The sequence below is a fragment of the Neltuma alba genome, unplaced genomic scaffold (genome assembly GCF_004799145.2).
Source record: "Neltuma alba isolate B1F8T4 unplaced genomic scaffold, ASM479914v2 tig00001825_pilon, whole genome shotgun sequence".
Classification (NCBI taxonomy): Eukaryota; Viridiplantae; Streptophyta; class Magnoliopsida; order Fabales; family Fabaceae; genus Neltuma; species Neltuma alba.
In genome coordinates, this window is record NW_021632632.1 from 2,045 (window position 1) to 74,133 (window position 72,089).

Below are 72,089 nucleotides of genomic sequence, written 5' to 3' on the forward strand. Positions count from 1 at the left end.
TCTTTATCACGTCCACCTACTCAACAATTAGTTTATTGACCTTGCATGTTTATTGTATGGGTTATTGAAATTTTCATATATTCAGGTTAGTGCTTTGCATTTTTTTTTTTTTGCCTTCATGTGTAAGAGTGATGATAACCTTTGAGGCTACTTGCAAATGATTAATTTGTTCCATATGATATGCACATCAACACATGATTTCTTTGAAATGATAGATTAATTTGCAAAGTATGTTGATCAAACTACTATATTAGTTTGTGTTTTATATTTGTGTTTGGTTTTAGCTGTTTGCTGTAGAAATGTAGATATCGCCCTTACTTTGTTATGTATTTTCACAAAATGATTCTTTTGCTAACATTCTTTATCTATTATAGATGGCAACTAATGGAAATATAGAGCTAGAAAACTCACTTTGGCGCCCAAAGAATGTTATTAAGTAGTGCATTGATATTATGATTGAAGAGGTAACCAAAGGAAACATGAACAATGGTGTGTTTTCATCATCTAAAGTTTGGAAAAACATCTTAGAAAAGTTGAATGCAAACTACCACACTCTCTTAGTTTTAGCCAAATCAAGCAAAAGTTTAATAAATTGTGTGCAAAGCATAGAGAATTTTCTTAATTGTTACAACACACTAGATTTAGTTGGAATGCTGAAACAAACACAGTTACTGCTATTACAGATTGAAATGTAATTATAGAGAGGAGGGTTGAAGAACTATATGCGGTATGTAATTATATTGGTAAGTGTGTATTGTTTACCAAGCCAAATGTCTTCATTTTCACTAAAAATTGAAATGTTACTTTGTAGGTACATCCTGAGGCTAAACAATTTAAGAAGCATGGACTAGAGCATTACAGATTGTTGGGCATACTTTTTAACAAAGCACTGCGATAGGTGTACTTTATTATGCATCTACACAATTCCACCAAAATTTCGATGATGAGGTTCACTTGAAAATGAGCATCCTCACTCTAGAGTCCATGTAAACCTTGATAAGGATGAAGATGACGTTGCCCCAAACATAGTTGAGTGTGTTACACATAGTATAAAATGAAGTATTGAATTCTCTAATAGAAAGAAAAGAAAGAACCTAGGTCTATGCAAATAGGAGAAGTAATTTGAGCATGGGCTGAGGCATCTAAAGCTAGGGGTGAAGCTCAACTTGCTAAGGTTGAGAGGTGGAGTTAAGGAGTCAAGCTAGTGTTGGAACCCCATCATCTATTTTAGTTGTTCTGTTGTTACTGATTGTGTTGTTGTGCTTATGAGATGGATCTTCATAATGATATTTATGTCAAGGCAATGAAACAATTTACCCTCTCAGTTAACAGGAGTTGTTTATAGTTGTGCTATGGAGAGGAAGAAGGCATGGTTGGAAAGCTTATAGAGATATACTACTTGTAGTTTTATATATGGTGATGAATTATGTTTAGTGATAATTTTATGTTAATGTAACTATTTTAGGGAGAGTTTTATTGTTAGTTTATATGAACTATGTGTATTTGACGATTTGATATTAATTTATGCCTTTTGTTTTATTATCTTACAATAGTAGTTTGTATAATTTTCAATCATATGCCTAATTCGTTCTTTGTATTTTACAATTGATTGATTTTATATACGCCATGATTATAGATTGATTTTATGCACAGTGGATGTATATACTTTTTCTTAATTATAATAGATATTTTGTTTTGTTAATAGTAGACAATTTTGTGTTGTTTATTTGTCATTCTATTTTATTTTTATTAAATTAGTTTTTTTACCAGCTTTATAAAGTTAGTTTATATTATAATAAGTTATTAAGTGATTAATTTTACACTTTTTAAGTTGATTTTAAGAATAATTTTTAAAATTAATCATCCATCCAAGCAAATTTTTATGTTTTATTGTTTTTAAAAATAATTTTTAGAAACAATCAACCAAACATTTTTTTTGGGTTAAAATTTGTTTTCGAAAACAGTTTTTTAAAATTGTTTTGAAAATAAAAACACAAAAAACATATCCAAGCAGCCCACAGTTTTTTTCACTTATTTTCTTTGAAGTACTTGACGCAATAATTTCATATTTTATAGTTCACCGAAGAAAATAGTATTGAGAAAACAGAAACGTAACTGACAGGATACAAAATTTAACAAGGAATTAAACAGTGAGAAAAACACTAAACAAATATAAGAACACATGAAAATGAATAAAATCAGTAAGCATTGACAGAATTACAGTTTGTTCTGATTTGTCCATCATCATCATCAGTAAGCACACCAACATTGCCAAGCTTTGCCATGGAGACAGCAACTGGTGGTTAAAAGGCGACGGGTCTGTGCCGACCAAGCCGAAACTAAAGGTGAGGTTCTTGAATCAGCGTGCAACATTTGATCTGAGGACAAGAGTGCCATGTTCTTCTTGAGATTAAGGTAGTAGACAGGGTCGAATGTTGTTGGTGTGGTAGCATCAAGATGAACATATTCTGATGCCCATCTGCACTTTCTTTGTAAGAAGTCAACGTACTTTGGATCCATGGATGGGTCTGCTTTTCCAGTTCCCTTGTAGTTGAAAATCCTATCTTGTATGGAGCCACAAGATGCCCTCCCAACGGTATGAGCTCCTGATGAGCACAAAAAGCCACATGGTCAACGTCAATGAGAAGTTATAGAGTTCTTTTTTTTGAAAAAATACATATGCTTAATGCTAATCCGATCCAAATTTCTCATTAGTTATGTGAAAATTACACAATTTTCTTTTCATAAAATAATGCTTGAATCGAACAAACATCTATCAAAATATACACAAAATTTTCTAAAAGAAAAATAAATGTGCATATGTAATTTCAAAAATTCAAGGTGGCCTAATGTCTTTATTATTATTATTATTATTATTATTATTATTATTATTTATTATTATTATTATTATATTGATATATTTTTTCTTCTTTTAATAAAGGAAGTTTGTATAAGGTTTGTGTAATTTGGTAAAACAAAAGGGAGGGGTCTGGGTAATTCATCAAACAGTGTCTCTCCAATTTAAAGCATCAGATATAATTTATCTATGTAGTTTATATGACATTTTGTATACAAAAATTTTAAAATGTCCTCCTCGGTCCTTAATATAAGACCCAATTAGTGAGTTGGTTTTAGTCCTAAATATAAGACCCATTTCTCATATTTATCAATTTTTCTCTAAATTACCCCTATAGATATTCCCTCAACTATAATCAAGTAGAAGAGAGAGAGGGAGTATTAAGAAAGATGATTATGGTGTTTTAGGAAAAATGTGTCACTTTTCTTATAATTAACTAATTTACCTAACTTCCTTAATCTAATCAAATTAGTTAAATGGATCTTATATTAAGGACCAGAGGAGTATTACATTTTGCTTACCACCTAAAGTTGACCGAAATTTGATTATGTTTAGATCATCAATACATTTCGAACCAGTATTTTATTTTTCTAATTAATTTAGTCTTGAAAAAAAATTGACATTGACTCGTAATTATAGCCATAGACTACTATAAGACCAAACCCGCAACACTAAAATGCACATGGAAAAAATTTTATATCTTATGAAACATATTTATAGGCTAATTTGCAAATGCTGCATGTACAAAAGCTTTGTTTTATTTTTCTAAATTGGTTACCTGAGAGAACGACCAAGTCAAGCACGTTCAAACCCTTAGATTGGAACAATTCAAGCAAAGAAGTAGTGTCTTCACGACCCATCGGTACCGTCTCAGCCTCCTCGGCGATTGAAATCCGTCCATCTTTCCGGCCATAGGGCAGCACCCAATACGGGCCACCCAAAGCTACGGTGGCGTCTCTTGTTGCAGCGGTCAAAATGTCAGCACACGACACCGTTTTGGGACATTTCTTCTCCAGCTCCGCCTTGATGTCATCTATCACTTCAAAACCTCTCAATGTCTTGCTCGCATTTGCTCTCCTTTCACTCGTTTCATGGTTTAAGAGAATAGAGGCATCACATCCCTGTACGTTCATATATATATATATATATATATATATAAATTTAGAAATGATCATTATGAAACTTGAATAAAACTGTACAAAACAAACATTTTAATAAAAGTCTATCTCCTATCTGATAATTTTTTAAGGGAAAGCAATTTCACTGTTTTGTTGAGGAATAATACTATGATTCGAAATACCAACGTAATTAAATATTTAATTTTAGAAAATATTGTGTAATTTTCAAATAGAAATTGAAGATTTTCGTAATTCAACCAAACTAAAATATGTCAAAAGAAATGGACAAAATTAAAAAGAAATTTGTGCAAACTTTTTTTTTTTGGGGCCGTATACCAACAAGAGAGATTTATCTCACTCAAAATATAGAGGCGGCAAAAGATAAATTAGGTTTGCTTCATATAAAAAGAAAAATAGTCAAACTAATAACTGCTTATTTAATGAAATCTAGTGTACACCAACCAGATTGTTGGCGTTCACTTTTTTTAATCTTTGAAAAATGTATGTATAATAGGTGTTCAAAAAAGAGGGAAGATAACAATAATTTCATAATAGCTCTAATTTAATAAAAAATTTATTTTGTATTCATGAAAATAAACATTAAGAACTAGATGTAAATTCAGAACCATTATGTGAAGATTATGAAATAGCGGGATGAGTAACAAAAAATTACAATCTATATAATTAAACGATTTCAGATGAATGACTCGAAAATGAAACATTTTATATTCATGTAAGTGGATAATTTATATAAATTCCTTAGACCCAAAAAAAAACTAACATTAAATTTGTGAAAATCATAATGTAAACAGAGTTATTAATAGATACATAGCATGTGATCCAATAAGGGGACGAAGTAATTTTAGTCTTACCCTCACAAAGCAATCATGGAAATGCAACCTCATGAGACTGGCGCCAAGTGTCCGATCCTTCTTAACCCATTCATTCACTTTCCGATGCACAATGGATTCAAACTCTGCACAAGTCTTGCGATAGTGACCAAAGGATAGGAGATTATCCAGAGTGATTTCATCCAAGTTCGGTGCCTCCAGGGTGAAATCATCATCATCACCACCATCACCATTATCGCCGCCACCTTCAGGCCATGAATTGTATTCCTTATCGCTGTCACCTTCTGACGGCGGTGAACTATATTTCTTATCTTCATCACCACCACTGCTATGAGCATAGTTATTAGCCGAGTTTGCCGATGAAGCTAAAACGCAGTAAAAGGCCAAAAGAAGAAGCAAGAAGAAGCAGGTGAAAGAAGATGACATGGTGATATTAAACTCACCGTCGTCACACCAAATAGATTGATCGATAGAGAAGATATGGACTGGGCACTTGTTGTCCGTAAGACATGTATGTATATATGTGTGTGTATATATATAGTGTTAGATTATTGTTGTTCTTTTTAATATGTAGCAAAACGGAAGACTTTGAGATATTGTGATTATTTTATTGGGACTGTGCAGAAGCAACGTAACGACGTGCGACGCACATAATAACTCGGGCAATATATCATGCTAGCATGTTCGCAAATTCAGATCAATTTATATATATCTCTCTCTCTCTCTCTCTCTCTATATATATATATATATATATTTATATATGTATGTATTATTGTGGCTAATTTATTAAGAGATGCATACTTATAGGTTTGCATGACTGTTCTTTGTTTATTCTCTTTCGCTTTCACGGGTTCTTGTTTAGAAACTTATTTTCATGTTTCTCAAAGGAAGGAACGAATGATACCCAATAATATGTGTGTGTGTAGAGTAGTGAATATGTAATATAATGATTAGTAAATTATGCTAATATGTACCTCTTTAGTGCTAAATTGAAGAATTAGGCCAAATTTTATTTTGATCTTAAATAAAAGATCTCAATCAATTTTGTCTTTCAAATTTATAATTTTTTTAACTCAAAGTATTGACTAAATATAGTAAAGGCTTTTTATTAAGGGGTAAATATAATGGAATGTTCTAGGACCACATTTGTTAGGAAAAAATAGTTTAATTAGTTTTCTTAATATCCATAGATTAGTTACTTAAATTTTAATATTTGGAGGGAGTATTATTTTTCCAGTTCTATTAAAATATGATAGTCTTTGGGAGTATTATTTTTCCAGTTCTACTAAAATATGATAGTCTTTCTTTTTTTTACTTTTAATTTTTATGTCTACAAAAAGCAAATAAAAAAGATGATGAGCTGCACAAACTTGTGTTAAATTTACCTTAAATAATTGCTAATACTTTTTATTTTATTTTTAAGACTTAAACTAACTCATCCTGAAGACCAAAAAAGGAGCACAAAAATTCATACGCAAACACCATGGGCTATGTCACTGTGTGGCACTAATTTGTTCTTCTTCTTCTTTGACAGCTTATAGGTATTTCTCAAGAATAGCTGGCGCAACATCTTGCCTAGTTATTCTGAGGCACCATTTAGATATTAAATATGGACACGTTTACTCACGGGGATTTCAATTTTGATTGGGATGGGTTCCAATTGATCATGATTTTCAGCAGGCCAAAAATAGTTTAAATTGTGCTTTTTTATTTACCTCGAATGTAATGTTTTTATGCTAAGTACATATATTCTCTTCTTGAAAGCAATACTATTTGATGTATTATGGACACCAAGAGAGGTTGAAGCAATGAATGAGAAGCCCAACAATAATTTGGTGCGTGAGGAAAATGGAGGAAACGAAATTTTTTTGATAAGTTTAATTTAAAAAATTAAAAAGTGAGATTAAAAATTTTTAAATAGTTTTTCTTACTTTTTTATCTTGCATATTTTCTTCACAAAATTTTATAATCCTACTTTAACAATTTTTTTTTAAATCAAGCTCATTAAAATTTTTTCTCTCTTCCAATTTCCTCATACCAAACATAGGGCAAGGAAAGAATAATAGTTCAAAAGTTAGTAACTGCTAAATTAATATTACCTCAATCATGATTAAAAATATATAATTTAATTACAATAACAAAAAAATATTCATATATAATTTTGAAAAGAATAATATCTAAATTAAAACAGACATAATTTATTATAGTGAAAAGAACATTTGTGTATAAATTGTATATAATTTAACCAAACAAAGTTACTAAAAAGGATAAAATACTATTTTTATTTAAACTCAAAATAATGTTATCAAAAGATGGAGTCATCAATTCACTGAACTAATCAACTGATCGGAATTGGGCTTTGATGCCATGAGCCACTGCATAGGAAGAGTACTCAAAACAGTTCTAGCGTTTTAGCCTTTCACTTCATTCTCTGCCATATTCCATTTTTCGAAACCTTGTAATTATTACTTTTTTTTTTTTTAACCAGCCTTGTAATCGTTACTTTCAGTCAATTAATATTGTTTTCCACTTGATAAAATGTTTCAATTTGAATCTTTAGTTTGCAGTTTGCAGTTCAATTTTAATAAGAAAAATTGTAACAAAAAAAAAAGAGTAAAATGGAAAAATGACGTACAGGAACCTATTCATAAAAATTATTGTCAAAACTCATATTATTGTTGTTAAAACCCATAAGAATGTTATCATGGGGTCCTATTTATAATTTTTTTTATTTCAGTGGTCTTTTTTTGTCATTTTTTCATTTTTATCTGCCGTGGCAACAAAAAATTAACAACTTGAAAACTTCACAAATGTTGCATCAAGTTTTTAACTGTAATATAATCAAGGGAAAATCTCAAAAAAGATATTTAAAATGTATTAAAAAAACAAATTACAGAGCTGAATTCGCATAATATCATATTAGGATGGGTGGACCAATTTGAAATATTAAAATATTATAAGAGACGCTATTGCCCTTAAAATATGAAAGTGAATTATAACAATTTTTCAGGCATTACTTAAAGCAAATAAGATATTAACAAAATGAGTTAAATATTTTGATTACCCTTCTAATTTGCATCAATTACATAAATCTTTATTTTATTTTAAAAACATACAGTTTAGTCTAATCAATTAATACCGTTAGGAATATTTTAAAAGATTCTAAGAAAATTATTTTTCACTAAAATTTATATTAAAATAAATTTTATTTATTATTTTACTCCTCATTCTAATAAATCACTAAATTATATTTTTATAGTTACAAAAATTTTATTTAGTTAGCGTAAACATAAAAGACTTGACTTGATTAAAAATTTGACCAATCATCTCAATAAATATATATATATATGCACACACTTGACTAAATATGTTTATAAATTCTTGTAAAAAAATGTGTTTAAAGTTTTTGAGTTATAATTTTAAATAATTTATAAAATATTTTGAACTCTAAACAAAAACTATGTATTCAAAATATGTTTTTATAATTTAAAAAATTAATAAAATAAATAATTTTTAATGAATGTGATAAAAATTTAAACTTATAAAATTTTATGATTTAAATCAAAATTAATAAATTTTATAACATATTATAAATTTCAAAATATAGAGTATAATTATTTTTTAATTTTATAAAAAAATATTTATACAAAATATAAATGTCTAAATAATTGTTATGTTAAAAATGGGTATTTTGGTTAAAAAAAATTAAAATCAAACTTAGTGGTCAATTAATGATTTAGGTGGATAGAAACAGAATCTTAAATATAGGAGAGAGGTTTGTATAACATACATTTTAATTTTAAGGAAGATTTATATACATTTTCAAAATAGAGGGAATATTTCTGTAATTGAGATAAAATAGGACGTGGCCGGTGTATTTTATTCTAACAAAAATTATTCCTCAATAACAACTTGTATTGATAGTTCACACTTGAATAAAATTAAGGTCCTAAAACTTGAAAATGGATTATAATAAACTATTAATAAAAGTTAATTTTTAGTTCACAATTGGGTAAATTAAATTCTTAAAATATGAAAGTGATTGACAATAATTTTTCAGGTATTAACAAAAATTGATTTCTTCATAACAATTTTTTATTAACAGTTCACATTTACGTAAAATTAAAATTCTAAAACTTGAAAGTAGATAATAATAAGCTATTAACAAACTTAATTTCTCAATAATAACTTTTATTAACAGTTCACACTTGCTAAAATTAAAGTCTTAAAAATTGAAAGTAATCGACAACAATTTTTCGGGTATTACTTCAAACGAATAAGTTATTAACAAAATTTGACTTCTCCATAACAACTTTTATTAGGTAAAATTTAAAGTTTTAAAACTTGAAAATGGATGACAACAGTTCTTCAAGTATTGCTTAAAACAATTAAGCTATTAATAAAAATTAATCTCTCAATAACAACTCTTAAAACAATTTTTTTTTATATAACTTAGGAATAGTGGCATCTTTTAACATTTTAATATTTTAAATTGGTCCACCCATCTTGATATGGTATTATGCAAATTCAGCATCCTGATTTGTTTCTTATACATTTTAAAAATCATTTTATGGGGAAGCCTTAGATTAGAATCTACAAGCTGTTGGTTGAGGTGATAAACAACCTCATTTCTGTAAGGAGAAAAACACATATTCAAATCCTAAAAAACACGCTTGTTGGAAAAAAAAAAAAAGGAGCAAAAATCCTTTGCATTCTAAAACTCAAAAAAGGAAACCTTGATCAGATAAAAAAAATAATATTTGTATTACCGGATTTGATTGCCACCATTTATTAAGATACGTTGTTTTCTTTTGTTGCTTTCAATTTTTTAGTTGTACAACACTGATTTTGTGCTGTGTGATCTATACTCATTCCATGTTTAGTAGGAACATTAACGGCTGCGTTAATTTTTACGATTTTCATCCAATTGTTTCTTTTGGAAAACAAAATCATGATTTTAATGGTATAAATAGGTAAAGAAACAAATTTCAAATTATACAAATATTCCCCTCAATTTTGATAATTTACATAATATTCTCTTATATTTTCAAAACTTATACAATCCTCCACAGAAACAAAGATCAAATTAAACAATTTTTGTTAATTTCAACAACTTACGTGAACCTCTCCTAGCAATCGAAATGAGACTTTGTTAATGGTCAATATCAATATTTTAATGATTAACATTAATTTTAACAGTAGGGATTGCTACAATTTAAAACTTCTGGAATAAGTTCGCACTTAAAAAAACTTTCAAGTCACTAGTGCTTTTGATGAAAGAAAACTTTATGAGCAAATTTGTACCTTAATGTAATTTTTTTTCGGTTTCATCATACAGATATAGAAGTATTTTGAACAAAAGTTCACATAATTTTGGTAAACATCATAAAGTACATACAACTGATTCATAAAAATTAATTACCACAATTTGCCTGCCTTTGGGAAATGATGCTATGCCGTCAACCCCCCCGCCCCCAAAACCTTTTACCTTATAAAAAGATGAACGCTTTACAACTTAGAAGGAAATTATAAAACAAATTAAGCATTAATATATTGCATTCTCCAAAATGGTACCAAAGATTCATTATATTTTCTGTTTTTTTTTTACCCTTCAAGATTCATGATATCTTTCAGTCATCAATTAGAAAATTGCACATGCTTTGTGAACATGCAGTTCTGGGGAACGTGTGAATATAAAGTCATATATAAACCCTTATAGGTTAATGTATTTTATTATCTATCAACCAAAAAGAACTAGAGAGAGATTTGGAAAGGCAAATTGAAATTGCTTCAGAATGGCAACAAGATTTTCTCAAGCGTTTATGGGGATTCTTATATGCTTTCATCTAGTTGTTTCAACCTCAGGTAATTATTCTAGCTTAATCTCAATTTTCAAGTTATGAATGGTTTCTCGTATTGTCGATCAAATGTGCATATCAATAATAGGTATAAGGGGGAAAAAAATATGCGGGTCCCTGTAATTTTATGATATTTTTAATTATATGTAGTTTTTTTCATTAAATCCCCATACTGTTTTTAATTATAGGTATTCGTAATTTGTTAATTTGTAAGAAAAATAATGTTGGTAGCTGATGATACAACTGACTTTCACTTAACATACACTTGAGCTAATTGTGCCACGTGAATATAAATAAAATAAGAATTAACCAGACATTGTATTTTTTGACATTTTAAGGCGACATTGAGTCCACAAAAATTCTGAATACCTGCAACTCTTTCACAAATACTTTTGGATAAAAAATGAACCTGAACCCCTCTATATTTTATATCTCCATAAATAAGTGCGGTCTATTGTGTCGAACAATGCAGGGCAATTACCAAGTGATATTGTTCCTGATGAGTATTTGGAATGTAACGGATGGGATTGCTCTGAGCCTTTAAAATGTGATCAAACTAGCTCTACCAAGGGCTATCTAACTCAATTTCAATGTTGCTGCAGAAAGAATGCTGTGGGGCATTGAATTATATGACCTTCATTTAAACATTATATGATGAATAATATTAATAACGAGGATGTTGGTATGTTCATGTGTCTTTGTTCATCACCATTTGGAGAAGCTAAATAAATTTCAAGCGGGGAAAATTATGACAGATGTCGTTACAACCTATTAAATGAAGGGGGGAAATGAATTTTAATGGAAAGTTCATGTAAAAATGAGAGTAACATCCAGATAATGAATTAAGAGACCCTTCAATATTAAGCTCTCTTGCAAAGCAATTAATATGGCCTCGTCTGTCTCATGAAATTCGCAACATTTCGTAAATTCATAACAAAAAGTAGAGGTATGAAATATTGAAGTTACTTTTGTTGATAGTTTCAAGTTAGCTGCCCAGGCAAATATGAGCTGCTAGCGTAGCAGTACCGGTTGAACCATCATGCAAACTCACTAATGGCTCAGTTTGGGTTCAACCAGGTTGGACCAAAGTCAAGGTTCTCCTATACTGCATGCTTATTTAAATTAAGCTAGGAATAGCAACAAATTGTTGATTGAAATTATAAACAGTCTCATTCCATAAAGAGGAGAACCTTAATGCTCCTGAATAGAGATTAGTTTCAAATCTAAAGTGATTTGAGGATATTCTAACTTGTACCAAAGTCCAATTCATCTCAGTTGGCAGCTTGTGGGGGCCTTATCCGCGATCATGAAGGCACTTGGGTTGTGAGATTTTCTTATTAACTTGGCATCTATTCTCCCCATGAAGCCAAGGAATGGGGAATGTTAAAGGGTCTCAATCCTGCAATCCAAATGGGTTTCAACAATCCTGTAGAGGAATCTGATAACCAGAATTTAATACACTCACTCAGATTGGAATTCTCACTCTACAACTTGCTCGACAACTTTGCTAGAGGTGAAGAGGTTGCTTTCTCTGCTAAGAGAAGCTCATCTCCAGTATGCTCTAAGAAAGTGTAATGTTATTGCAGATGCTCTAGCCAAGATGGGTTTCACTGGCACGGTCATCTATAACACAAATCCTCCTAACTTGAGGACTCTGGTGCAGAAAGATTTATTGAGATTGCAATCCCCTACTACTTAAATTTTCTCTTTTAGGCTTTTTGCCTTCTTTTATACCCAAAAAAAAAAAAAAATTAATTAATTAAGCTAGGGATAAGTCTGCACAAGGTAGCCAGAAATTAGATCAGGAACCAAAACAATTTTTGGTAAACCAAACGATATTTTGACTTGATGGAAATGTACTTGAAACATAAAATAAAACGTATAAAAATAAAAAATTTGACCCTATCAAAGCTCAATATATTTTCAAACCATAATATATTATTTCATTGAAGACTTCTTATATTATAGTATTATTATGTTGACCATTAAACTTATTATGAATCTGTTTCTCATATATAGCAAAACAAATCTACAACACAACAAACACAGTATGAATAAATGTAACCAAAGGATCAAGTATGATCATCATGAAGAAAGTAACCTTAATGCATGCAAGTTTACAGAACTTCTAACGGCCTCTCCCTTTCCAAAATAAGATCGGCTTAGAACATTACTCCAACATGTCTTTGCCATAGCTTCTCTAATGGAACTGCTCTCATGATTAGACTCTTCGATTCCTCTTTGTCTTGAGCTTAACTGCTTAAGTTGCTGGAGTGTAGAACAATCACAAGCATCAATCTCCTTTCCAACTAAATCTTTAACAGTCACAAAACACTAGCCCTTTTCCATCACTGTCAACCAAATTTAAACCGTGTATAATTACTGAGATTCTGCATGGACTCCTGAAACTGATCAGGCAATAAAAAGCCAGGACAGATTAAATTCCTTCTCAAGAATTTGAAGTATCCCGAATAAAGAAAATCAAAGTACATGCAATACATCATGTTTACAAATTTGCATGAGATAGGGGTTGTTTTCAAATAAAAAATGGACATATATCATTTCACAACAAAAATACAGGCACGAGAGAACTACATACAAACATTATGCACCTCGTCTCTACCAAAAGGTGGATGAGCAAAAGAATTGAAGTCAGAAATTTGCTCACGATCTAACTTAGCCAACCAATCAGCTTCTCCATTTTCCTCTCTATACAGAAAATTAACATGCAAATTCCTATACAAGGTCTTCTAGAACAGTCAATAATATCTTGAAAGGGATGATGACCATGGTTGCCTCTTGTGATTGTTGATATTGTACTTGCACAATCACAAAAAACCTCCACAGATCAATAGCCTTTCAACCAGCATAACTCTAAAAGCCCATAGCAATTGCGTGAGATACAAGTTCCAACCAAGGTTATCCAAGGGTAACTGGTAGAAATGAAAACTTTTGGTATTAATATTCAAGAATCCTCTATAGAAAAGGGAAACTAAAAGCAACAATGAACTGTAAACACACTGAAACAAGTTATGACCCACTTTTCCCCTCCTTCAATAAACCTTGCCACACAAAACAGTAGGCCCGCCCATCAGTAACTTTTAAGCCTAAAAGGCTAAAAAAGGACCAATAACACCAAATTATCCATGTGGTGCCAAAACATTACCCAGGGTACTGAATGGAAGAGCAAAAGAACACACAGACCATTATATACTACAGCAGTGAAGCATATTTTGGAAGTTTATAACTAGAAAACTTACATACGCAGCTATAGCCAAAAGTGTGGACAGTTGCTATGACGTCAAAAGCCTCATTTTGACAATAGGATATTACTAACTTCAACATCAGCACTAACATAAATTAATGAACCATGGCAGTTACCTGTATTCGGCATCTCTAAACAAGAATCTGCCAGCTACCAGCTAAAGACTACTAGTCTGTCCTCCAGATGCCTACAGATAGATACATGAGGAACTCTTACATGCTGTAAATCAGCAGGTTAACCTGAGACTAATTAATACAGCACGCCAGTAGTACCATCATGAAATTATCATCTCATCCTCCTCTGCCAATTTGCATTATTGACGAAGGAAAGGCTGCATATGATGAGTCAAGCAAATTGTTAACTTTATGCTTAGTTGCTCATCGTTTTCTCCCTCTATTATGCCTCAAGAAATTCAACTTTTTCCAGGCAATCATCAAAAACTCATTCAATCGATTCGTGCCTCCAGACCAATCCAAAGGTACCAATCCTCTATCCTGTAAATCCTTTAAAAGCTTTTCCTTTTCACCGTTAAAATTTCCATCACAGGCAGAACAAATAAGAACCGTGTAAATTGATAAATTGGGCCACAGATGCCTTTGCTTCATTTCTTCATAAAGTTTGAAAGCAGCCATAACATCACCATTGGCACAAAAGCCAGAAATAAGAACATTGTACGCAGCTACATCAAGCTTCATACTACAGCACTCCATTATACTTCTCAGGTAAAAAACCTTCTCAAGGTTACCTTCTTTGCAACAAATGTGCATCAGAGTAGTGAAAGTAGCAACAGTTGGAATCATCTGACTTCGAAGCATGAAATCAAGAACTAGAATGGCATCTTCAATATTCCCAGAGGATGCAAGCCCCCTAACAATTGCACTCTCAGCAACATCATAAGAGCAGACACCAAGTGTTTTCATCTCATCCTTTAGCCTCATTGCTCCCTGTACATTTCCCACTCTACACATGCCATTTATTAAAGTGACATACTGTCTACATGTAGGAATACATCCAATTTCCAACAAGGAATGCAGAATACGATGGGCTCCCCTAAAAGCGGAAACTCTAACTAGTCCATTGAAAAGGGCATTGTATGTATCAACACTACACGCAACTCCTAGCCGTTCCATTAGATCTACCACATCAAATGCCAATTTTATCTCATCCTTTCCACATAACTTGGTAATAAGCATGTTAAAAGTATAAGTATGAGCTACTAAACCATCAATTGTCATGCTTTTCAAAAATTTTACAGCAACTTCCAATGCATCAGACAAACAAAGAATAAGAGAATGCCATGTTAACCTATCAGGTAGAAAACCTTGTCTGATCATGTCTTTATATACCCTAAAACAATTTGTCATGGCATGCGTCTTGGCATATCCATGCAGAAGAATGTTGTAAGTAGCCAAACTGAAAGATAAATTTCTGCTCCTCATGTCTGAAAGGATATTATTTGCCTCAACCATTTGTCCCATCTTTGAATAATGATCCAGAAGCACATTGAATGCAATAGTGTCGAGCTTAACACCATTGTTCAGCATCTCTTCAAAAGTAAACAAAGCAACTCTAGAATGACCTGCCTTAAATAAACCACTAACTAACGCAGTGTATACAGCAGGATTTGGTGTTAGTAATCCTTTTTCCATTGCTTTCTCTGACAAAATGAGTGCAGCAGCTAATTTACCATTCCTGCATAGCCCAGCAATAAGACTAGTATATGTGTAACTGTCAGGAAGCAAATTATTCATCACCATCTCATTTAAGAGACCAATTGCATCCAACAAATTTCCTGATCTACACATCTCAGAAAGTAATGTATTGTAAGAAACAGTATCAATTGCAGAAGGTTGGCAGTGAAGTCTATGCAAGAGGCTTTTTGCCTCATTAATATGTCCACCGATGCAAAGTCCTTTCAATAGACTCCCAAATGTAAAATGGCTTGGAAAATGGCCAATAGTAATCATTTCATCTAACAAAGAAAAGGCTTTTAACGCATCACCCAAAACCGCATAACCATTTATGATACAATCAAGAGTAATGCGGTTGGGATCAAGACCCATCCTACTCATGTGATGCATGAAATACTCAGCCTCTCGAACTTTTCCACTTCTACAAAGACTGGCAACCAACACATTGCATGTAAAGTGATCTGCAACATGACCTTTGCGATTCATCACTGCATATGCATTTAAAGCCTCTCTTGTGTTCCCCGTTTTGCAATAGTTGTATATTAATGTTGAGTACAGAATGCAGTTTGGCACAAGTCCTGCCTTATACATTTTACACATTATCTCCTTTGCATTATTTATCTTCCCCACCTTTAAAAACCCATTTATAAGCACTGAAAATGTGACAACATCAGGGTCTATAGAATCTTTCAACATATTATTTAGCACCAGCACAGCTTCATTTAGTAAACCATTTTTACACATACCATCAATAATTGTTGTATAACTTATACACTTAGGTCTCAACCCATTCAACCTCATTTTCTCCAGAATACTGGAAACTAGGCCAAATTCAGCATGCCTGGATAACCCTTTCAGAAGTGCCCCATAAGTCATTTCATTAGGTCGTAGGCCTTGTGATTCCATCAAATCCAAAAGTCTCAATGCTTCACCAATATTACCCTCCCTACAATGCCCATCAATTAAAATATTGTAAGTGATGGAGTTTGGTGATAAATTAAGTAATGACATCTCATCAAAAACACAAGTAGCAACTTGAATCTTCCCCTCCTTAACAAAGCCATTAATCAGTGTATTATAAGTAATCGCATTAGGATATACATCATTCATTCTCATCCTTTTCAGTAATAGATAACCTTTTGCACTCCTTCCATCCCTACACAAACTATCAATGAAAACATTATATGTACAAACATCTGCTATGATGCCCCTTGAGGCCATGTGGTCAATCAGTTCAGACGCTGCTTTATACCTTCCTTTCTTGCAATACCAATTCAGCAGAGTATTATATGTAAATACAGTTGGAAAATAACCACTGTCTTCCATTTTCTTTAACAGATAACCAGCACTTTTAAACTTCCCTTCTTCACATAAAACATTTAACAATATGTTCAGTGTAGCAACATCGGGATGAAACCTACTGGCCAGCATTTCTTTGAAAAAAGACCAAAACAATTCAACTTTCTGGTCTTTTACCAATGACCCTAGCACCATGTTGCAAGTGGACATAGATGGCTTTAACCCACGTAGTCCCATCAATTTGAAAGTATATACAGCATCTCCAACCATCCCTTCCCGTAAACAAACCCTAATTAGGAGGTCAAAAACAGCTGGGCTTGAATTGCAAAAGGGGTATGTCTCCATCAGGCCATAAAATACAGAGTTAAAACCAATGGGCATGTGTAAAAGATGTTTTAAAGCAGACTTAGCAAAGCTGTACATTCGAGCTCTAACTAGTATGTGTGTTGTAGTGCACACTATATGGGTAACATGATTGAGCTCCAAACCAGGTTGCCTGATGACCCATTTAAGAAATTTCAGAGCTAACCTTCCATGAACAGGTCTGAGGGCAGTCAATCTGTATTTCATAAAATTCAGTGACTCCCAACGGTCGATAGTCAAAATTGTATATATACTCTTCTCCATATCTGAAACTGTTGAATCCAAAAGGTACAAGTTTGACTCTGAATCGAATGCAAAAAGTAAAACAATGAGGTTCAGAAAGCTTGATTTACAGGAATCATAATCGCAGGTGTGATTAATGAAAGAGATAAAGGGGCAAAGGAGCCTACCTTGATTCAAAAAGAATAATTACTTGCAGATACTTGTCCTCTCCACTGACAACAGATGAAGCTGCCATCAGTCTCAGTATTAGGATCACTGGTCATCTAGTAATCTGCTTTGAAGTCGTTGATAGAAATTCTACAGAATCATCATCACATGATAATTAATTTATCAACTGATGCCACAGACAATTCAGATTCCATAATCTGGCTTCCTAAAAATATAAATACAAAGAGGCTATAAAGATTTTTCTCCCCTAAAAATTATGCTACGCTGGACACTGTTTTCTTCCTTATTGTTGAAAATTAAATCTTCAGTCTAATGAACACAAAAAGTCTAACGTAGCTGTGAATTTGATGTCTGAACCTGATCAATCAACCTTCTCAAGACTCCTACTTTTATCTATGACATTCATCGTGTGTTTCAAACTCTTACTATTTTTCCAAGACTTGAAGTGGATCAGGGGTTACCTGATTTACGATAGGAAGCTCTGCCAATGAATTTAAAGAGCTTTGTTTGCTGAGCAATCTCAACCACAGCAGAGCTATTTCTTCTCAGGAGAAGTTTAAGAGCCATGTTATCACACCCCTAAACCTGGAGGTAAACGAACACAATTAAATGGAGTTCATATGTCTGTCAGCCTACAGAACCAAAGGTAATTAAACCATGACAAAGAAAACTCCCATATAAAATATAGGAGGCTTCCACCAGATATTGACCAAGCCTGCCCTGAGATACAGGCCTTTCCCGTTTAATACAGTGACCCACTATCCATACAGATTTTTACGAGCCATGCTCCCTACATGCACCACACACTTAAAATCATTAGAGCCATGCCATGGCAACATGACAAAGGGATAAAGAACTATCATCAACCTTAGTTGTAGCAAACGTTATTCCTTATTTGCATCAATTTCATTCTAGCTCACTATATCATCTACACAAAAAAGTACATTGCCTGCCCAAAAACCCTCATTCAATAAGAGAATGGAAATATGGTAACTCATTCAAGATCCAAGTCGGATTAATGTGTTTGACCTCTTGGATTCTTATTCATCTCAATGCCTAAAACTACTTTCAATCTTACTCTATTTATAGTAAATTAAATATAATGATAGAGCATTTACATGATACTGAACAATATAACTTGTTACTAACGACACAGTAAAATCAAGTAACAAATTCTGGACTTGATTTTATCTTCACACTATAGTAGACGCGAAACTCATGAGTCATGAGGTGAAGATCAATGAAGAATAAGATATGATAGATACTCCATCTCACTGTCTAGGGGAGAAAGTTTTGGTAAGAGTATTAATTAACACTGATTGTGAGAGACCAAAACCTCAATAACTTTCTGCTTCAGAATTTAAAATTTTAAAAACCACAAGTAACCAACTTTAGTGACATTTAAATAACTTAATCATCAATATTAATAAATGTTGAGCTTTTGGGCTGAATTCCAAATTACTGAATCAAGGGTGGAAATATATGTAGCCCAACACTAATAAATTATCAAATAAAGACTAAAACCCCACCAACTAAGGTGCGACTTGAGCTCAAAAGTATAGGAAATAATAAAACATACTAAATTCATTAAGCGAATAATTTGGGATGATTATTAAGATTCACATTAAGTAAGGAACATAGAGCCAATTATATTCAAACTCCACTACAAGAAACATTGAGTAAGCCACGGAATTACCAACTGGATTCAAAATTACCAATGGAATTTCTGACAGAATCTATTCCATTGCTAATTTTTCTGTCACACATATTTTAGCGACAGAATTTTTAATTCCAATGCTAATTTACCCACGCATTTCTGTCAGAAATTATATCAGTAATTAGTGACGGATTTTGGACAGAAATTTTCCCTCACAAATTTCCAACGGAATTCCGTCGAAAGTTAGCCACGAATTACCACAGAATATTCCATGGCTAATTAGCCACGAAATTCCGTAGGAAATTGTTGATGGACATCTGATGGAATATTGAATTATCTAAACTTGTGCAAGCAGGAGGTGGCCTAGGGTGGAATAAATTGCCCTGATAAGGCAGTGAAGAAGATAAAAACGAAGGGAAAAAATAGATAGTTGGGTAGAATATGATAAAAGATTATATATTTTATGTAAACTTCTGCTCCCTATATAGTATCATAATTAATCAAGCTTTGAAAAAAAATTGAAAAGGAGGACGAAAGGAAAAAATTCGGGTTAAATCAAAAGGCGCAAGATTGCATGTCTGTATTCAAATTTCAAAATGCTGTCGCATTTAATAGAACTCAATACAAGTTGATGTATTATATAGGTTCAAAACTTGAAGATGGGGCCTCATTTGAAATTTCAAAACGTGGTAAAACAAAATAAGAAAGTTGACCCTTCAAAAGGAATAAAGAAACAATGTAAAACAGCAATGTCTTTGCCTTTAATGCGAACAAGAGAATCCTGAGACTTTAGTTCGCTTTTCGTCAAATTCAGACAGAACTACCTGCAGTCTCCATCAATCAGTAGAGCAGAAGTATTATATAGTTCTAACTATAAAGAAGCATGTGAAATCCCGATCTAAACATCTACATGCGGCGGAAATATTGTATAGTTCTAATTGACAGGTATACCTTTAGGAGGCTCTGGATACCATGTGACTATTACGCGGGAAAATGATGAGATACGTTCTCATCAATGAAATCAATATATATACAGACACATACACTCAAAAAATATATATATATAGACACACACTTATATACACACATACAAGAGTGTTTGGGAACTATGTACATCACAACTCTAACACTATATTTGGTACGGGTTTTTCAGAGAAGAGAGGACAGAAGCTGCTCCCCTCCTTTTGTTTGGCTAGTATAATTTTTTAGTAAGGGAGGAGAGTTGCTCCCATTTCCTTATTTGATTAAGATATTTTTTAAATAGAGAAGGGACTCTTCTCTCCTTCCTTTTTCTTTCTAGCCTCCCCTTTAAAAGTAGAGTTTTTTTGGAGAGGGAATAAGAGATAAAATTTTAAATTTCAAGATTAACCTAACTAAAATATTTTAATTCCTCGTATATCCTTTTGATTTGTTAGCCTCTAATTAATTGTAAATATTTTTATATAAGAAAGTTCTTTTAAACATCTAACAAAAGGTTGTTGAGATAATTGTCTTCAAAATTAGTGAATATTCCTAAACCTTTTTTTTTTTTCTAATTTCAAAAAGTCGTTGGTATTTTTTTCCACCTTCAAAGTCTTTTTTTTAATTGAAATATATTACTCACAACTTTTTATTTTGATATCCTATATGTGACTGTCTTATAAATTAAAATTGGTGAATTATATTATATATACAATTATATCTGATAAAATAAAAAAGTATCCTTTTAAATTTTATGAGATTAAAATAGTAAATTTTTTATTAGAACAAAATAAGTAAGATATTATTAAAATTCTTCCTCCCCTTTCCTCAATCAATCCAATCCAAAAGATTATTAAAATCCCCCCCTTCCTTTCCCCTCCCAGCGTAACTGAATACATTGAGATGGTTATATGCTTGTCACTAATTGCAATTGCAAATTCATTCCAGAAAGTCAAAAACAGGCACTCTTTCCCAAGCATTGAAAAAATTAAGGTCCACGAATTCCACTCCCTCAGTAGAGCAGAGAAACATGAAACTTACCTATTGACGACCCACGAGGGAGGACCCACGAGCTAGATGAGAACAGAGGAGGAGGGGAGATTAGATATGAGAAACTAGAACTTCATCGTCGAATTCGAGGGGAAGAGCTGGAGAGTAAAGTGGACGGCGCTGAGCTTCTGTAATTTGGGAGTGGGACTGTCGAGTGTCGATGGACATATCTGAAGGGGGGGAGGAGTGGACGCGGGCAATGCTCTGGCTAGTGAGGTGCGACCGTACGAGCTCAAAGCTGGAGTGGAGGCGGAGTGGACTCTCGTTGGCCGGCTGCTGCTAGGTTAGGCGCCGCAAGCGGATGAGGAAAGAGTTCTGAACAGAGACACGGAGCGTGAGCCCCTCGTTTTTATTAAGATCGGGATCGAAAAAATACGTTTACAATAAGTAATTATTATCCATACGAATTGTCTAATACTATTTAAGAGGTATTTGGATAAAATCAAATTATGATTTGAAAAATAGTTTCTGGAGAATAAATTCTAAGAAGAATAGATTTTGTGAAATAGTAATTCTGAAAAGTGAGAGTGTTTAGATAGTCGTTACCAGAAATATTTTTTACATGTGCAAATTACTAAAAAAGACATAAGTTAATATGATAATTATATAAGAGATAGATTTTATAATATATTTTAATTTGAAGGAATAAAATTGTTAATAAAATAATTTTTACTAACATAATTAATAATATATAAGATAATATAATTAACAAATAATTAATATGTGTATATATTTATAAATTATAAGATTAAATATGTTTATAGAAAAATAATTCTTTTTTCTAACAGAAAAATATTAATTTTCTTTAAATATTTTCTGGTAGAAAAACTGAAAAAAGAATAAATAACAACGTACTACCTCTTTTTTGGTCCCAAAAAAAACAACATACTACTTCTGAACAGTAAAGCACCGAAGACAATATACTACCTCTAAACAGTAAAGAACTGAAGGGGTATATATGTCTGGTCAAAATGCTTCTTCTTAAAACCAGCTGACACTCTCCTATTTTTTTCAGAAGCATATGCAAAATGCTTCTCACAAAATCATGGTTTTAGCGTCAAAATCATAGTTATTGATTTCTGATGGGTGTTTGGGTACATTTTTTCCGAACCATGGTTTGGAATGATACCCAGACACCCTTTTAGTAAAAAGTCACCTCTATTAGGTATCTTTTCAATATGTATTTTCAAACACAATCCCAATTGTTACCCCTTAGTCTTTATGTTTCGTATCGTGTTTAATATACATTAACGTCCTCACTGTTTAACTTAGATAGCTCCATTTTATTTTAAAAGCTTATATAGATTTTTCTTAAAATCAAAATATATATTATACAAACTTATCTTGTAATTTTGAGATCCACTTTCTATCAACCCCATCAATAAATAATGAGATTGACCCACTATTTTGACGAAAATGCCTTATCTTAACACAAATATTACTTAGTAATTATCATTTAATCATATATCTTTATTTGAAATTAAAAAAACAATTTTAATACATATTTTAGTATTTTTATTATATTATTAAATTGATTACTATATTATAAATTTAATTAATTTTATAAACACAAATTTTTATTTAATAATAGATATAAATTTTTAATCTCATAATTATATATATTAGCTGAAAATGTTTTATAATTGTATATGTGTATTTTCAATTAAATTATAAAGTTGTGACTAAATTTAGTGAAAATATGAAATAGATTACTAATAAATATTAATATTAAAAGATAAACCAGAGATTTAATATAATGAGTGGTAAAGTAATAAACAAAATTTATTCTACTATTATTTTTTTATTAGACAATATGCTTAAAGAATCTTTTCAGAATATTCTTTAATAGTCTTAATGGTTTGAACTGAAATGTATATTATCAAAATAAAGAAAAGATCCATGTAATTAAAGCAAAATAGAAAGATAGCCAAGGTATTTTACTTTTAATCTTAATAATTTTTCCAAAAAAAAAGTTTACTTTAGATAGGTTTTTATGTTTTTAATTTTAACTCTTATAGAGTCTTTAAAAAATTAAAATATATATACGCACTGGCTTTAATAACTTATATCAATTTTTTAAAGGTTAAAATATATATTTAGTCTTTTAATTTTATACAAGATTTTAATTTAATTTTTTAAGTTTAAAAAATTTTTTCTCCTTTAATCATAAAATCATTAGGTGTAAATAATGATTTGTTGTAACAATCATAATTTTTTTGAAAATTAAACTTAATATATTGGTATTTAAAAAGTTAAAATATATATATAGCCTAGATTTAATAACTTAGGTTAATTTTTTTTCTATAAAAAAATATATTAGCATTTAAAAATTTTTATCAACATTTATGACATTAATATCATCTTTTTTGTTAATAATTTTAAATTTATAAAACCAAAAGTATATTTTTTAAAGTTAAGGGATTAAATTGAAACCCTATATAAAATTAAAATATTAAATAAATACTTTAGCCTTTTATAAATTAATCTAAGTTATGATTTTCTTCATTTTATAAAATTGATGTTTTTATCAAAAACAAATTGGATTAATTTTATAAATTATAGAAATTTACTCAAGCCCTACTTCATATATCATCATAAAAAATTAGTCACATATAAAAGGATTCGATTACAAATCCTATTAGATATAATACTGATTTTAAGATAACTAGTTTCAAGATTGCAAATCTTATTCTATGAAGGTAAAACTTTTCCCAATCAACCAAAAAAAAAAAAAACAAGAAGAAGAAGAAGGCAAGACTTGGCAACTAGAGGCTGTTATTGAGGATATTTTAAGAAATTTACAATTCACAATGTTAGTTTTTCATTGTCATCATAATAGACATGTCTAGCAGTGTAGTCTTTCTATAGATCATCTTGAATCAACTCTCTGAACAATAGTTGGTCCATTATTTTATCTAAAAAGAAGAAAAAGACTACAAAAGCTTGCTATTATGGCATTATATACTCGACCGATTCCTCAGTCCATAAATTTTTTTTATTTGCACTTTAAGGCCACTCATAACTCCTTTTATGTTCTCTACTTCTGTATGATAATTCATTAGATTCTATCACATACCAATTTTAAGTCACAAGAACATCTTCTTGTCTTTTGCTCAAAGAAAAAGGTTATCAATTTGCATTTCTTTTATGCATGATATTTCTCCACTATTGCACAATACATTTCGATGATGCTCAACTCTTTTTCGAATTATGATATTTGTTCTTCTAATAGTGACTTCCTTAGAACCTTTTTCTATTTTTTTTTCATTTTTAGTTATTCTGATGTAGTACTTTAAAGTCTACTATTTAATATATACACACACATATATGGATTGTTTTTTATTTAAAAAAAATCCTATTTTATGATTTAATCAATATATATAATGTTGTCAAATATTGAGCACTATTACCATGAAAAAAGCCGCAAACAAAATTTGGGGTATATAATTATGCTCCCTAAATATTCTAATATATGTAAGTATGTGTCTAACCATCTGACTCACCGGTCTAAGTACTTCAGTATAATTACATAAACCAACTCAATCGTGATACTCGATATCAAGGCTAATCAAGTCTTGTCAAATTTCTTTCTAGCTTTCTTTTTTCCAAATTAGGTAGAGGCAAGCTGAACTGGGTTAATTAGGTTTTCAGCCCCATTGTTCACTCCTAATGCATACTATGATAGCATTATCATCATCGTCATCATCATTTGCCATCCATATGGTACGATTATTGATTCAATGAAAACATATTAATTAAATAAATTTTCATATATTTTAATAACACTAATGAAAATAGGTTTTTCATAGGGAAATGGCTAAAAAAGACCACCCAATATGTGAAATTGCTAAATGGGTTCCTTAATATAGAAAATTGCTTCAGCCGAACCTATACTAAGTTACAAATATGAAATGATGGTAAAATGTCTAAAATGTACCTTAGTTATTTAGACTCTTTAATGAAGGTAGAGACAAGAAATTTAATGGTATGAAAGCTAGGGAAGGAAGGGTTTGTGTGTGTGTGTGTGTGATATTGGGATTCAAGAGCTTCCAATATTGGCAATCAAGTGAGTAACTTATTGACTAAACTCTTCTTTTATTCTTCCCTCTAAGAGTTGTGAGTTGTGATATTCTTCATCTCTATCTTTGTTGTGTGGGTGGGTAGACTTCAGGAAGAGAGGGAAAGAAAGGTGTAGTTGAAGATGAAAGATATTAGTTGTAGGAAGTTGTGGTTAGTTTGAGGTGGAATATTTTTGTTTTTCTAGTGTGATCACTGATCTGTCATTTGTAGTGCATGGTGTTGGTGGTGATGGTGAAGGGTTATGAGTGTAATGGTTTGGCAGAGTGTGGGTGGGGTACTGGCTGTTAGTTTGAGTGTGAAGTTTTAGGTGTTACGGTGGAGGGAGGGAATGAGGATGCCGTGATTTTGAATGTTGAAATTGTCAAGCCCTAAAGTGATGTTGGGAAGAGAAGAGGTCGCTGGTTTTTATTTTGTTATGTAAATGATTGAGTTGATGGAATAAATGTGTAAATATTTATTAATGAAGCTTATGTATTGACTAAATATAAATTGTTGTTGCAGGTTAGTATGAAATGAATTTCAATAATGGGATAAGTTACGGGAAGGAATTGTTATATTACATCCACATTAGTGGATATTTTGAAGCAAGTGATAAAGGGGGAGTTAAATATGTTGAAGAGAGTGTAAGGGTCATCGGTATAAAAGAATGTACAAATACTAGAGGAGTTGTGTGGAATAATATCACAATGGATAGACAATAATGGTAGTGGATATGAGATTAAGTATAAAGTCAAGTTTGATGAGAGTGCATTGACTGATGTTTATGATGATGGTGATATCTCCAATTTGTTTAGATATAATGACAATAGTGCTCATATGTATATAGGAGGGAAAAGGAATGACAGGGAATCTAGAGCAATGGATGATACAGACATATAAGTAATTATGTTTTTTAATTGAATGTTGTTATTTGCTAATAGATTGTTTCTACTTCATATAAAAATGTTGTAATTATGCTAATGGTATTGTTGTCCTAAGTTGTAATTTCTATATCCAAACTTGTTATTAGTAGACATATCATTTCCATTTCTAAACTTATCATTTAGATATGCAAACTTTTTATTTGACTAAATAGTGGTTTTCATATCTAAACTTGTTATTTTACTTACTAAAGTTGTAATAACCATGACTTGTTATTTAGATATGCAAACATGTTATTTTGCTAACCAATTGTTTCTATATGGAGACTTGTAATTTGGCTTACTAAAGTTGTAATTACCATATGCGGACTTGTTATTTAATTATGCATACATGTTATTTTACTAACCAATAGTTTGTATATGCGAACTTATTATTTTAGTTACTAAAGTTGTAGTAACTATATGTTGACTTATTATTTAAATATGCAAACATATTATTTTACAAAAGAGGAGTTTTCATATCCGGACCTATTTCACTTACTAATGTTATAATTACTATATACAAACTTGTTATTTTCATAACTAAAGTTGTCATGTTCATTAACATAGTTGTTTTTATGATAATTAAACTTGTCATTTAAATATGGGCATCCTAACTTGGTAGTATGGTGGCAAGATTGAGAATTTATTGGGACTTTCACAAGAAATGAGTGAAGCCCGAATAACCTTTGGTAATGAATATGAGCTAGCGAATGTTGAGAATGGAGGTGAATGCCTGACTTTTGAAGGGGTGGATTAAGTCAGAGAACTATGTGTAGTGGTTTAAGGAGTCAGGAAACATTAATGGGTGAGATGAATTGTATGAAATGGGCATGAGTGTTTGTAGAAGTGGGCCAATATATTCCACATGCTATTGCTTTTAAGGAAGCTACGTACAAGTTTAGTATTGCATAGAAGTTTGCAGCGAGATATGTCAAGAATAGTAAGGGATGAATGTGAGACATAAAGTAGAAGGGTGTCCTTGGAAGATATATGTAAATGCTATTGGGAAAGACACTTCTTTATTACGTGTGACTACATTTTGCAATAAGCATATTCATTCAGCGCAAGACAATTTAATTGTGACTTATGGTGGGAGTGTTGCTTTAACATCATCACTAATAGTTGAGGAGATAAGAGACTATGTTGAAAAATGGCCTAATGAGATAATCCAACCTTCAATAGCCTCCTAAAGCCTATCCTCTCAACCCTCTCCCTTAAGTCTTCATTATTATTCATAAAGTGTAGTAATTTTCTTAAACCCTTCAGGGACACTCAAGTTTGAAATAATAGAACATGTTACTTTTTCTCCTCTTTTCCCTTTTGTGGCCTTATTTTCTTTGCCTCCTTGATGTACCTCATCTTCTCTTCAGCAGACAAAGCTTTCCATGTATGTGACACAACATCTATTTTTTCTTTGCCTTTTATGTTAGGGTCAACTTGTCACACCTTACTATAATATTGACTTAGGTTCCTTTTCAAAATCATTTTTGACCACATTGGATGGTCTTGGGCTCACTTTTTACCATAAAAACGCTAATTTTCGGATTTTCACCGTTCATCGGGTAAAAATCCAGTTTTTCTGGCCCAACTTCAAAAATTCATAACTTATTCTACAAAAATCCAATTGGGGTGATTCAAAATTCTACTTAAATCTATTTAAGTAATCTTTCAAGGAAAAATAATCTCATTGTCCAATTCTTTATGAGAAAGCGTCAGGTTTTTAAGAAAACAACACTGTCCATTTGCCAAAAACCCTGATGTCCAGATTCTGACCATTAACTTTGAAAAATCATTATAAATTGTATACTGGGTCATTTTTAACGTATTAGCTATCAATTTGAAGCTCAGGATGTCTTCTTTCATCATGCCAAATTTCACGATTTAACGCGTTTGGGAACATAATCAAAACGTCATGTGAACCGGTCAGGGTCAGTGTGCTTCCAGCACTGTTAGTTTAATATTTACATAACCAAAATAAGCTCACGAATTTTGTGGCTAAACTCCACAATTCAACCTTCAATCTGCAGCTTCCCTTTTGAAGATTCAAGCCCTAAAATGTTACATGATTCTTGGGGGATGAGATTTTTGGAAATCCCAGTAGTAAATTAACCAACTATATCACAAGCAAGCATCATTATTATGCATGATCACATTAGCTACTATGGATGAACTAACATGCTTATCATTTGGCAAACTCAATCATGCAAAGGCCAAAGCAAGATACTATAAAGAGCAGCCACATAATAATCAAGAGAGCTCAATCACAATAATAGCAAGTAACCATAAAATAATCAACAATGCTAGTTAGTGGTAGTAGCTAGGTTTAACTTACTACCTTGCTTCAAAAGTCTTAGCCTTTCTTCCTTCTCCTCTTTCCCTTGGCAAATATCAAACCCTAACCATGTGATTCAACAAAAATGGCAGCAAGAATCATTATCCAACCATGAAAAAGCAAGAACATACATCAAAATGATTCTTGGACCATAAAGTTCCCTCCTTTGTTCACTAGTTTTAGATTTGGTTCTCTTTAACCCTAAAAATCACTCCTTGACTTGTTCCTACATGGATTTTCATGTAGATTCCAAAAATAGGCTTAGATTTTTGAAAATAAAACTGATTCTTCCAGCCATAAACCGACCAAACCACTAGAGGTTTTGACCCAAAATTTTCAGCTTTGCTTTTAGGCTTCCAACACTTGTTTCTTTTAGTCTACCCTACACCATTCCTCATTTTAAGCATCATGGAAGCCTTAAAACAATGAAAAGCTCATCCTAGGGTCCAGTTCTTCACTTGGCCGAAAATAACTCTCACAACAACAACCATGAAAAATGCTTTAAAATCACTTAAACTCACTTGCCAACACTAGGATCTAGCTTGTGTTGTTGTGTCTTAGCAAGTGTTATGATCAAAACTTCTTTCCCCTTTTTATTAATCAGTTTGGTCCACATTAAGAGAGGGAAGAGACAGATTTTAAACCATAAAAATGAAAGAAACCAAAGCAAGAACACTTCTAGGACCAAGATCTAACCTTGAAACCTTGCTAGGATGATCAAAAGTGCTCCCTTTCTCCTTGTTTCCTCTCAAACTCTCTCTTTTTCTCTATTTTTCTCCCTTGCACGAAATGAACATCTGAAAATGGGGAGAGAAGAGCTTGATTAAGGCTTCAAAATATCCCAACCACCTTCTTTAATGATAGTCCAAGTGTCATTACCCTACTAAGTCTTGATTCCTCTCTCTTAATTAACATAATTCCAAATGAAATTATTTACTAAAGTCAAAATCCTCTCCATTCATGGAATGACACTTGGCTAATTCAAATCTTCTCCTTCAAGAGCTTGACACATGGCTCAATAGGATCCCTTGGATTTGCAAGACACCAATCTTGCTTTATCGGTATACTTTAGGCTCTGAGTTTAACTTCTTTTTATAATTACAGTATCTTAGTCTCTGTAATTATTTTCTATCAGATCCTTAATTTATTCTCCTCATTATTGTCTTCCTAAATTGTCCTCTTCGTCTCAAAATTAATTTCCTAATATTTAAATAAAAAGGAAAATTAATTTCCCTCTCTTTAGGGATTTTTCCACTTTTCACATTTATTTGGAAAAATCTTGGACACTTGAGGGTTTCCATTTAATTTCATAATTCCTTATAATTCCTTGGGATCTCATAGGAATTTTCTTGGAATTTTATTCCTCTTAAAATATTTATTTGGAATTTTCCAAATAAAATCCCTCAATTAGCCTAAATCACCCTTAAATTCTCTTATAATTTCTCTAAGGGTAATTTGGTCATAAAACCAACTTTATAATTTCATATAACTCTCAAAGGATATTATCCCTATTTTTCCTTAATTTTCCATGGCTCGAAAATATTTTTCCTTATTTACATTTGACCAATTTTCTTTAATTAGTCAATTTCCTATAATTGGCTTGGAAAATTGCTGTAATTATTTTCCACCAAAATTCTTTGACTTTTCCTTATTACTTTTAATCCTCAATAATTTGAGAATATTTCTTGTCTCCAATTATCATAATACTGGATGTGACACAACTATTGTGGCCAAAAACTCACTTTTGAATAACAACCAACCATTGTGTGTCTTTTTGGGTCCAGAGGCTCCCTCTGATGCTATCTTCCTTTTCCTACAAAACATTCAACATACAATCGTTCACAACCACATTTACTAACTAACTAACAACTCTGTTAACAATCTATTTTTTAACTCACAACCTTTTTACATCACCACTATTAATTTCTTATTTTGAAACATCAACTTGTAATTTCCTATACACAAGTTGTCAATTTCTTAAACTAAACTACTTGTTTTCAACTAGTTCTCATACTTGTTATTTCTAATCATTAACTAGTCATTTACAATTATCAACTTGTTATTTCATATTATAAACTTCTCAAATTGTCATAGTCGGCTTTCTTATTCCCAACTTGTTATTTTTAATTATAAACTTGTCATTTCCTATTATTAACTTGTCAGGACCCCATGGCAATCTTGTTCTTCTCAACTACTCAATAACTTGTTATTCACTACATTAAACTTATTATTTCTATTAGTAAGTTGTCAACTTCACACTTGTTATTTCATATTATAAATATATTAATCCCCTTACTTAGCTTGTTATTCTCGACTTTACAATTATAAGTTCAACATACTTTATATTTTCATTACTGACATTGTTAAATACCTAGTTTCATGTTGTCATTTTAAACCAGACAAACACTTTAACAACTCTTTAATTCAATTTACACTTAACCAATTTAATTCATACTTTACCCATTCCTATGTCGTCATTTCCCAAACTAATCTTGTCATCTTCCTTGTTAGATTTAAGGTTTTGATGATAAGAAAATGAGTATTCAAGTTTCTCTACATACTTGTTATGTTAATCGATCATGGGTTGATCGAATATGTGATAGATAAATCACTGCATGTTATGAGTTCAAATACTGTTAAGATTTATTGATCATGTGTTAGATAAATTACTGTGCTACATAACCTGTTAGATAATTAGGTTGTCTGATCACTTGTTTGATCATTGGTAAAAATGTTTTAACATAAGTTCTTTCAGGAAATGATTGGTCACTTGATAGATAATTTAAGTGATTGATAAGCTATCAGGTAAAGAAGATAATCTTTCTCTCTGTTAACAAAGGGTTTATCAATCCCCTTATTAATTAAGAGGTTATCAATCATGTGTCAGATAATTGGTAAGTTTCTTCAACTCTCACATTTTTTGGAATGCTTTATGAATTATCGATCATTTTATCAATCATCTGCTTATCAATAAATTGTCCTGTAATTGTTTAACAAAACTCACTTTGTTGTTCAATCAGCTATTCGATCAAGTCTCTTTCTGGAAATCAAGTTTTCACTGACAATGATCAATCACTTAATCGATAATTTAATTGTCGATCAGTTAATCGATCAACGTTATGCTTTTTTTTATTCAATCTAAGTCCTTTAGAACTACTTTTTGATAAATTATTCGATCAAGGTTTTATCAGTAACTTTTTAGATTAATGAAGTTCAAAGTATCTTTACATAGTTACTTATTTTATAGATAATCTGTTTGATTAAGTGTTTATCGAACATTTATTTGATAAATTACAAACACTTTTTTTTTAAAACTGTTCTTCACGATAACCTTTCAGAAAATATATTTTCATATTATCTTTAAGCTTTTCTTAGCCTTCATTATTCATCTCATTTTCTTATAAAAAGCAAAGAAGGCATCTAATGATAAAAAGAACAAACTTTGCACTGAATTTAGAAGTACTTTCTTTGCTAAAATCACTTTGTCTATATTTTATCATTTATCGATCACTTGGTCTATAAATAGTTAATTCATAATGATTTTGATAAATGTTCTCTTCTTCTAAGTCTGATTCCCTTGCTATTAATTGATAACCTTATCGATCAAGGGGTTATTAATCAAGACTTTGATCAAATTGATTCTTTGATTCTTTGATATTTGATCTTATGATTTTCATATCCTATATCAATTCTAAGAATTATCATTTCTTCTGATATTCATTCATATTTATTTGAGAAGAACACTTACACTTTTACCGAGACACTTCTGTAGATTACAAAGCACAACGATTATATTATAGGCTCAACCTACTATGTTAGAAGCATTTATTGTGAACAACGTTGTAATTGCCAAAGACACGCAATCAATACTCCAACAGCTACAAGCTCTTGTGTCTAACGGAAAAATGGAAGTCTCTAACTATAAATAAAACAAAGAGCATTGAATGAATCGAGCTACCATCTGTGAATTAATTCTCACATTCATTACTCTATTTTTACATTGTGAGCTTCAGTGCTTATCATATATACTCTGTGAGAGAGTCTATAATTTTTTTTACTCAAATCTGTGAGTGACTCAAGAGTATGGACACTTGAGGGGATTGCAACCTTATGGGTAGTAAGATGGAGTGATTGAGAGTGACTCAATTGTTGTATTGAGGCATCAAGAGCTCGTTGAATCTTAGGTCAAGTGGTTAAGACTAAGCTAGTATAATCTCATGTGTCATTTTTCATCTGTTCATACTTAGTGAAATCTTTCTAAACCTATCTCCATTGCTTTATCTGATTAGTTATTTTATTAAGTCAATTTTTTTTTATATATCACCCAATTTACCACCCTTTTAGATGAAACTACCACTAACATTCTAACTAATCTTGTCATTCCCTTACCAGCCAAACCCATTCATCGCACATGTTCTTTCATAGGAAAACATATATATTTCAAACTAGGCATTTTTTGCCAATCAATCACAACTTATTTGACAAAAAAATTAGTACATACTTTCATGCCCTAAACGCATTCCCTCTCCTCAATATATCACATTTGCAACAACCAACCCAAACAAACCAAAGCGTTAAACTTACCACTAGATTTAGTCGCTAAATGTCATTATTAACTCTAATGACCAAATGCCACAACCATCAAATGTGTGATGATGCCTTTACCTTCTCCCCTACCTTCAACAACGCGGACAGATCACTACTCACTCACTACTCCATTCACTTCTCCCACAGTAAATACACACTTCTCTCACACAATACTCCTCTCGCCGATACTGTTACTGGAAAATGGAAGCAACCCCCTGCATGAAAATAGACTGAGTGCAGAGAAGAGAGAGAGTAGAGAGACTGAAGAGAAGTTATAGAAATTAGGGGAGAGAAGTAGGCGCGTGAATAGCATTTTCTTTTCAAATAGCTTAGGGACTTTTTGGACATTTCACCATCATTTCATATTGCAATATAAGACCAAGTCTATTGAGGCAATTTTCTATATTAAGGAACCTATTTAGCAATTTCACATATTTTGGGTCTTTTTTTTTTGCCATTTTTCTTTTTCATATCATGATCATTATAATTGAATAAAATTTATTTGAGAGAGAATTAATTAAGAAAAGAGAAAAGCAATCTACTTCTAATATGAAATCCCATGATACCCGATCAAGGGAAAATGGGTTATAGGGGTTTGCGAGTCAATGTTAAGTGGTCTAGTAATAACCCATTATTGGGCTGTCCGGTGATCCAGATCCAAGCGACTCTTCCACCTCTACCTCCTAACGATTTCCTCAGTCTCCATAGCTTTTGACAGCCATTTTCAAGTTTCCCTATACCACATTTGAAGCTTAACAATCATCAAGCATTGTTAGGCTTCATCCATCGTCAGCCACCATCTTGACACGATAAGCCATGAGATCTGAGAAGGGATTTCAAATTCAGCGTCGAAGCTGAACAAAGAAGGTGAAGTCGCGATTCTTCTTAGTTCTTAGAGACTACGATGAGGGAATAAGGAAAACAAGGAATGTTAAAGATGGAGGAAGCATCTGAGGTGCTGTGGAAGAAAAGTTTTAGACTTTGAAATATCAAGATGAAGAAGAGCTCACATTGAAGAGTAAGAAATAGAGGGGCTCAAAACGAGTATAAAGAATCCAAGGAAGAACACAAAAGGGTGACAGGAACTTGACTCTCATTGAAGATTTTGTTTCCATTTTTTTATGCAACTCCAAGATGCTATAAATTTTGGAATAACATAACCTTAATTGTGTTTGCTACCTCTTTACTATGTCAACAAAACCAATTACGTGACATGCCATTGCTAATGTGGGTGTAGGATATTGATACAAATTTAAACTCATAAACTTTTCTCTACAAAATTGTGGCTTGAAATTACAGAACAGGATTGAGATGGGTTTGGTTAGTGAGGTTTGGTTGTGATCCAAAATCTTTAATTTTATTCACTATTAATAAGAATGAGAAAGAATTTTGAATTGAACTTTGATCCAGATTTCAATTGACCTTTAAATCAAATGTATCAAATTTCTTATAAAATAACCTGTTATTGCTTTATCTATCATTAGATTAAATATTCCTCTCTCTTTTTGATTTGGTTGGTATGCTCTTGCTTCATATTCTGAAATTCCTACAGCAACATTGATTTGATGCTTTAGGTTCATATATGCTTTAGATTACATATTATGATTCTACATGTAAAATTTCATCTTCTAATTCCACCGGTAACTTATTAATTAATAATTAATATATTTGAGGTTTTAGTTTTTATTGTTACTAATAATATATTAGTGTGGCTGCTGAATTCTATCAGTTATGTATCTTTAATATCTGTTAAATAAGACTTAATAATTAGGCCCTTCTTAGTGTTACTGACTTAATTCTTTGCTCTACTTAATCATGACATCCATTTCATCATATTAAATTCTCCAAGCCCTACATCTGTCATAACATTGAAGTTCCACACTTGAAGTTCTACCATCAGGTACGTTTACTCACTTGAAGTTTTATCATAACCTTTTATTTATTATTGTGAATTTTGAATTGATATGAATACACTTCTTGTGCCAACCTCCTCCTACATGTATCTATTTAGATTTGATTTTTACAGATTTTAATTCTAGTTGTTGAGATTTGGTTGTTATCTAAAATATTTAATTTTATTCATTATTAATAAGAATTTGAAAGAAATTTGAATTGAATTTTTATCTGGATTCATATTGAACTTCAAATCAAGTGAGTCTAATTTCTTTGTGCTTCAAATAGAATGAAAGCTAGAAGGCTGATTTTCTTCATTTTGCCAATCTAGAGGCATTCATTTCCTAAAATACTAATGTTTAAATACAGTGTTCATGCATAGAGACAGGATCAAAATAACTCCTCATTTTAGAATTTGTAAACCCACCGAGTGGAAAATTTTCTGATCTCATGATGTTCAAATTAGCCTATTAGTGAGTTATGCCCATGTCTTGGAAGTCTTGAATCATCACTGTGTCAGTTTGTTGGGTTCAAAATGGAAAAATTCGGGATCATTTCAATAGAGTTAAGATGAGAGAAAAGAATTTAAGAGCATTTTATTCACTGTACTCAAATATTTATGTAGAGAAGTTGACAACTTCTTTTATATTTTAATGTGTGCTTTATGAACTAGAAGTACTTTATAGATTTAAATCCCACACCTTACAATATGTATTTACATATGTGCCTAAATGATCTGCATTTATAATCTATATTGCGTTTGAAACTTGAAGAAGAAACTCTACTCTTTTGGAAGTTTTCCTGTATAGCTTGCTCATGACCTTGCTTTTCACTAGTCCATTAAAAAGCTTTTCATTGGGACTTGACCTTTGCTTTTCCTTCAACAGGATTGTGAACTTGGAATGGATTTACAATGTGTGGAATGGATTTTGACAGCATTTAAGTTGTTAGTTATTTTTTATTATGATGCAAAAAAATATTTTCTAGGTAAAAAAAAAACAGAGAGGAATATTTAATCTAATGCTCTTCCTCCATCCTATATATCTGTGCATATATTGGCAACCTCCATCCTAAATATATCACATAATCTTTCTAATTTTCATCCTATTTTATAATATATCCTATTGTACATGAGGTTCAATACCTGGTATGGTATCGAAGATAAGTAGAAACAGGAAAGTTATGTCAGTTATGTTTTTCTCTTTCTAGTATGATTTACTTTTCGTTCTTTTAACCATGGTAGTTCAATTATTAAGCATAGGAGGTAGTATATTATTAGGCCATACCAGGCTGTGCATAGGGTATGAACGCGGCAGGTACTTTTTAGCCTCCATGCAATGTTTTTTATTATCACTCCTGATGAATTAGAATATGACCAAATCTACTCTCTAAGGAACTATATTGCATGAAAACAAATGTTCTGGAAAAATAAAAAAAATTAACATGAAAACAAATGTGTTCTTTTCCCAAAACCTAATCAGCTTTCTCACCATTTTTAATTTGAACTTCAAAGATGCCTCTTATCTTTAACCCCAATTCATAAAATGCACTGAATACAATAATCAATAATTTAGACTAGTCTTCATACATGCCTATCACAAAATAAATTAACGTCTAATCATGTCAGATTACTTATCAATATATAATAATTATATATTTTTTTTGGTTTTATATTCTTCTTTTCTTCATACACTTTAAAATTTTTAACGAATTTTTTAAAAAATATTGACAAATTAGTGTGCTTCATAAAATTTTTTTGATTACTGTATTTTGTTTCTGCTTCTTTTCTAAAATTAATTTTGTCATACACATTTTTATAGAGATTTTTATTAAAAGAATTTGTCGTTTCTCTCAAAATATGTCTCCTTTATTGTAATTGGCATACTTATTTTTAAATTTTTTTGATATAATCAGCTGAAATACTTATAAATAAATTACTGTGGAAATTAACAAAAACCGCACATAGTGTATTCCCCCCCATAAATTGGCAATAAAGAACCCCTAATCTCGCCAAATATTGAATCAATACATATTTAAATAGATTAGCCCTATATCGCATCAAGCAAATCATAAGTCCATAATATAGCAATGATGCAACAAAGAAAAATTGTTGACTGAAGCCCTACCTTAAATGTAGGCGCTGGAATAAAAGTCGCCCATGACAACACAGAAATGTCTAGGGTCAATGGATGCACCCAGCCTCATGTGTTGGCTACAGGCTACTTAGATGACGGTGACCTCGTCTAGGAGTGTCAATTTTGTGGTGCCTTACTTTGGCTCAGCGAGCACCTCAAGTGTTGCTCTTCTTCTATATACCCCAATTTTCTCAATTTGCTGCTGTCACAGCAAGGTTGTTATGCCTTACCTCTAGACACCACCAGAACAATTTCGGAAGCTTTTCTTCCAAAAAGAACATCCAAAATCTAAGAACTTCTTGGCAAACATCAGAGCATACAATAATATGTTCTACTTCACTTCTATCTGAGGAAAGATTGACTATTGCCGTAACTCCAGCGGAGGCGGCCCTTATTCCTTCATCATGTCCGAACAGAACTATCATTCTTGGGAAGCTTATTGCCACCTAAAGGAGGCCCTCTTGTGTACTTATAGTTGTACATTTACGACACAGACAACAAAATAAGGAGCTGGATGGTAGCGATTAGGTATGTCCCCCTCATGCTGCTTACGTCCTCTATTATCATGTTTTCCCTACAGCACACTTCATAATAAATCCCTTGGCCCTGCATTGCAAGCACCATCCAGACAAATTGGGTGTTGATAAAGCCATTACCATGGACATTAAAGATTGTCTTGACCAGCATAATGCCCTGGTTAAGAAATACCATATGGCATCAGACATCTTTCACCGAGACAACATTGCTAAAGTTAGGATACCGCTCCTCAAAGAATCAAATGATAGAAACAAAAATTATGAGCTGCCCACAGCATCAGAGGTAGTTGCGTTGATAGTCAGAGATTTTGATAATCCATATGTTAACAGAGACATAATCATAAAAAAAGAAAGCAGGCTCCTTGAAGCATGTCTATGAAGTGTACAAGTTGTACTTGCCTCTTTAATATCCCCTCATCTTCCACTATGGCAACAATGTATTCATACCAAACATAGAACATAACAAAGCATCTCTTATTAGCACCAAGAAGAAAAAGTACATCATAATACAAGAGTAACTAGCTTTCAGACTGATGGAAAGAAATATAAAGGAGTTCGCATTACTGTACTCTAGGAGGTTATTATAGCAACTCATTGTAGATGGCTTTGTAATGGTCGAGAGTGAGAGGCTTGACTATATAAGGAGACACCACAAAGAGCTCAAGGTTAACCTATACAAAGGACTCACTGACATAATAACAGGGGCAAGACATACGTGTCTAACACAACAAAGAGGATAATCTTACCTTCTTTCACTGGAGGTGCTAGATACATGATCCACAACTACCGAGATGCAATGGCCATATGCAGATAGGCAGGATACCTAAACATCTTCTTAATCTTTACCTGCAATTCGGCATGGCTACGATAACAAGATTCTGCCAGAAACACAAGCTTAGCCCATCTGATCGACTCGATATTTTGACAAGGATGTTTAGCCTCAAACTTGTAGCACTGATGAAATACATTAAGGAGCAAAAAAAATATTCCACAAAATCAAAGCAAGTAACATTACAACCTCACTTTAATCACCTCTCCACAAAGTATGGGGGACTTAAACACTCCGTTTCCAAACACCATCTAACACAATATCCCCACCCTCTTATGGATACAGAACCTATAGTTAAATTATCACATTTACTTCTGCAACATCAAAATACACCCCTATCGTGTGCTAATATGTAGAATTTCATAGATATATACAATCAAGTTCCAAAAGCGAGGGTTGCTGTATGCACACATCATGATGTTCATAGAGCTATGTGACAAACCCAAAACACCTAAGGACGTCAACAGAATCATCTTAGTAGAGATACCTGACAAGGGCACATACTTGATACTATTTGATCTTGTCACTAATTTCATGCTGCATTGACTTTATGGCGGCTCCAATCAAAAATCACATTACATGAAAGACAAAAAGTACTCAAAGTACTTTCCTAGAAGATATGCGCTGCACACAATAGTAGACGACGAGGGTACCTCCCACACCACAGGAGGAACAATGGAAGAATAGCTGTGAAGAAAGGAATTCTACTGGACAACAAATATCTCATACCCTATAATGCTCAACTGTTACGGCTCTTTCAGGGCCACTTAAATGTCGAAAAGACAAACCACTCAAGGGCTATCAAGTATTTGTTGAAATACATCAGTAAGAGCCATGACCGTATCATTACAGGGATCTATCATAACGATGAGCTTGGCAGTCCATGACGCGATTTTGATGAGATCTCACATTACCTTAATTATAGATACATCTCAGCTTGCAAATATTCTTATTTGACATCCACCATAGGTACCCCTTAGTTGAGAGGCTGAACTTGTAACATCCTAAGTCTTATCGGGTTTTAATAGCCTCTTTTGGTTGATTTTGAGGATAGATTAGCAATTTAATCTTGATCTTGGTGTTTGGGTTGAATTTGAGGTATGTTGGAGGAATAAGTGAATGTACCCCTCTCAGGGTATGTTCGCCGCGGCAAAGTTTCACTTCACCGCGGCGCACCGGGAGTTTCAGAGGGGAGTGTCTTCTCGGGAAGGTTTGGCCGCGGCAAAGTCATAGGGACACTGCGGCGAAGTTGTTCAGGTGAGCGAGGCTTCCCTTTCGGGAAGGTTTCGTCGCGGCGAAGGTAAGGGCATGCCGCGGCGAAGTTTTTCTAGGCGAGCGAGAGTTTCCTCTCAGAAAGCTTTCGCCGCGGCGAAGATTGGAGTTCGCCGTGACGAAGTCGGGTTTTCTGGCGAGTAATCCCTCTCGGGATTAGTTCGCCGCGACGAAGTTTAGGGTTCGCCGTGGCGAAAGGTCCCGAATATATATATTCGCGGGAGGAGTTCAGCGTGCGGAAATTAGAAAAATCTGAGGTAGAGAGAGAGGCTCTGCTAGGGTTTCGAATTTCTAGCTTGGAGGGGGCATTTCTAAGGATCCATTACCTCAAGTAAGTGATTTTAACCTCTAATCTACTTTCTTTCTTGGGATTTCTGAAGATTTTTGGTGGAACCCTAGGATTTTCTAGGTTGTGATGAAACTGAGGTTTTTGACCGATTGTTTTGAGTTTAATTGATTGCCTTGGGTTAGTTCAAGTATTTAATCAGTGTAGTTTCCTTGGATTTAAAGAATCTTGAGTTTTTGAAGCTAGGATTCATGGAAATAGGTGATTTGGGATTGAGAATGACATTGTAGAGGTTGATTCTGAGTTTTGTGGATTGGGTTATGTTAAAGAGGGTTAAATTGGATGTTTAATTGGTTTAGATTTGTTGTTGGAACCTTAATTGCTCAAATGGGATGTTTGGGTATAGAATTCATAACCTTAATTCCTATAGAATTCCTTTCCAAACATGAATTTTAATTGATGTTTGGAAAGGAATTAAGGTTTTAATAGATTGATATGACTTTGGAATGTTGCCTTGATAGATTTACCCTTTGAGTTGGGTAGAGTTTTGATGGGAGATAGGAATTTTGTGTCCCCAAGTGTTGTTTTGGCCACATTATTAGTTTGAAAGCTAATATATGATGGTTGTGTGTTTGTGTGCTTGTGTAGACCGGTTGTGAGTCTTGGTGGTGCACGGGGCCACATTGTCGGTTTGTTATTCCTTGCTCAGGCGAGAAGTAACCACTTTCCAATCCTTAGTACTTGCTTTTGTGGTATTGTGAGTAGATTTGTGTTTTGTGCTCCAAGTAGTAATTGTGTTCAAACTATATGTTGTATATAAAAAGGGAAAACCGTCTTGTGGGGTTTTGATTTATGATGAATGAATCTTGGAATTGTGAAAGATATGCCACTGGAAGGAATTAATTATGAAAGGTTCAATTATTATTGATTATGGTTTGAGCATGATGCATGAATTGGGAAATGGGTGAGAGTTTTTGATATTTACTACCACGTGGTAAGGTCTCCATTAATGCATGATGGTTGGCTCAGTACGTCCCCCATAGTGAGCGATAGGCCTTTTGGCTCCCTACGTCCCCCAGAGTGAGGGATAGGCCTTTTTGGGCTCCTTACGTCCCCCATAGTGAGGGACAGGCCGGCTTCGGCTCCTGAAAATGCCCCAAAGTGAGGGATTTGGTTGATGAGATTGCATCATTGCACTTGCATGAATTGTTGTGGCTATCATTATATATTATTTGTGAACTGCCCCACTTGACACCTCACGAGCACCTATTTAGTAGTACCTAGTATTGGAAAGGTTGGTTACTGGGACTTTGTCTCACTCCGTGGTTTACAATGTTTTCAAGTGAAGGTTCTAGGCGTGCGCCTTCGGGAAGAGACACAGAGGCTTGAGCTTGGTTAGCTTTAGGCCTCTCGCTTTTGTCTATGTATGAACGGTTGTATATTGCCACAGTTAGGGTCCTTTAAAATATTTTGATTGCCCGGTTTATGGTAAACCGGAGGAAGTGTATCTTCTTACTTTTGATTGGCCGGAGGCCTCTTCTATTACTTGTAGAACTTTGATTTACGTTGTTGGAAGCTAGTTATATGGGCTGTTGTAGATGTGTTTTGTTACCTAGGCCGGAGGCTTGGAGGCCCCGTAGATGTAAATGAATGATTTCAGTTGCATGCAACGATTTAAATGTGAATTCAAAATTATGCAAATTTCTTCCTACTATGGTAGTTCATTTAACAGATTTTCCTTTTCTACCATAGCAGTGATTTTATGATGAGTTATAATGTCTTGAGGTTAAGGGTCTTATAGAACTTCCATCTCCAAGATCAATAAGTCATTTTTTGCACATCCAATGATGAAATGCCTTCACTGATTAACAGGCCACGGGTGAGGGAGTTAATATTTCTCGAATGGCTCACCAAGAATAAAGAAGACTCATTTGTAAGAACCTTAACATAGGCCAAATTCCCAGAGCATCACACTTTCAATAAGCAAAATAGGGAGTAGAAGATGTGCTAGAGAGGCTTCTTTATTGGTAGATTAGATCACGTATTGCCATCGCAAGGTGAGGCTTACTAACTCTTAAGTTTTGCTGACTAAGACAAGAGGGCCACTTAGCTACAGAGACATCAGGACATTAGACAACATCATCTAGCCAACATTCAGTGCAGCGTGCTACACACTAGGGTTACTTCAAGATGATCAAAAGTACATCGACGTAATAAAAGAGATGGCCTTCTAGGTACAGGTTAATACCTCAGGAGATTCTTCATCAACATACTCTTATGCCATTGCTTGTCTGACCTGACTTCAGTCTGGGAGCAAAGCAAGCATCTAATATGTGAAGAGCTTCTGTACATACCATGCCATGACCCATGGCATCAAGGTAAAATAGATACCACTCAAACTATGTTACACTCACACAAAATTCTAGACATATGATCCACGCCTTGCACCCATACCATGTAGTTACCTCAACTAGTGGCATCCATTGTTGTTAGATGTGCCTAGCCATGACATCGCTTACTTTTTTTTGGTCTGCAGAAATATCAATCATTGACTTGGATAGGGAGGAGGATGGGCTGATTGAGATTCATAGGTTACTCCTGAAGAATGGCAAGTCACTAGATGACTACCTATCACTGCTAAAACCAAGCTCCACTAAATTTTTAGACATAACAAATAACTTGCTAGTCCAGGAACTTAGCTACAATAGAGATGCTTGTGCCACAGATGCCACAAGGTTAGCAGCGTCACTAACAGATGAGCAAAGAAAGATATTCCACGAAGTCCTCAATACAGTTAATAGGATAACCAATGGGTTCTACTTCATTTATGGTTACGGGGGCACTAGCAAGACCTTCATCTGGAATACCCTGACCGCGACTATATGAGCAAACAATGACATGGTCATCAACATCACATCAAGCAGAATAGCAGTAACTCTATTGCCATCATGAAGGACTGCTTATTTAAGATTTGTGCTCCTCATTAACATAAATGAGGGCTCCACATGTAACATTAGCCACAGTCCCCCTGTGTTCCATTTGCTATAGTCTGCAAAATTAATCATTTGAGATGAGGCGCCAATGATAAAACGACATTGTGTGGAGGCTGTTGATCAAACATTGAAGAATATAATGAGATGTGACCTGCTGTTTGGTGGCAAGTACGTCGTCATAGGGGGCAATTTCAGCCAAATATTGCCCATCTACCTAAGGGATTACGTGCAGACATTATAAACGTAACTATAAACTCATCTGCTTTTTGGCTAGTGTGTAAGTTGTTCAAGCTCACTAAAAACATGTGCCTGCAATCAACATCAAAGCCAATAAACCAGAAAAAAGGTTAATGGTTTCTCCAGATGGTTGCTTGATGTTAGTGATAGTACAATTGGACTGCCCTACGAGGGTACGACAAACATTGAGATCTTGGGTGATTTCCTCATCACTGACTCCCTCAACCCTCTTCACTCCATAGTCTCATCTACATATCCTACACTCTACTAGAACATCACACATCTAAACTGCTTCACAGAAAAGGTGATTTTAGCCCCTACAATCGATGTCGTCAACTAGATAAATGATTACATACTATTACTCCTCCCTGGAGACTCTGTTTAGTATGTCAGCTCTAACTTTATCTCCAGTATCGATCAAGACAACAACTCATTCTAAGATCTATACTCCACAAAATTCCTCAACACAATAAATTGCTCTGGGATGCTAGCCCATAAGCTCTCTTTAAAGGTTAGAATACTAGTTATGCTACTACGAAATATCGACCAGTCTGTAGGCCTATGTAACAGAATAATTCTATATATCACATATTTGTGTAAGAACTTCATTAGGGCAGTCACATTAAACGGAACGAGCACAGGTGACCAGGTCTTCATCCACCGCATGGACATGAATTCATCAAAGACCACCCTCCCGTTCAAAATGACTAGACAACAGTTCCTGTTCATAAGCTCTTTTACGATGACCATCAACAAGAGATAGGGCTAGTCATTACAAACATTTGTTTATACCTGCCCAGGCCGGTGTTCACACATGGACAGCTATATGTCTCATTGTCAAGGGTCAAGAATATGGATGGTCTCAAAATATTAATCCTAAATTTCGACAGTAAACCCATGAATGTTACTCAGAATGTGGTCTATAGGGAAGTCTTACAGAATATGCATTTGGAATGACCTCATTCTCACCATCATAGGCCGACTACTGTCTTTACACTATTAGTATGAGAACTTCCTTCGTTAAAATTACACAGTTGTGTCATGCAACATATTGTAATAAAATGAGAACTATTTACATTTAAGCAGCTCACAGACAGTACTTCATACTTCATCTCCTCTATTAATTTTGAATTAATCAAATAGAATAATGCATACTTAATAGATAGCCTCCATAAACAATAGTTGCATAGGCAGAAGATCGTATCGAGAGGTCTTCTACCAATATTACTTGTAGTGTGGTATATTGTGAGGTCTTTTAGAATATCCATTCGAAGAGACCACATAATCCAATTCACGAACCGCCTTTCAACTTCATATTATCAATATGACAATTACCACAATTACATTACATTTAGAACTCTATGACTTCGAGATTAACTTACATTTATGCACTTTAGGAAACCGGATAACCATCATCATCTCTTATGTAACTTACAACTAAAACAAGCACAATAACACATAACCGGCAAAAAGATTACATGCATAGCAACTATCCATGCAATGCACGGGGAGAAGATCCTAGTTTAATAAAATAACACTGATTATATTTTACAAAGACAATATAAACATATCAAATTCTTATGATTTGTATTCGTACTTTTTAATTTTATTTCATAAGCTCAACAAAATCTAATTTTAAGAATTGAAAAAAAAATGTATAGATATGTATAAATCATTATCATATTAATATAATAAATTATTATCATATTATAATAAAAATCAAATTTTCAAAAATTTTAAATTATTGACAGAATAATTCTATCAGTAAATTCTATCGAAACTTCTATGAATAAATTTATGATTAAAATTTGCCACGAATTTTAAAAAGATTTTTTTGGGCAAATTCTGTCAAAAAAATAAAATTTTTGACGAAAATATTCCTATCAGTAGTTTCTGTAAAAAAAAAATATATCAAAAATTAATGACAGAAATTCTTTTCATCAATAATCCCACTCCCACTAATGATCGGGTTTTTTTTTTTAATAAATAGTGTGCAATCACAGTAATAGGACAATTAATTTGATAGGTAACAATCAGATAAAAAAATCCCAGCATTCCCTTATACAGCCAAGAATTTGTTCTCCAAAATTCAAATTAATTTTCCACTTAACTAATTTTTCCTAATATTAAAATAAGTATGAGAAATTACACTTCTCCAAATTGCCCAGAAAAGAACTCACTATTAATTCATCATCTATGGTGAATGTAACATATAAGCAAAAAAAACAAAATCGATCTAAAAGTCATGCATGCTAGAACTTCTAAAAGTTTCTAGGAAAACACAAAAGCGATTCTAAAATGCGGTAGTGAAGAAACGAATTCAGATTTCTTTCATCTCGTGCAAAGCACGTGTGACAGCTTTAGATGAAAAAGACAAGAGATACACAAGAGCATTGGTTAACAAGATAGGGATATCAAAAGCGGAGGTTTTACCTAAACAAGGAGAAGATGAGACAAACAAGAGAAAGAAGATCCAATGGCACAGGGGACTATAAGCTAAGGAATTCTCGTTAGACTAGAGCACAAAAAGAAACCAAAGTGATTTCTCTGCCACTCATCAATCTGCCCAATGCGAGGTAAAGAAGCTCTAAGGAAAAACAATGGGAGAAATTTAGGATTAGGGATTTTGAAGTTTGAAAATTCAAAGTATGTAGGAAAATCACTATGAAGAAATCTCAAAAAAGAAATATAATTAAACAAAAAATTTCATATAAGCTAGAAGCATATAATGACCAGTTTTAGTCTAAGAAATGACTTTTACTTGTTATTAAGAGTTTTTTTATCATATTTTTTTGAGACCTCACAATAATTTTTTCAAATATATATTAGTCTTTATGGTTTTACTTGATCTTTACTTAAACTCTATATTTTTTTTCAAATGGGTCTTTACAATATCCTCAATTATTGGTATTAGTTTTATACTCATCATCTATTAATTAAGGCTAATGTGGATAATGAACACATGTAAGTTGTCACAAAATTTTTAAAAAATAGAAATAAAAAATTATTATTCTCATGACCCTCATCTACTGTTGCATCTATATAGTTTTTAATTTATTTTATTTTGATTCTCTTTAAATTCATATGGCATAATTAATTAAGATCTATATTGAGCAGCAGCTATATCATCTACTACTAATGCCATTTCTCTTATAAATTAAAAAATTACGAGTATATACACTAATACCTATAATTGATGAAATTATAAGGACCCAATAAAAATATAAAAACAAAAAGATAAGATACTTATGATGACTTAATTATTAGGATCCTATAGAAGAGTATATAATAAGAGAATTGAACAACAAAGGAAAAAAACTAATTTAGGGTTTATGGTTAGGATATAGATCAATGATGAAAAGGAAAAAAAATAAGTCAAGAAGCCCAAAAAAAAAAACATATGCAGTTAGAACATCAATTCCTTTCCTAGGAAAGCTTTGTCATGGAGATGAGTTGCTTTTCTATAACAAACGTGATTCAAGGAGCCTAAAAGGAATATGAACTAGCATATTTTGAAATCCAAAGAAGAGGATGGCTCAGAGTCATGATAAAATCAAGGGAGAAAATAGACGTGATGGAATAAAAATTTGTCATCATTTTCATTCTAGAAGTTAGGAAGAGAGACATATTAACTTGAGTCAAACATTGCAAAAACTTGCAGAAATCCAACCCAAGAACTAAGTCTACAATCCGAATCATCAATCGCATATGAAGAAACTTATATTAAGATACAAAGATTAACAAGACTAAATCCAAGAGAGATAGCCACATGAGGGTAGTGTAGTGTATCACCCAACTCGTATTGGGGTTCTTTCACTCAAATATACTTGTTTGATTACCTTCTCATATGCTTGTAGTAGTTCTAATTCTTCACTACCAATTACACATATATTCAAGAATTAAGAGGACTTTAAGCTTGTAACATTAGAGTATGGAATGAAGTGTAAAAGAATGCACGAAAGGGAAATGATTAAAACAAAATAATTTAAAAATCAAGAGCATTAACAATGTCCAAATGCTGAACAAGTCAACTTATTGGAGAGAACTAGGGCATAAGGGCCTATTTTTATATTTTTAACCTTTTTGAATTGTCATATCAATGCTCTTCTAACAGGACAAGATGAGAACATCCCAAAATTTTAGGAGAATTTCATTAAACCCCTTTTACAAAGATTTAATTTCAAAATACTCCGAAAAGAATCTAAAATGCTAGTGTACCCTATGAGGGCAAATTGAAATTAAATTGAGAAGCTAAAAGGCCTAAATGACCTTAAAGGAAGAGAAGAGGAACACTTCCTTTAAAAGAGAGAAGGGAGCAAAAGGAAGTTAGCATAGCAAGAAACCTAAATCTCCAAACTCAAGCTCTGCCGTCAACGCTGCTCTTACAAGGTAGTAACCACCTTTCTCCTAGGGTCATCACTGCTATTCTCAATAGACTTAAGTGCTCAATCATTCTTCCCATTGGTTGTCATTCCATGGTTGCTAGTGTGCACAAGGAAGTTGATAAATTGAGAAACCCAAAGTGAGTCTTCAATCTCATTAAGGAAAGTCAATTGTTATTACTTATTTTTAAGATTAGGAAGGAAATGCTTTAATCATTGTTCTTATTGGTCATCATCTTCTTCAAATTGGGTCAAAGTTTGAGCTTTATTTTTTTTTTAATGGGTTTTTATTCCATCTTTTGGTTTGGTTATTGAGTATTGTTGGTGCATGTCTCTAACTTAAATTGTTGAAGTTAAAGTTAAAGAATTTATGAGTATTGTTGTTCCCGTTTACTACTATGTATGTTTTTTATGAGTGTATTGGTGTATGTCTCTAGTTTAAATAGTCGAAGTTAAGAAATTTAACAAGTAAAGTTATTGATGGTATGACAAGCACAGTAAGGAAATTTACAATAACAAAAATTAGTGCATTAACAAGTGAATGGTAGGAATTTCATAGTTACTGGAATAACAACTGATATTAGGTAATTTACAACAAAAATTAGTGCATTTACAAAGTAATAGAAGCAATTTTATGTTTATTGGCGTGATATAGGAAGTTAATTAATTTACAACAAGAATTAGTGCATTTACAAGTTTATTGAAGTAGCAAGTTGATGTTTACTAGTATGAAAACTGGATTAGAAAATTTACAACAAGAATTAGTGTGTTTACAAGGTAATGGAAGCAATTTTATGTTTACTAGTATGATAATTGAAGTTAGTTAATTTACAACAAGAATTAATACATTTACATGTTGATTATAGAAAGTTAATATTTACTGGTGTAATAACTAAAGTTAGGTAATTTACAACAAATATTAGTTTATTTCAAGTTGGTTATAGCAAGCTGATATTTACCAGTATAACACTGAAGTTAAGCAATTTGCAACAAGAATTAATGTATTTATAAGTTTATTGTAGCACTTTCATGTTTATTTATGCAACAAGTGAAGTTAAGAAATTTACAAGCTTGGAGTTTATGCAACAAGTGAAGTTAAGAAATTTACAAGCTTGGAGTTTATGCAACAAGTGAAGTTACATGCCATGGATTTTGATATATTGTTTGGTGTACTTATTAATGGCATAATCATTATTGTGTGAAGGCTTGTGAGGATGGTCAACAACAATACACATTAGTACAAAAAAAAAAAACCTTTTTTGTGACAATTAAGAAGAATTTTTCACTGTGATTTTAGAGGCGTAGTGATTACTGTTGACATAAAAAATTGAAGATTCCATGGCGATTATTACTTGCCATGAAAAGGCACCTCTCATGGCAGTTTTTATGAGATAACAGTCATGGAAAAGCCTCAATAAATGGCATTATAGGGCTCACCTTTCACGGTGGTTATCAAAATAACCGCTAGGGAAAGTTGAAATTTCTTTTATATAACTTTTGTTTTAATTTGTATACAATCTCCCTATAATACCAAACCAAAACAAACCAATTTCAGCAAGCAAAACAAACCAAATTAATGCAAGACTAATTTTAAGCTAAATCATAATTTCCAGTAATCTAAATTTTAAAGAATTCAATGCTAAAACTCAAATCTAACATGAAGATAACTAAAGTTTTCAATCCTAATTTAACTAAACCTAATAATTAACAACTTAACCAATTCATATTTCAACTAAACCTAAAAAGTAATGAACTAAAAAAGCCCTATATTGAACTATTAATACTAAAATTTTGAACTTCAGCTACGCTAAATGTTTATCAACCCATATTCTCAAGTAATGTTCTTGACAAAGCATTCTTCAGTGAGTTGATTTAATCAGCTTCATATTCCACACTAGGTCAAAATGTTTATAAATTAAAAGAAACAAAGTCATTAGTCAATTGGATAAAAAATGTTTTAAAAAAAATTAAAGAATCACATTGTAACTTCTACTTAGCCTTCTAATTTCTCAAGCAACTCCTATCTTAATGATGTCATTCATATAATGGATCACATAATATTCGTATTCAATATATACTCCCAAATTAACAACATTACTAGTAAAATAAAAAATAGAATTAAATATACTAGAAAACATTTAGCTTTATTATCTAAAAAATTTATAAACATAAAACTTAGCTTAGAACAACTTACTTCTGGGAGAATTGATGTTGGTTATGGCTTTTTTTTTTCTTAGTCATTACATTGAATCCTTAAAAATTCCTAGCAACAATAAGGGGGAAAAATGATATTATAGCATGTTTTTTAAACTTTATATACCTAATAAATTTATAAACATAAATTCACATCTGAATAACATCCTTAGTTTTGTCATTTGGTGCTCTATAAAGGGAATCGAACTAGTAGATGATATTATCATAGGGTACAAAAACAAGAAAAGTCCAATAATAACTATAAGATACAAATCACGCTAATTATAATTTTATATAATTTGTGTGTATCCCAAATACAATAGTATAATTACCTTTTAATATAAGGTGAGAAATATATTGTGTTCATGGTCTCGGTTAACATGGTCATCATATACTCTAACCTTGCTTATGGATTGTTTGATATTCCCCCACATGAAGCCATACGTGCCCTTATTTCCTTTTTCCATATAGATGTAGATAAAGTTTCTATTGTTCAAATGAGAAAAAAGTTAGGATGTACATAAGTATAACATAAAATAAGAAAATGATATTATAACTTACAAAATAGCTAACTATATGAAGACTGCATCCAACTCTTAAAAGATGAGGAACTCATTGAGATGCTTCTTGTCAATGATGAAGTCATATGTTAGCTCTAAAACCATAACCCTTAGTGGCATATTAAAACTAAGTGGCTGATCCATTTCTTGCACCATGAAATAAAACAACGCTAAACTTTCAAATCTAATCATAACATCAGCATCAAAGGGCTTAAGGGTAAGAACTGCATTCTTTGCCACCTTCTTCGTTGTTGCCGAAACATCTTTCAATTTACTTTTTTTAGTATATGTTTGGAAGTGTAACAATTTGAGTAGATCATGAAACAAGTCCATTGCTTGAAAACTTGAATTTAATTTCTTAGGTTACTATTCACTATTAAATTCCAAATTTTCAATTCAAATTTGAAAATTCATAACTAATTATAGAAAAATCATATTAAGGTGCTTCAAAATTTTATCTGAAGCTCTTTCAATTTTTATAGGAAAAAAATATAAATCTGGATCTTGCCAATTTATACAGTTAATTTGTGAAAATTTATTGTTTATTTGGTAAAAACTATACTTTCCAATTTCTCTATCTTAATTTTGAGTAATTATAACTCTTAGCACACATTCATTTTAAGTGATCTACTAATTATTTTAAAGCTTAGGATGTGTACTTTAAGAATACCAAATTTCACATGTAAATTCAATCGTTTGCCTCACTTTCACCACATCACAAATTCATGGCTCATTTAGCGATAACTTATCCCTCTTGCATTAATAATTTATATTCATTTATTTCTTGTTTCATAATCATGCTTACACTGTATAATTCATTCTCATGCACCAACATATCCAATCTTGTATTCTATCATCATCATCATTTAACATCACATAACATTATAGCATGTCCATTCATTTATTGACATACAAATTGCATAATGTATTACAATACATTTCCTGAATTTTTTTCTCTTTTCCTTGCTTTCACTTCATGGATCCCTGTGCTTGCTCATTAAAACCTATTAGAGCTGGTTAAGGGAGGGTGAGATTCAACATAATCTCAGCAGTAAAAAGTTATCCATGTGATGCTTGGTGGATGACGTGTTTGGTTACATGCTTATATGCTTATAAAATGACATGCTCTAATGCTCAATATTTTTATTCATACATGAGCATGGAATATACAAGAAATAAAGAAACATTCAATCTTTTATAATCTAAACCATTATCAAGCAACATCAATATATAAGTATACATATCAAGCGCACAATAAGGGTAAGTTTACTACTTTGTAACATTAAGCTTTCTTTTGCTCCCTTTTCCTTCAACCAATCAGGTTGCTCAACCTTGCAATTCATCTTTCTTGATGTCTCATGGCCCTAAATTCATATTGCATATCAATAACCAATCCATTAAGACCGTAAAAATCACTAACAACCCTTACTTTCAAATTTGATTCCTCTTTAACTTAAATTTTTCCTTTCTTATTCTTAACTTCTAAAATCATTCTCTTGACCATTTCCCACTTAATTTTTCATGAGAAAATCAAATATGAGCTTGGATTTAGCAAAATTCAACTTCTTCCCTTTGAATCTCACTTGGCCAAGAGGTTAGGGTTTGGAATTCAAAATTTTTATTTTCAATTCTAATGTTTCCAAACTTATTTCCTCACATGTACCCTACACAAATTTTCATTCTAAACCCATTAGAAGCATCAAAATCATCCAAATCCAACCCTAGTATCAAGAATCAGCCTTGGATAAAATATAATCCTAGGTATATAGCCATGAAATCTTTCACAAATCATCTCAAAATCACTTGATTCTTATTCCTTTTAAACCATTAAACATGATTCTAGCATCAATCAATCTTTTTCATGGTTTAAACATCATTGCACAGCATCTCAACCTAGGGTTTCAAACTTTCAAAATCCATTAAAACCATGGCTAAGCTCAACAAGACAAATGGCAAGATAAATTGTATCAAAAACCATACTCTTACCTTGTGTTGAAGCTTAGTCTTGCATGGTTTGTCTTGATCTTCTTCTTCCTCTTTTTTCCCCTTTCAGTTTTTGGCCTCCTCTCCCCCTCTTTCTCTCTTGGCCGAAAACTTATGCAAATGGGAGGGGATGATGTGTATAATACCCTAATTAGAACTTGGCCTTTGATATTGATTAAAATTACAAGGGTTGTGCGCCTTATGATCTAACCATCCATTTAACTCTCTTTTAAGTGTACGAATCCTATGGCTTCATGCTTGATCTGTTACCATGTGTGTTTGATCTTCTACCCTCCCTTCTAAGCTTTTCGTTAAGTGCACAAATATCTTGCCTTCTAGCATAATTACTTGCCATGTGTACTAATTACAAAGAATATTTAATTCTTCTTCCAACTAAGAAACCATCTAATCCCTTTCCTATCCTTTCATCAATTTGGCAATAAAATAGGGAGGAAAAATGAAGAGAAATTCGTGCATAGCCTAACCTTTAACTATTCCTCTATTCATCTTGCCATTTTACATCATACCAGGTACTTTTTGTGGTCCTAACTTATCTAGTACCACTGGAACATATTCTAACACCCTTTTCTCATAAAAAATAAGTCCACATGGCATTATAAAATATGTATAAAGAGAGAGTGATACTCTTCCTTTGTTCCTTTATTAAAACATTTACTAAATTTGACCAAATTCTTTCTACCGATCCATAACCCCAAATCACTATCTCTGAGTACCAATACTACCTTTGCATCATAGGAAACTTCTCTAATTTTTCTTAAGTCAAAGGTCAACCCATAAATAGTTTATTTTGACTCTTCCCAGATAGTATATAAATAGGCTTTAAGTTGTATTTAAGCCAATCTCTTTGCTTTCTAAGGATGAAATCATTTTTAAAACTTGTGATAATTCCTCAGGTATTTATTTCCTATTTATCTCCGATTATCTAAGGTCTTCTCATATTTTAAATAATTCAATTTTGATTAATTTTCATAATTGGCCAAAACCCTGTGAATTTCATCAATTTACTCCAAGGGTATTTTTGTCATTTTCAACTTCATATGGGCCTTAGGATCTCAAGTCTCATTTTTCTAGAATTGTTTAGAATTTTTCCAAAACTTTTGGGCATACTTTTCATTATTGTCCTTTTCAACCCAAAACTTTCTAAATTTATAATTAGGTCCCTCCTTGGATTTAGTCTTAGGAATCATTTCATTGAGATTCCTAGCACAACTTTTGGCCCTTAATCATCTCCAATTCCTATAATCAAGCTCTCAAGACTTCATCAGAGTCTCTAACTTACCTATCTTGTAGTACTAGAAAACTTTTATTTCGCGATTTAGTTCCTAACAATTTTCTTGTCCTTCCAAGGAATTTCTGGAACTCCTACCAAAAAAGGTCTAGTAGCTACCCATTTCATGCTAATTATGGTAGTTTTAGGCCTTAAATCTAGGACCTCTGCTCAAAAAAATTTCATCCTGGATGGAAAACATTCAGTTTTGGGAACATGATAAAGGGGAGATGCATGGGATGAGAGCAATTACAAGAGCTGCTATAGAAGAATGGGAAAAGAAAATGGATGACATTGAAAAAGAGGTATACAAAATAAAGGAGGTAGAGTCGGAAGGAGAGAATAAGAAGATCTATAAATTCATATATTTCAATTGAAAATGAGATTTAAGTTACTTGAGAATGTGTACAAAATTTTATTAAGGCATTTTGAGTTGGAAAACTCTACTATTTATTTTGGTGACATGGACTAATTTGTATATATAGAATTTTTGACATCTCAATTTTATACAATCATTGGTTGTAATTATGCAAATTAGAAACTCGTAAAGCAACCATTAACAACAATACATGAATTTATAATATAAATTTGGTGATTGATAATAAAGATAAGTGACTCTACAACTAAACTGATGCATTCATAACTAAAAGCATGGGTGCTATTATTGACAATTGAAATATGCAAATTTGCAACCAAAATACATTAATTAACAAGATAAATATGACCATTTTCAACAGAACTAATTAAATTCACAAGTGGAATATATTTTACAAGTTTGAGAGATGTTATATATAATTAGAATACATTAATTTGCAGCCATAATATGTCGATTAACAAGACAAATACAACCATTTGCATGTAGATATGACTAATTAAATTCACAAATGAAATATAATTTACAAATCTAGGAGCTATCATTCATAACTAGAATATGCCAATTTGCAATCAAAATACATTGGTTCACAAGAGGAATACACCCATTTACCAGTTGAGTAAGCTTATTTATATCAACACATATGCATAATGGGAGACAATTATTCATACATTTACATAGTTGTCATTTTATTTTTCTTCGGTTCACGATGGTGGAATAGTCTCTATTCACTATATATTGAGATAACTCTAGAATACTTCCCAACTTCTTCTTCCTTTCTTTAACATCTATTGTTCTTTCTAGTTTTCCAGAAAAATGGCAATTTTGTGGTGTGAAAATTCGTATTTGTGTTGTAAATTCAAAGTTTTAATTGTAAATTTATACTATATTCTGATTGAAATTGACACATTAATAATATGTAGCAATAAGTGATATATGACTTGTAATAGTATAAAGCAATTATTTTGCATCTTTCATGTTGAAAGGGAATACGTAAAGACCTTACTTATTAACAATTGTAGCTTCACTTGTGAATGGCCTTACTTTGACTATAAATTTCCATATTCCTCTTGTGAATATACTTATCTTGGTTGTAAATTTCCTTCTTTTATTTGTGAATGCTAACTCCTTCATTTATTACTAATGGCAGCAAATCCATCCCTCTCAGGAATCACTAATTGTGAATTCAATTAGTTTACTTGTTAATACCTATGTTTAAACTAACTTATCTGTTTTGTGAATCACCTAATATTTGTTGCAAATTTCTATCCATCAATTGTGAATATGCTTAGTTTAGTTGTGATGCATTAGTTTAGTTGTAAAGTCACTTATCATTATTGTGAAAACTTGTATCTTTGTTGTAAATTTACTTAATCTAATTGTTGGCCTATATTTATTGATAGTTCTGAATAGTTGCTTCACAAGTTTCTAATTTCTGCAATCACAACCAATGATTCTATAAAACTGAGATGTTAAAAATTTTTTACGCACAAACTACTATATGTCACCAAAATAAATAACAAAGTACTTTGAATCAAAGTGTCTTAACACAAACTTTTACAAATTGTGAAATAACTTAAACTAGATTTTTAATTGAAATATATAAGTTATTACTTTCTTTTCCACTGTGTCTTCATTTGTTCAAGTAGTTTTGCAGTAGTATCTAGCTTTGAATTACATTTATGAGTAATAAGCCACTCCAATAGCTCTAACTTCAATGAAAAGAGTTGTTCCTATGGAACAACAATAAGTACCATAATTAGCTTCACATATGTAGAACATTTAAAACTCAAAATAATGCATAACTTTGGTTGTTACGCAAGTAAACATGAAATTGCTACAATCAACTTGTAGATGTACTAAGTTTTGTTGTAAATTGCCTGACTTTGATTGTTACATCAGTAAACATGATTTTGCTACCATTACCTTGTAAATGTACTAATTGTTGTTGTAAACTGCCTAATTTCAGTTGTTACAATAGTAATATGAAACTGCTATAATCAACTTGTAAATACGACAAATTTTTGGTGTAAATTTTCTAACTTTTCTTGTCATACAAGCAAGCATACTTGTTAATTTTTTACTTTAATTATTAATTAATGCTAGAGACATGCACCAACAATACTTACTCACAAAACTTAGAAATTGCAAAATAGAATATATTATTGAAAGCATAAAAAGACATTGCACAGTAGTGACTATAATTATTAAGAAATATCAATGACCAATTGAAAAGAGTGAACAAATTTGAATTAAGAAAATAAAGCTACAAACTTAAACCTTAACCCTTTTAACACTCACACGTTCCGATCAAATGGTAATAGTGTTGACATTCTTATATTCTTATACTTGTTAATCTTTGATTGTTTGAAATTTGTATTAAATATGGCAAGTTTCTAGATAGGGTAATAGGAGAAGCCTTAGTGTTGGTGATCCATGTGCCATAGGCTTCCTTCACAAATAGGGTTTTGTTAAAGAATCACTTTTCCTTATAGCAAATATATTTCTAGGGAATGAAACAATGCCTATGAAAAGAATTAATAAAGATGTGCTTCATATTAGTGAAGATAGCAATAACTACATCACAGTTCATGCGTCTCCATGAAAATTATTTTAATATCAACTTCCATTTGAAAACGCTATAATGGAATTATATACTCTACATGAAAGGCAGTATACAATATACCTAAAATGGTTAATGGCACATTATCGACATGAACGAGAGGATTGAGATTTCTGGTGAGAGAATGTGAAAATAATACAAATAAGAAAAGTGTACCTAAGTATAGAGGAGCAAAATTATTATAGAGAAGTGAGATTTCTATCGAGAGAACACAAACACACATGAAAAATGTGAGAGAATGCAAGCAAATATGACTACTCTAGCCATCTGAGAATGTGTTAAGAATGCTAAGAGAATAGGGTACAGAGAATGCAAACCAATTTGTATGCGGCAAAGAAAATTTGGATTTGATCATAAGAGTAAAACCCTATCAGAACTTTTTCTCCCACCCCCCAAAATATTAAAGGTAGTCTAGTCCTTTTTCTTCTCAATTTAATTTCATCTTGACTGAAGAGATTGCAGCAAAATTTCAGAGTTGTTAAGTGACAAATAAAAATTATGTTGCTACAGTGGTCATTTAATGAAAATCTCCCCAAAAGTTTTAATGATGAGACAAAAGTGACTAGGATGGGATTGGACATCTTAATAAGGAAGAATTAATTTGAGACGTGTACAAAAAAAGATAGCAAGCTGATGGAGTAGAGTAATATTATAAATAAAGTATAAACCATGCAAGGATATACATATGCAATGACATAATAGAATATGTCTTTCCATCTATTGCACTCTACCTTTTAGCTTCCTAATGTGGATTTTGAGCATTTGTGTTGTATAATTAGGCCAAAAGTCACTCCACTCACTTTAAGTTAATGGGTCCCCTCCTCAGTTACGCCCCCCATAAATAACTATGGTGTGATAGGTGGTTATCCAAGACTTTATGTCAAATTCAAACCACAGAAAATAGAAAACTACAAGGGCTTCACAACGTGCCAAATAGTATTATCGGTAGTATGGCATGCTGCACAGGCTTCAAAACAAAAGATTCCTCCTTTTATGTTTTCAAACTCTATTATAACCTCAATACATAATTACAATATCAATTACGACATGCCAATTTTTTTCAAAATGAAAGGAGAAATATTTCCAACCATTTACAACACATCTCCTATTCAATTAATAACATACTAGACAAATATTATAGAAGCAAACCCATTTCATGTATATCAACATACTTCCCACTTTAAAAAAAGTTTGACACAGGAAAGTACGTATTTTTTAATCCCAACTAAGTTATACATATAAGGAAATTAACTTTATAATTTCATTGAGAAGTAAGGGTAAAGAAAACCTTACAATCAAATTTATACATAGAAAGTAAATTAACTTCAGTTACCTCAACTTCAAACTTAGATGCTCTAGCTTGAGCCACCAAAGACTGCTTGACAAAGTTTAAATACAAGCTAATCTACACCACAGCACAAATCAAACATTCCTTAACAATGTAAAAAAAACAAAGTCCTGATGCTCACTTCTTATAACTCCCATCTATTCCAACAACTCAAACTTTTGTCTCAAATCCAATTCCACAATCTAAGATTTCAACCATTGTCTCCTCATCTAAAATGATCTAAAGAAAACCAAAGTTCAACCTCAACAACATCCTTCCATTACAAATCCCAAATTACATCTAGAATTTTTAACCTTCAACATGCCTAATATTGCAATCCAATTAATATCAACTTAAACTAATTAAAACTCTTATCTAACTCCAATAAACAAACTCAATCCATAAACGACAATTTAAATCAACACTTCATGAATTTCTATCTAATCCGTCTTTAAACAACAAACCCTAATCTCAAAATCATATATAAATTAAGTTTTGGTCAAAACATCATACATTTCAAAAATCACAAAAGCCACAAGATTCGATGTTTCAAAAATTCTAAAAATCCAAAAGAAGAGGATAGAAAACAAGTTAGATTCACTTATTTAAAGGTTTGAAACCTCAAAATAACTAATGATGTAAGTGAATAGCTAAACAAAAATTATAAATAACTTAAAGGAGGTGCCTCATTTATTTATTTAAACATGTTTAAAATTTGGAGATGCGGTTGTTAGTTATTAAACTATTATAGTAAATAGCTAAACAAATATAGTGAATAGCTAAACAAAAGTAATAAATAACCTAAATGAGGGGCATCATTTATTTATATTAAGGAGTTTGAATTTTGAAAGATCTTGTTGTTAATTATTTAACTGTTATGGTAAATAGCTAATTAAGTGTAATGAATAACTAAAAAAATTGTGAATAACATGAAAGGGGGCCTTATTAATTGCTAAACTATTATAGTAAATAGCTGAGATGTAGCGAATAGCTAAAGAAATGTCAAAAATAACTTAATATTTTTTTACTAGCGTTGAAAATAACTTATAGTCAAAGTTAAGTAGTTAATTGATATATTATTTTGCATAATGTCAATAATAAAGTTTGGTAGCTCAACGGTTAGTTACACTTTTGACATCTAAGCAGTGGTGGAATCAAATCCTACCTCCCACCAGTTGGCAGCCTTCTAATTGCCATCACTAAAGATCAATGGGGAGTAGCTGATGCAGTGGTCGCTGGTGAGGAGGTTGTGAATTTAAAAAAATAAAATAAAATTAGAAGGCATTTTTATCTTTTTTATAGAATTTCAAACATATCATAGGGATTACGAAAATTCAGTGCACCATTATGGGATTTTAGTATTTCAAAGTTCTTTTTTCTGTCATTTTTCCTCATGTTAATGCCTTCAATGTTTCATTTAGTTTTGTACTTAAACTTTATTTGTTGAATGACATTTGCTATAATAATATAATTACTATTACGCCCTTTGCCCCCTTTTACTCCCTTTGTCCCCTTTTTATAAGTAACAACTATCATATCTCTCAATATAAGCAACATTTGTAAATTGTCTTAACTATTTGTAGCAAATTTCTTATTTCGCTCCTATTAATTACTTATTTTAATACTTAATATATTTATTATCTCATTTTTTAAATAATTATCTCTCTCCTTTACACATTCTCTTTCTTTCATAATTATCTTTATTATTATAATTTTCTTATTCTCTTTATTATACTCTCTTCCCTGTAAATAAGGGTATTTTGCAGGGGAAAAAAATTCAATTTCTATCTATTTATTATTTTTACCTGATTTTAACTAACTTTTTAATCTACGTGATAGAGTCTAAAATTACTTACAAAAATGATCGAAGGGAGTACTGTAGTTCAAAAAAGTGATGACTATAATAGCAATAAAAGATAGCGGCAAAATTATCTTTTTGAATGTGGGTCCACTAAGAATCTGGCTTCCCTCCCACAGTGGTGGGTTGCATTGCATAGAAATGGAAATTGGTTGCCACTAGAAAATGCCCTCCCACATGAAAGATCCTATAAATGGTCTTTGCTAATGAAAAATGAGTTATTTTCCTTTTCATCACAACACTTGACAAGCCTTTATTTTGCTGTTTTTTCCCCCTCTCATCCAAATATGGAGAAATTGACTTCTTTACTTATTTCTTGTTCTAGTTTTTTTCCGCCTCTTTATGCAAATAGAATATTAGTGTATGCCCTTTTAATTGAATGAAAACGGTATCCAACGGACTTTTTCACTTTGTCAGCGGTTTTTTCGAACCCGAACTTTTCTCTCTCTTAAAAACTGTGCCATTGTAGCTCTTACTCACATGGAGGATTCTGGGCAATGGAAAGTACCTCCAAATCGACCCTCCGATGACTTAACGCTAATTGATTTCAATAGCAAGAACAAAAAAAAAAGAAAGGTGCAATCGCTACTATGGATACAGATAGGTTCGCATTACTGAACAACCAAGTGGTTCTTGAGGACCAACAAAAATAGACATCACCTAGAAAGACATCTGAAGTTACAGATAACTTGGCAATCACTGTTAACATGACAGAACACTCCATTTCCATAAAAATCCAAGAAAAGGAAGAGTCACCTTCCCACCCAGATGACAATAGGACTATAAAGAAGGTGAAGGCACAGCTCCCACACATGCAGGATGATACAAATATGTTGTCTTACGACCCTATCTCACACCCTGATAATGAGGACAAGTCAGACTCCGACCCTATCGAACCGTCAAAATCCTCAGCCCCCCTTGTTCAAAGACATGCTATTGAACTGAGCCTCTAAGAAGAAAGAGGAGAAGGATGATCTCGCCTTGCAGGACCGGGATATCAGTGTAGATAGAACAAGGCCCTTTCTATCCATTGCCTTTTCTGCAAGAACCCATCAGCTCCTAAACAAAATATGCAGTCATTATTAAAATGTTAGGGAGAAATATTAGATATGATGATCTCCGAAACAAAGTAGCTAGTCTTTGAAAAATCACAAGCTCGGTCTAGTTTATGGATTTAGAGGGTAATTGCTTTATTGCCAAGTTCAGTAACGAAAAAGATTCACGGAGTTTTGCTTAGGGGACCCTAGGTCATTTTCGGACACTACCTTACAGTCCAACCTTGGTCTCCCGACTTCTTGCCCCTACGCCATATGGCTTCACAAGTCATGGGTTGGATCAAAATTCCAGTGTTGCCAGCAAAGTATTACAAGAAGAGCGTTATTCGAGCGATAGGAGGCAAAGTTATGAAAATTGACTACAACACAGCATCAGGGGTAAGAGGTAAATTCACCCACATGGCAGTTCTCATTGACCTCTCGAAAGTGCTCACCTCCAAAATAGAAATCGATAAACAAGTATTCTTTATAGAATATGAAGGTCTCCCTACGATTTGCTTCAAATGTGGGCACTATGGCCATTTGGAAAATGTCTGTCCCCTGAACCATGATGTGTCTAAGATGGATTTGGGACCGTCACCTACTAGCGAAGCACAACCACTAGAGGTACGTTTGCCAAATGCACTGGAAGGCTGTGATGCCTTGTACGGCTCTTGGCTGCAGGTAGCCCCACGAGGCAGAAGGCAAGGAAGAGTAGACAAGAAGGAACCACCAATTTATTCACTCTCAAATCACCATCAAAGAATACTCCAAAGAGTTCTTTTTTACTGCTATTTATGCAAGTCCTAACCCGTAATTGTGAGTTAAACTTTAGTCCGAGCTCTCTAATCTTGCTTCAGATCAGTCCTCTTCATGGATCCTTGCAAGGGACTTTAATGCCACGCTACATGCTGTCGAACGCTGTGGAATAGGGCTAAGGCAAACCAAAAGCTACCCCCTTTTTCAATTTTTCTATCAAGATAACGAAGTCCTGGACTTGGGTTTCTTAGGCCCAAAATTCACTTGGAGGCATAGGTTGACTTTGGTAGGACTGGACCGAGCCATAGCCAATGTCTCCTGGATACAGCTCTTTCCCAACTCTAGTGTACACCAGCTGCCCCAAATCAATTTAGACCACAGACCTTTACTAATTCGACTTGGGCTTAATCAATCTCAGGTCACTCAACCTCGGCCTTTCAGATTTCTAGCAGCCTGGATCCACCACCCTCACTTCTCCGACTTAGTGAAAGACAATTGGAGCAATAGTCATAGCCTGGTCGAAAACATCGATAATTTTGTAGAGGCAGCGTCGAGATGGAATCAGGAGGTCTTTGGATCAATCGGGAGGGAAAAAAAAAGGCTCAGAGCTCGCCTGCTAGGAGTACAAATAGCTAGAGAAAGCAGCCTCTATTCCTCACACCTCAGAGACCTTGATTATGCTCTACGCTTTGAGTATGAAGATGCCTGCCTGCATGAGGAGCTTCTCTGGCTTCAGAAATCACGAAGTAATTAGATATGTCTGGGAGACAGGAACACAACAAGGCTCGTATTAGGAGAAGAGCTAATCGCATTAATTCTTTAGAAAATGCCAAAGGGGACTAGATCACAAACAGTGAGACTCTTACACAAATGGTTCAGGATTATTTTCTAAATCTTTATTCTGACGACCCTGCTAGCCCTGAGGCCTATCTAACCTGAGGTAAGTTTCCTCCTTTACCTTCACACTCCCATAGTTCCTTATCTACTGAGATTACTGCGGAAGAGGTGAAACAGGCACTTTTTGACATGAAACCTCTCAAAGCCCCTGGAAGTAATGGACTTCATGCCCTCTTTTACCAGAGTCAGTAGGAAATTGTTGGTGATTTTGTTTACAATACTGTAAAAGATATTTTCAATGGTGGGAATATCAATCCTGTCTTAAACAAAACACTCATAACCCTAATCCCCAAGATTGAACGACCCCAAACTCTCAAGGATTTTCACCCAATTAGCCTCTGTTCGGTAGCCTATAAGCTGATTACAAAAATCATTACCAATAGACTCAAACTAATAATACCAAAACTTATTCTGCCTTACCAAGCTAGCTTTATTAAGGGTTGAAACATTACAAACAATATTATTATTGCCAACAAAGTCATACACTCCATGAGGAAAAAAAGGGCAAAATTGGTTGGATGGCCATTAAAGTTGATCTAGAAAAGGCATTTGATCAGATCAAATGGAGCTTCATAGAAGACACCTTGCGAGATGCCCAATTCCCAAAGAGGCTCATCAGGCTCGTCATGCATTGTATCACAACACCTTCCATGCAAGTTCTTTGGAATGGTTCCCCCTCTGACTCATTCCAACCCTCCAAAGGAATCTGTCAAGGGGATCCTTTATCACGGTATATCTTTGTCCTCTACATGGAAAGACTTTCTCAAGCCATACAAGCTAAAGTCTCTGCAAAAAATTGGGAAACAATCAAGATGGGGAAGAATGGTGTTCTACTCTCCCACATTTTCTTTGTTGATGATTTAGTCCTCTCCAGCTCCACTAACATGAGACAAGTTGGACTCATAAAAAAAGTCCTACTGACTTCTGTAACTCCTCAGGCTACTCGGTTAGCCAGACTAAAACACGAATCTTCTTTTCAAGGAATGTGAAGAGATATGAGGCCAATTCCATATGTGACTTCCTTAACTATACCAAGACGAACCAGCTAGGTAAATACCTTGGAGTGCCCCTGTTACACTCTAGGGTAACTAAGGATACCTATCAATACATCATTGATAAAGTTAAGCTAAAGCTCTCCAATTGGAAAGCAAGAACCTTGTCCCTAGCAGGCCGAGTCACAATAGCCAAGTCAGTTCTATCCACCATACCGTATTATGCTATGCAAACTTCAATGCTAACAACTAATTACTACTCCAAAATTGAAAAGTTGATACGCCAATTTATTTAGGGTACAGACGAATGTCCAAAGGGAATTAGCTTGGTCAAGTGGGAAGAGATGTGTCTGCCCCAGAATAGTGGAGGAAGTGGCCTCAGGTTAATGAAATCTCAAAATTGTGCTTTCCTAGCTAAGCTTGGATTCATGCTCAGAAGCAAACCAAATCTTTTATGGGTTAGGATTCTCAGAGCCAAGTATGGATGGCACCCGCTGACAAAACCCACTTTCAAGACCAACTCTTGTTCGCACACCTAGAGGAGTATAGCAAAAACTTGGCCAGAAACGTACCTGGGTATAAAATGGAACCCAGGCGATGGGCAGCAAGTAAAGTTTTGGAAGGATAATTGGATAGGTAAGCTAGGCCCACTCAAGAATTTAGCCTTCTTGGACATCAATGAGAACCAAATGGGGGAAACCATTTAGGAATACGTAAATGAGAGTGGTCAATGGCATTGGCATCTTTTTCAAGAAAAATTCCCCAAATTCGTAAATCTATTAATTGCCACCACACCCCCTCTAAGGCGAGATGATGGGGATGCTAGCTGTAGTTGGAGTCTTAGCTCCAATGGAGCCTTCTCGGTGTCCTCAACATATCAAACAATGGTAGATGACCTTAGGAATGATCAACAAGACTGCTAGAAGCTCATTTGGAAATGGCCAGGGGCTCACCGAATTAGATCCTTTCTTTGGCTAGCCTACAAAAATAAGTTGCTTATGAACACAGAGAGGAAGCAGAGGCACCTAACTCTAGATGGGACTTGCGAGCTTTGTGGATCTAAGGACGAAGATAGTAACCACGTGTTCTGTCGTTGCCCCCTTGTCGTAGCATGTTGGAAAATGACCATACCAGCAAGCAAACTCACTCAATTCCTCCACATGCCTATACAGAGCTAGTGGACCCACAATATTGACCCCCACCGCACCAACCAAAGATGAACCCTACTATTTGGTATCATTAATTGGAAGCTGTGGGATGCAAGGAACAAACACCTCTTTGCTGGAGAATCTTTTGGGGCATCTGAACTATTAGTTAGCTCTGATGCTTTTGTTAATCACACTGTTAGAGCTAGAATTGTTAACGACATCATGAGGCTGCCTCACTAATATCTTTTACTCTGTTTTCTTTTGGCTTTCTTGGTAGGCTTTGTCTTGTTGTACATATCTTGCAACTCGTTGACTCTCTTCTTTGAGTAATACTTCCCTTTTCATTCAAAAAAAAAATTGAATGAAAACAGTAGACTCCCTCCTAATTAAATGAGAAAGATAGACTCTTAGGGGAAGTAGTGGTGGGAAAGTTTCTGGAATGGGCAAAAGCCAGATGGAACAATACTGCATCTAGATAAAAGGCCTACAAATCATCAACCTTTTTTCTAGGAGAAGAAGGAATTATGGTATATGAAATGTTAAAAAAGACTGAACAATTTGATACCGGAAATGAATTGGTAAATCAATGTCAATCTAAAAGCCTTACTGTAACATCCTGAGTTTTATCGGGTTCTTAATAGCCTCTTTTGGTTGATTTTGAGGATAGATTAGTGATTTAATCTTGATCTGGGTGTTTGGGGTGAATTTGAGGTATGTTGGAGGAATAGGTGAACGTACCCCTCTCAGGGTATGTTCGCCGCGGCGCACCGGGAGTTTCAGAGGGGAGTGTCTTTCGGGAAGGTTTCGCCGCGGCGAAGGTAAGGGCATGTCGCGGCGAAGTTCTTCTGGGCGAGCGAGAGTTTCCTCTCTGGAAGCTTTCGCCGCGGTGAAGATTGGAGTTCGCCGCGGCGAAGTTGGATTTTCAGGCGAGTAATTCCTCTCAGGATTAGTTCGCCGCGGCGAAAGGTCGCGATTCTATATAGTCGCGGGAGGGTTCAGCGTGCGAAAATAAGAAAATCTGAAGGAGGAGAGAGGTGCTCTGCTAGGGTTTCGAACTTTTGGCTTGGAGGAGACATTTCTAAGGATCCATTACCTCAAGTAAGTGATTTTAACCTCTAATCTATCTTCTTGATTGGAATTTATAAGGATTTATGGTGAAACCCTAGGATTTTCTAGGTTGTGTTGGAACTGAGGTTTTTGACCGATTGTTTTGAGTTTAATTGATTGCATTGGGTTAGTTTAAGTATTTAATCGGTGTAGTTTTCTTGGATTTAAAGAATCTTGAGTTTTTGGAGTTAGGGTTTATGGAATTGGATGATTTGGGATTGAGGATGATAATGTAGAGATTGATTTTGAGTTTTGTGAATTGGGTTATGTTAAGGAGGGTTAAATTGGATGTTTAATCGGTTTAGATTTGTTGTTGGAACCTTAATTGCTCAAATGGGATGTTGGAGGTTGAATTCCTATGGTGGGTCCTTGAGGTTTGAACTCTAATTGATGCTTGGAAGGAGACTTGATGTTTTAATAGACTTTGAGGACTTTGGAGTGTTGTTTTGATAGTTATACCCTTTGAGTTGGGTAGAGTTTTGATGGGAGATGGGAATTTTGTGTCCCCAAGTGTTGTGTTGACCACATTATTAGTTTGAAAGCTAATATATGATGGTTGTGTGTTTGTGTGCTTGTGTAGACCGGTTGTGAGTCTTGGTCGTGCACGGGGCCACATCGTTGGTTTGTTGTTCCTTACTCAGGCGAGAGGTAACCACTTTCCAATCCTTAGTATTTGCTTCTGTGGTATTGTGAGTAAATTTGTGTTTTGTGCTCCAAATAGTAATTGTGTTCAAACTATATGTTGTATATAAGAAGGGAAAACCGTCTTGTGGGATTTTGGTTTATGATGAATGAATTTTTGGAATTGTGAAAGATATGCCACTGAATGAGATTAATTGTGAAATGATTGTTACTCTTTGCTTATGATTTGAGCATGATGCATTAATTGGGAATTGGTGAGAGTTTTGTCTGTTACTACCACGTGGTAAGGCCTCCATTAATGCATGATGGTTGGCTCAGTACGTCCCCTATAGTGAGGGATAGGCCTTTTGGCTCCCTACATCCCCCAGAGTGAGGGATAGGCCTTTTATGGCTCCTTACGTCCCCCAAAGTGAGGGATAGGCCGGCTTCGGCTCCTGAAAATCCCCCAAAGTGAGGGATTTGGTTGATGGGATTGCATCATTGCACTTGCATGAATTATTGTGGCTATCATTATATTATTTGTGAACTGCCCCACTTGACACCTCACGAGCACCTATTTAATAGTACCTAGTATTGGAAAGGTTGGTTACTGGGACTCCGTCTCACCCCGTGGTTTACAATGTTTTCAGGTGAAGTTTCTAGGCATGCGCCTTCGGGAAGAGATGCAGAGGCTTGAGCTTGGTTAGCTTTAGGCCTCTAGCCTTTGTTTATGTATGAATACGTTGTATATTGTCACAATTAGGGTCCTTTTGAAATATTTGATTACCCGGCCTTGTTGTAAACTGGAGAGAATGTATCTCCTTATTTCGGTTGGCTGGAGGCCATTGCTAGTGTTTTATGAACTCTGGATTCTATGGTTGAAAACTATTTAAATGGGCTGATTTTGATGTATGTGTTACCCGGGCCGGAGGCTCGGAGGCCCAGTGGATATGAATGGATTATTGTAGTTGCATGCAACGTCTTACGGGTTGACCCGAGCTTGAAAGTCAATTTCTAAAAATATGAAATTTTCCTTCTACTATAGTAGCTCGTTTTAACAGCTCTCCTTTTCTACCATAGTAGTGAACTTTATGACGAGTTATGATGTTTTGGGAGGTTAAGGGTCTTACACTTACAGTGGGTTTTTTTTTCTTTTTTTCTTTTTTTTGGGGGGGGAGGGTGGGGATATTATATACATGGTGCGTGTGCGCATGTTGTGAACTCACCCGTTTAACTCAGTAAACTCACCAATTTCACATTTTATAATAGCAAATCCTATCTTAGTTCGACCAACATACGTTCTAAATGTTGTATTTTATAAAGAAAGTCTTACCAAAAAAGCCTGAAAATTATTAAATTTTAAACCGTGAATTTATATAAAAATGTGTCCTTATTTGCAAGTAAAGTGTAGTTAAAAGTTAAAAATTATTAAAATATAGGAAACAATCCAAACTTGAGATTTAGTAATTTTTATATTCATTTTGTGTTTTCCCTTATACATATATATATATAAAGCAATTTATTACAATATCAGAATATATAATATATTCCTTTCGCTCCTAAAAATAATATAGTAAGTAATTGAGGGGTCTATTTTAGAAGAAGAGTGCACGCAAGTAAAGGCTATTACTTATTTTATTTATTTGATTCATTCTTACACTGCAATATAATAAAATATAACCCAGAAATTTTTGCAACACCATTGAGAATCTCCTGATGGACTTTCTTCAAAGCAGAACCCTCCCTTGGATAGTCCCCTTTTAGTGCAAGCGTCGTTGCATTGCATTGATCATTAGATTATCCATATAAAGAACAAGGCCCTATGCATAAGAACTGTGGATCATGACGAGTTATTCCATATGCTGGCTCTGCATATTATCATCCAATATATAAATATACATATATATATGTATAAAGTACTTTATTAATAAACTTGGTTACAAAAAACAATTGATCTGATTTTATCTTTACTTTTGAAACATGCTTTTTTTTTTGCCTTGACTATTGAAACATGCATAAGCTTTTAAAAATGTAAAATACAATCACGCAATTTATTTTGTTTATTTTTAAAACATAATATAGAATTTTTTTGCAGCCAATAGATAATTAATTACATATCCAAATCGTCAATATTATAGGGAGAGTCGTCCATATTGTTTTTAAAAACAATACAAGCAAAAATTTGTGTACTTTAATCTTTGTTCTAAAAAGAAAGTTGTGTATAGACATTAAAAAAAGCATAAACGAAAAAATTGTGCAAAAGTCAACAGAAATATTATAATTGAAAGGAGATTTATATGCCTGGGGCAAATATATTTTTGTAACTCTTAGTTTCAATAGATGAATCAACAATAATAAATAATGATAGAAGTTTGTAGGGTACTGAAAATTGGAATAATTAAACCAGTTAGAATAGTAGTTCAAGAGTTAGTGGTTTAAGTTGAGGCCAACTCAAGATTATTAGTCATAATTAAAATAATATTCAAATAAAAATGTATAAAATATTAACATCCTTTAGTATTGTTGAAAATGTTGAAGCTGTTGACACGTTTGTGCGTGAAAAAAAATGTATATTGTTTACTTGTTTTTACAAGATGCATGTAATAACTTTGACAGAATATAATTTTGAATACTTGTATTTTGAGGGGGGAAAACAAACAAAAGAGAAAAGGATTTGATACTCATAGCATGAGAACTGAAATTAGGAAAAATAACAAAAAATATCTACTAAATTTCAAAATAATAAATAAGTGATTTTGACAAATTTTGACATGTTAAAACTATTACTGGAGTAGTAAAAATCATTATTCAAAAAAAAATTATTCAGAAAAAAACTAGTACAAGAATAATCAGCATGACATATTTATCTTTCTGAAATTCAATACGTATTTTTTGCCATTTTCTGTTGAAATAAGAATAATTACCTGAGGCTAAAAACAAAAGAAAGCACATAAACATTGCAGTGAAGAGATGGGTTTGAGAAACTCTTGCAGCCATTTTGACACAATTTAATTTCGCCGCTCTAATCTCTTTGATACAGTGTTATGGAAAGTTAATGCTGTATAAGCCTCCATATATATAGAGGGCAAAACTTAAATCCATTTGTTTACATCCATTAAGTCCGTGGATATACATGTTCTAGAACTGTTATGTTTTGCTTATATCTTTAATAGTCAACTGATTAAATGCAGTAGATGCTGCATATACTTGTAGTCTTATATTAGACAAAAGTGTACATTTATTTTTTTATTATTTTAAGAAATATATTTTTAGTCCTTTTAATCTTAAAATTATTAGTATTAAATGATGTGTTTCTATAATAATCATGATTGTTTTGGAAATTAAGCTCAATATGTTAGTATTTAAGAATGTTTTATTGACATTCAAAATCTTAATATCATTTTTTTGTTAACCGGTTTAGAGGTAAATGACTAAAAATATACTTTTTAAAATTAAATAACTAAATTAAAATATTATATAAAATCACTACAAAAAAACAGTCTATTAGCAACCAAAAAAAATTCCGTTGCTAATTTCCAACGGAATATTTTCCGTCGCTAATTTCTGATGGAATTTTGACGGAAATTCTATCAGTAATTTTTTCGACGAATTTGGGACGGATTTTCAACAGACTTTAGCGATGGAATAGTTCCGTCACAAATTCCGTCAGTAAATAGGCTTAGTGATGGAATTTTGCGACGGAATATTCCGTCGCAAAATTCCGTCGCTAATTTCTACTCCTATTGTGTGACAGATTTTCCGACAGAATTTGTTTCCATCACAAAATTCTGTCACAAAATCCATCGCTAACATGAAATTCACAAAATTCTACATTATGATTATAAAATTTGAAAATTTATATAATATAACAGTGTAATTATTTAGACATGTATTTTAACAATTTATATATCTATATATATAAATATAATAGTTTAATTATTTATACATATTTCCTGTTGGGAAATAGAAGAAAATTGATATCCTTATTAGACACTTTTTTGAAATTGATTATATTTTTTTGAGCTTGTGAACTTAAATTAAAAATCTGAATATAATTCGTAATATGATTTTATTTTCTTGTTACAATATGATTAATTTTTTTGTCAGATTGCTGCTCTTTCTTTCAACATTAGTGTCAAATAAGTGTCTTTAGATATGATAAGATATGTGAAAAGTTTCTTTAGATATGATGAGATATGTGGAAAACGTAAAGACATGTTGAACTTTAACCTAATTGATAACTTATTTAACAACATATTGAAATATTATTTATTGACTTATTTCCATTGAATGAATAATAAGGGCGCCATAAACTATAGAGTTAAGTTGGAAACCTAATAACGAGGTCAATTTAACTCAATTTGCATATACTTGATCTGTTCGAAAAAAAAGAAAGTTCAAAAGAAGTTTTGGCAAGGTTAGTTTAGATCCAAAAGCGAGTATGTTGGGTTAGCTTCATTATTTGACTAAAGTACTCAACTGATGGTCCATGTTATTAAATATAATCTATAGTGTGTGTGTGTGTCCTAATTCTCGTTTGCGACTTGGAGTAATAGTAAATGCTCATTTGATAATGAAATTATATATAAGAATATTTAAGATAAATAAGGGGATGGTAAAGTATAAAAAGAGAATCAATATCTTGAATTTCTAAACCAATAATTATAAATATTTTTAATTTCTTTTTAGTCATCTTGAAATTGAGAAATGATAATTAGAAAAGAAAATTAGAGATTATAGAGTAGATCTAAGACTATAATAAGAAAAATCTTATTAGATCTAAAAATATTTTATTAGAATATTATAAAAAGCTTGACAACTTTACTTAAAAAAAAAAAATTCATCCTGGTAGCATATAAGTTAGAGATTCTGCCCCTATCATTATAATCCTGTGGATTAAATTTAATTTGTAAATTTCATATTTAAATATATCTATATTTTATTGTCAAAGATTTCAAATATATTTGTATTAAATTTGATAAAAATATTTCGAATAAACTGCGGTTTAAATCTTTATTATTGAAGTGTCTTATATTTATGTTTTTTATTTTAACATTATTATATTCTTTTTAATGCTTATTTCTTGATATATCTTATATTTATATCACTATATATATGTATGATATTAGTTTAACATTATTGCACAGTATTTCTATATTATTATTACTATTTAGGTTTTGAGGTATGTATTAATTTTCTCTAATTACATGCTTAGATGGGAAAAAAAAGGAGGGAAAGTTGAGAGGGAAGGTACTGAAAGATAGAGTGTGTGAGAGAGAGATGTGATATAATTAAAAGTGAGATAATATATGTGAGAGAGAGGTATTATAATTAAAAGGAATAATTTTAATAATTAATTTATCATTTTAATGCTAAGTATATTTTCTATAATAACAATTTTATTTTATAATTTTTTACTGAAGAAACATTTAATTAGATTTATATCTATATGTGTATGAAAAATCTTGCCCCTCCAAAATAT

At 32.8% G+C, this 72,089-nt stretch overlaps 1 protein-coding gene, 1 long non-coding RNA gene and 1 pseudogene across 5 annotated transcripts; all 3 read right to left on the bottom strand.

Moving 5' to 3' along the window:
* Window positions 1-2,198: 2,198 nt before the first annotated feature.
* LOC114712256 (peroxidase 7-like) lies at window positions 2,199-5,252 on the bottom strand (annotated as a pseudogene).
* Window positions 5,253-12,602: 7,350 nt separating this feature from the next.
* On the bottom strand, window positions 12,603-21,712 carry LOC114712284 (uncharacterized). The gene is made up of 2 exons (XR_003737222.1): window positions 21,372-21,712; window positions 12,603-13,092 (listed from the first exon to the last, which is right to left on the bottom strand). It is a non-coding gene; the product is annotated as an uncharacterized LOC114712284 (long non-coding RNA).
* LOC114712266 (pentatricopeptide repeat-containing protein At5g55840) lies at window positions 14,110-18,283 on the bottom strand. 4 transcript variants are annotated; one of them, XM_028896786.1, is made up of 4 exons: window positions 18,175-18,283; window positions 17,713-17,816; window positions 17,469-17,604; window positions 14,110-16,586 (listed from the first exon to the last, which is right to left on the bottom strand). In XM_028896786.1, exons 3-4 carry the CDS (start codon window positions 17,564-17,566, stop codon window positions 14,327-14,329), a joined length of 2,358 nt encoding a protein of 785 aa, XP_028752619.1. In that variant the 5' UTR covers window positions 17,567-17,604; window positions 17,713-17,816; window positions 18,175-18,283; the 3' UTR covers window positions 14,110-14,326. The 4 variants fall into 4 exon arrangements, with proteins under 4 accessions (XP_028752619.1, XP_028752602.1, XP_028752612.1 ...); XM_028896769.1 differs by having other exon boundaries at window positions 14,110-17,604; window positions 17,713-17,773; XM_028896779.1 differs by having other exon boundaries at window positions 14,110-17,574.
* Window positions 21,713-72,089: the final 50,377 nt, after the last annotated feature.

Coding starts and splice junctions, on each gene's coding strand:
- LOC114712266 (XM_028896769.1), bottom strand. CDS start 17,566: ATGGAGAAGAGTATATATACAATTTTGACTATCGACCGTTGGGAGTCA.